A 55,000-nucleotide genomic window follows, 5' to 3' on the forward strand; every position below is an offset into this window, starting at 1 on the left:
TCATCTTTGTCATCCTCCTCTGTACGCTTTCCAGAGCATTTATATCCATTCTGTAATACTGTGACCAGAACTGAGAAGCATAGTCTAAATGAGGCCTAACATAAGAACATAAGAACATAAGAACACAAGAAAGGAGGAACACTGCAGCAGGCCTGTTGGCCCATACTAGGCAGGTCCTTTACAATTCATCCCACTAACAAACATTTGACCTACCCAATTTTCAATGCTACCCAAGAAATAAGCTCTGATGTGCAAGTCCCACTCAAATCCAACCCATCCCACTCATGTATTTATCCAACCTAAATTTGAAACTACCCAAAGTCCTAGCCTCAATAACCCAACTAGGTAGACTGTTCCACTCATCTACTACCCTATTTCCAAACCAATACTTTCCTATGTCCTTTCTAAATCTAAACTTATCTAATTTAAATCCATTACTGCGGGTTCTCTCTTGGAGAGATATCCTCAAGACCTTGTTAATATCCCCTTTATTAATACCTATCTTCCACTTATACACTTCGATCAGGTCTCCCCTCATTCTTCGTCTAACAAGTGAATGTAACTTAAGAGTCTTCAATCTTTCTTCATAAGGAAGATTTCTAATGCTATGTATTAATTTAGTCATCCTACGCTGAATGTTTTCTAACGAATTTATGTCCATTCTGTAATATGGAGACCAGAATTGAGCTGCATAATCTAGGTGAGGCCTTACTAATGATGTATAAAGCTGCAGTATGACCTCTGGACTTCTGTTGCTTACACTTCTTGATATAAATCCCAGTAATCTATTTGCCTTATTACGTACGCTTAGGCATTGCTGTCTTGGTTTAAGGTTGCTGCTTACCATAACCCCCAAGTCCTTTTTGCAATCTGTATGGCTAAGTTCTACATTATTTAACTTATAAGTGCTAGGGTTATGGACACTCCCGAGCTTCAGAACCTTGCATTTATCTACATTGAACTGCATCTGCCACTTTTCTGACCAAGAGTAGAGTTTGTCTAAATCCTCCTGAAGTTCCCTAACATCTACGTTTGAATCAATTATCCTACCTATCTTCGTGTCATCGGCGAATTTGCTCTTATCACTAGTAATTCCTTCATCAAGATCATTGATATATATTATAAACAACAACGGGCCCAAGACTGATCCCTGTGGAACGCCACTTGTTACTGATCCCCACTCGGATTTAACCCCATTTATGGACACTGCTTCCTGTCTGTGAGCCATGATTCGATCCACGAGAGCACCCTTCCCCCAGTGCCATGAGCTGCTACTTTCTTCAACAGTCTTTGGTGCGGAACTCTATCAAATGCCTTACTAAAATCTAAGTAAATAATATCAAATTCTTTATCGTGGTCAACAGCCTCAAAAGCTTTAATGAAGAAAGTTAATAAATTAGTTAGACAAGACCGGCCTCTTGTGAATCCATGCTGAGTATCATTAATCAAGCTATGCTTATCGAGATGGCTTCTTATAATCTGAGCTATAATTGACTCTAGTAATTTGCCTACAATTGAGGTCAGGCTTATTGGGCGGTAATTTGACGGTAACGACTTGTCCCCTGTTTTAAAACTAGGAATTACATTAGCCATCTTCCACATATCAGACACTACACCTATTTGAAGAGATAAATTAAAAATATTAGTTAATGGTTCACAGACTTCCATTTTGCATTCCTTTAGAACCCTTGAAAAAACCTCATCAGGACCCGGTGACTTATTTTGCTTCAGTCGGTCTATCTGCTTCACAACCATTTCACTAGTGACTGTGATGTTACATAATTTATCTTCTTCTGATCCACTATAAAAATTAATTACCGGAATATTATTAGTGTCTTCCTGTGTAAAAACCGAGAGAAAATAATTATTTAAAATCGAGCACATTTCATTCTCTTTGTCAGTAAGATGCCCATAGTTATTTTTAAGGGGACCTATCTTATCTCTGACTTTTGTTCTATAGACCTGGAAAAAACTTTTTGGGTTAGTTTTAGAATCCCTAGCAACTTTAATTTCATAGTCCCTTTTAGCTTTTCTTATCCCCTTTTTAATGTCCCTCTTAATGTCAATATACTGATTCATAAGATGACCCTCGCCTCTTTTGATACGCCTATAAATTCCTTTCTTATGCCCTAGTAGATATTTCAGCCTATTATTCATCCATTTTGGGTCATTTCTATTTGATCTAATTTCCTTATAAGGGATAAACGTTCTTTGAGCAGCATGTATTGTGTTCAGAAAACTGTCATATTGATAGCTCTCTTCGTTACCCCAGTCAACAGATGATAAGTGTTCTCTAAGCCCATCGTAATCTGCTAAGCGAAAATCTGAGGACTTCTATTATTTATACTTCTAGATATGAAGCCAAGAATTCTGTTAGCTTTATTGCGAACACTAATGCACTGTTGTCTTGGTTTTAGATTACTGCTAACCAGAACTCCTAAATCCTTTTCGCAATCAGTAGTATTAAGATCTACATTATTTAGTTTATATGTGGCATGGTTATTTAACTGTCCAACATTTAGAACTTTACATTTGTCAATATTAAATTGCATCTGCCACTTCTCCGACCATTGCATCAGTCTATTCATATCATCCTGGAGTGCTTTAGTGTCCTCATTAGAATGAATTGGACGGCCTATTTTTGTGTCATCAGCAAATTTGCTTATGTTGCTATTTATTCCCTCATCTATGTCGTTTATGTAAATTGTGAACAACAACGGGCCCAACACTGACCCCTGAGGAACACCGCTTGTGACGTGCCCCCATTCTGATTTCTCCCCATTTATGCAAACTCTCTGCTGTCTATTTGTCAGCCATGCCTCTACCCAAGAAAAAAATTCTCCTCCTATTCCGTGTGCCTTAAGTTTCCTCAATAGCCTCTGGTGTGGAACTCTGTCGAAAGCCTTACTGAAATCCATATACACAATATCGTATTCATTACCATGATCTATCTCCTCAAACACCTTAGTGAAAAAAAGTTAGTAAATTCGTAAGACAGGAACGCCCCTTCGTAAAACAGTGTTGAGATTTATTAATCAATCTGTGCCTGTCAAGATGGCTACGAATTGCATCGGCAATTATTGATTCCATAAATTTTCCCACTATGGAGGTAAGGCTTATTGGTCTATAGTTTGAAGCCAAGGACCTGTCACCTGCCTTGTAAATAGGAATTACATTTGCCATTTTCCACTTATCAGGCACTATGTCAGTTTGTAGTGATATGTTAAAAAGATTAGCCAAAGGTATGCTAAGTTCCTCTTTACATTCTTTTAACACCCTTGCAAACAGTTCATCAGGGCCTGTAGATCTTAATATTACTGACTACGAAAAGGATTTAGGAATCCTTGGCTTCATATCAAGAAGCATAAATAATAGAAATCCTCAGGGTGTTCTTCAACTCTATGTATCCTTGGTTAGGCCTCATTTAGATTATGCTGCACAGTTCTGGTCACCGTATTACAGAATGGATATAAACGTACAGAGGAGGATGACAAAGTTGATCCCATGTATCAGAAATCTTCCTTATGATTATAGGCTGAGGGCCCTGAATCTGCACTCTTTGAAGTCCCTTCACTGCCGTCAACATGACTCAAGAAATCGTAATGACACGATTGCAAACAAACCATACCCCAGGCCGGGATTGAACCCGCGGTCGACGGCAGTGAAGGGACTTGAGCTAGAGTTCGTCACGGCCACGCTAGCTGGAGATTCGTCTGTAAAAAACTTGCATTTGTGGTCACAGAGGTGCCTGTGCTAACTTTCCTATGGTGTAGAAATATACCTAGTTGGATGAATCTTATTGTGGCTAGCTGGTCTAGTGGCTAACGCGACGGGCTGGAGTTTTGAGACTCTATGACCGCGGGTTCAATCCCGGCCGGGGGTATGGTTTGTTTGCAATCGTGTCATTACGATTTCTTGAGTCATGTTGACGGCAGTGATAAATAAATGAATTGGTGTGGGTGGGTGTGAGTTGGACCTGACTAGCTGGTGCTACTGGGTCAGAAGCCGTGCTCCTTCCTTAAGTGGAGGTGACCTGACTGGGTGGGCCATTGGTCTTAGCCGGGGGATGACTTCTACCTGCCCCGCATGGGCCAGTAGGCCTGCTGCAGTGTTCCTTCTTTCATATGTTCTTATGCATTCTGACTCAGTCTGGCATTGTTTCTCGGTGAGTGAACGTTCGGATAACATTTCGTAATAATCAATTGTTTATTGAGTGTGACTGCTAAATAAGCCACCATGGGGCCAAAGAAAGTTCCGGTGCCAGCCCTTTGATAAAGAAGGCGAGAAACACGATATATTGTGGAATATTGTGGAATCTATTGTGTCTTTGGGGAAGTCCATGGGGTTGGATATGAGTGACCAAGATGTGGAAGAGTTGGTGGTTGACCACGGTGACGAGCTAACCACTGAAAAGTGCAAGACCTTCAACTGGAACAGCAACAGTCTTCAGCAGAGGAAATTGCTTTAAAGGAGGAAGAGAGATGGGAGAATGTGCTGTCTTCAGTGATTAAGGACATGTGTGCAAAGTGGAATGAGTTGCAAAGTTTTGTGGAGAAATATCTCCTTAACAAAACTGTTGCAAAGCCGTGTCTGCAACTTGTTCAATGACAATGTATTGTGCCATTTTAGGCAAATCTTAAAGAGACGCCAGAAACACCTCTCTGGACAGATTTTTTTTTTTTGCAAAAGGGGTACAGTGACTCTCAAGCTGGTTCTAGTGCCAGTAAAAGACAAAGAAGGGAAGTCTGCATAGGGCCTTGATACCTGAAGTTCTTATGGAGGGGGATTCCCCTTCCAAAGAATAACCTCTTCTTCCTCTCCTCTCCTCGCCATCTTCCATACTTCAACATGAGTCTTCAGTAGAGGAAAAAGTGATATTAAATGTTCATTTATCCCTTTCATTAGTCATTTATATTTATGTCTCATTGTTTGCTGTATGTAAAACTATAGTTATTCTCTATAAAATGTAATTTTTGTTAATATTTTTGGGTGTCTGGAACAGATTAATTGGGTTTACATTATTTCTTATAGGAGACACAGCTTCAGTTTTCGTACAGTTCGGTTTTCGTCAGACTTTCTGGAACGAAAACCGAGGTTCCACTGTATATATATATATATATAATATATATATATATATATATATATATATATATATATATATATATATATATATATATATATATATATATATATATATATATATATATATATAGAAGCAGTATATTATATTATTGTACCCATGGAACTAGTGGTATTGATCAATAACAACACTGCACTAGCCAAGGAGTCGAACCCATGCTATTTTGACCCGCATCATTATGAGAGGTAACACATGACGCTTTAGACCACTAGACCCCACAACTCTAGTGGTCTAAAGCGTCATGCGTTTTCTCTCACCATGAGGCGGGCCAAAACAGCATGGGTTCGACTCCTTGGCTAGTGCAGTGTTATTGTTATATATATATATATATATATATATATATATATATATATATATATATATATATATATATATATATATATATATATATATGCAATAAGATCACAGTAAACAGGTGATTTCAGAATATCAAGTACTAAATAAGCTACCATGGCTCCAAAGAAAGCTCCTAGTGCCAAGCCTGTGGTAAAGAAGGTGAGAAATACGATTGAATTTAAGAAAACCATCATTGAACAATATGAAAGTGGTACAAGTGTGGCCGAACTGTCCAGGATGTATAAGAAACCCTACACAACCTTATGTTCCATAGTGGCCAAGAAAAATGAAATAAAGGATGCTGTTGTTGCAAAGGGAGTAACTATGCTGACAAAAATGAGATCACCAGTACTGGAAGAGGTTGAGAAGTTATTATTGGTGTGGATAAATGAGAAACAATTAGCAGGAGATACTCTTATGACTTCGTTTATTTGTGAAAAGGCTAGGCAGTTGCATGAAGATTTGGTAAAGAAATTGCCTGCAAATAGTGGTGAAGTGAGTGAATTTAAGGCCAGCAAAGGCTGGTTTGAGAGATTTAAGAACCGTACTGGCATACACAGTGTGGTAAGGCATGGTGAGGCTGCCAGTTCGGACCACAAGGCGGCTGAAAAATATGTGCATGAATTCCAGGAGTACATAGAGGCTGAAGGACTGAAACCTGAACAAGTGTTCAATTGTGACGAAACAGGCCTCTTTTGGAAGAAAATGCCAAAGAGGACCTTCATTACACAAGAGGAAAAGGCAATGCCAGGACACAAGCCTATGAAAGACAGGCTGACGCTAATGTTCTGTGCTAATGCTAGTGGGGATTTCAAAGTGAAGCCATTACTAGTGTACCATTCTGAAAATCCCAGAGTGTTCAGGAAAAACAATGTTATGAAGAGTAAATTGTGTGTGTTTTGGAAATCTAATAGTAAGGCATGGGTCACGAGGGAAATTTTCGTCGAGTGGTTCAATGAAGTGTTTGGCCCTAGTGTGAAGGAGTATCTCCTGGAAAAGAAATTGGATCTCAAGTGCCTGCTAGTAATGGACAATGCACCTGCTCATCCTCCAAACTTGGATGACCTAATTTTCGAGGAGTTTGGGTTCATCACAGTAAAGTTCTTGCCCCCGAATACCACTCCTCTCCTCCAACCCATGGACCAGCAGGTTATTGCAAACTTTAAAAAACTCTACACAAAAGCAATGTTTCACAGGTGCTTGACTGTGACCACAGACACTCACTTGACCCTAAGGGAATTTTGGAGAGAACACTTCAGCATCCTCCACTGCATAACCCTTATAGGTATGGCTTGGGAGGGAGTGACTACCAGGACTTTGAACTCTGCCTGGAGAAAATTGTGGCCAGATTGTGTCGACAAGAGGGATTTTGAAGAATTTGGGACTGACCCTAATGAGCCTATGTCTGTTGTAAAATCAATTGTGGCACTGGGGAGTTCCATGGGGTTGGATGTGAGTTTGGAGGATGTGGAAGAATTGGTGGAAGACCACAATGAAGAGCTCACCACTGAGGAGCTGCAAGAGCTTCAGCAGGAAGAGCAACACATCGCAGCTCAGAATCTTGCTGCAGAGGAGGAGGAAGAGAGATGGAAGAAGGTGCCTTCTTCAGAAATTAAAGAGATTTTTACTATGTGGGGTAAGATGGAAAGCTTTATGGAGAAACATCACCCTAACAAGGTTGTTGCAAGCCAGGTTGGCAACATGTACAGTGACAAAGTCTTGGGCCATTTTAGGGAAGTGTTAAAGAGACGCCAGAAACAGAGCTCTCTCCACAGTTATTTTGTGAGACAGGACTCCAGTGACTCTCAAGGTGGTCCTAGTGGCATTAAGAAACAGAGAAGAGAAGCAACCCCAGAAAAGCAAATGGTACCTGAGGTGTTGATGGAAGGGGATTCCCCTTCCAAACTATAAACAATCCACTCTCTCTCCTCCTCCAGTCTCCCATACACTAAGAAGAATCTCCAATAAAGGTAAGTGTTATGCTGTTAATGTTTCATTCATCATTTCCCATTGTATTGTTTATGTACTACATGCATATTTCATGTTAAAAATTTTTTTGTTTTAATACTTCTGGGTGTCAGGAACGGATTAATTGTATTTACATTATTTCTTATGGGGAAAATTGATTCGTAAATCGTAAATTTCGTTTATAGTAACGGCTCCAGGAACGGATTAATTACGAACAACGAGGGACCACTGTATATATATTTTAGTTAATAGGTAATACATATTTTAAGAAAAAGAGAATAAATAAGTATACAAGATATGATGTAGGGCGAAATGACAGTAGTTTGTTGGATTATGTATTGGTAGATAAAAGACTGTTGAGTAGACTTCAGGATGTACATGTTTATAGAGGGGCCACAGATATATCAGATCACTTTCTAGTTGTAGCTACACTGAGAGTAAAAGGTAGATGGGATACAAGGAGAATAGAAGCATCAGGGAAGAGAGAGGTGAAGGTTTATAAACTAAAAGAGGAGGCAGTTAGGGTAAGATATAAACAGCTATTGGAGGATAGATGGGCTAATGAGAGCATAGGCAATGGGGTCGAAGAGGTATGGGGTAGGTTTAAAAATGTAGTGTTAGAGTGTTCAGCAGAAGTTTGTGGTTACAGGAAAGTGGGTGTGGGAGGGAAGAGGAGCGATTGGTGGAATGATGATGTAAAGAGAGTAGTAAGGGAGAAAAAGTTAGCATATGAGAGGTTTTTACAAAGTAGAAGTGATGCAAGGAGGGAAGAGTATATGGAGAAAAAGAGAGAGGTTAAGAGAGTGGTGAAGCAATGTAAAAAGAGAGCAAATGAGAGAGTGGGTGAGATGTTATCAACAAATTTTGTTGAAAATAAGAAAAAGTTTTGGAGTGAGATTAACAAGTTAAGGAAGCCTAGAGAACAAATGGATTTGTCAGTTAAAAATAGGAGAGGAGAGTTATTAAATGGAGAGTTAGAGGTATTGGGAAGATGGAGGGAATATTTTGAGGAATTGTTAAATGTTGATGAAGATAGGGAAGCTGTGATTTCGTGTATAGGGCAAGGAGGAATAACATCTTGTAGGAGTGAGGAAGAGCCAGTTGTGAGTGTGGGGGAAGTTCGTGAGGCAGTAGGTAAAATGAAAGGGGGTAAGGCAGCCGGGATTGATGGGATAAAGATAGAAATGTTAAAAGCAGGTGGGGATATAGTTTTGGAGTGGTTGGTGCAATTATTTAATAAATGTATGGAAGAGGGTAAGGTACCTAGGGATTGGCAGAGAGCATGCATAGTTCCTTTGTATAAAGGCAAAGGGGACAAAAGAGAGTGCAAAAATTATAGGGGGATAAGTCTGTTGAGTATACCTGGTAAAGTGTATGGTAGAGTTATTATTGAAAGAATTAAGAGTAAGACGGAGAATAGGATAGCAGATGAACAAGGAGGCTTTAGGAAAGGTAGGGGGTGTGTGGACCAGGTGTTTACAGTGAAACATATAAGTGAACAGTATTTAGATAAGGCTAAAGAGGTTTTTGTGGCATTTATGGATTTGGAAAAGGCATATGACAGGGTGGATAGGGGGGCAATGTGGCAGATGTTGCAGGTGTATGGTGTAGGAGGTAGGTTACTGAAAGCAGTGAAGAGTTTTTACGAGGATAGTGAGGCTCAAGTTAGAGTATGTAGGAAAGAGGGAAATTATTTCCCAGTAAAAGTAGGCCTTAGACAAGGATGTGTGATGTCACCGTGGTTGTTTAATATATTTATAGATGGGGTTGTAAGAGAAGTAAATGCGAGGGTCTTGGCAAGAGGCGTGGAGTTAAAAGATAAAGAATCACACACAAAGTGGGAGTTGTCACAGTTGCTCTTTGCTGATGACACTGTGCTCTTGGGAGATTCTGAAGAGAAGTTGCAGAGATTGGTGGATGAATTTGGTAGGGTATGTAAAAGAAGAAAATTAAAAGTGAATACAGGAAAGAGTAAGGTTATGAGGATAACAAAAAGATTAGGTGATGAAAGATTGGATATCAGATTGGAGGGAGAGAGTATGGAGGAGGTGAATGTATTCAGATATTTGGGAGTGGACGTGTCAGCGGATGGGTCTATGAAAGATGAGGTGAATCATAGAATTGATGAGGGGAAAAGGGTGAGTGGTGCACTTAGGAGTCTGTGGAGACAAAGAACTTTGTCCTTGGAGGCAAAGAGGGGAATGTATGAGAGTATAGTTTTACCAACGCTCTTATATGGGTGTGAAGCATGGGTGATGAATGTTGCAGCGAGGAGAAGGCTGGAGGCAGTGGAGATGTCATGTCTGAGGGCAATGTGTGGTGTGAATATAATGCAGAGAATTCGTAGTTTGGAAGTTAGGAGGAGGTGCGGGATTACCAAAACTGTTGTCCAGAGGGCTGAGGAAGGGTTGTTGAGGTGGTTCGGACATGTAGAGAGAATGGAACAAAACAGAATGACTTCAAGAGTGTATCAGTCTGTAGTGGAAGGAAGGCGGGGTAGGGGTCGGCCTAGGAAAGGTTGGAGGGAGGGGGTAAAGGAGGTTTTGTGTGCGAGGGGCTTGGACTTCCAGCAGGCATGCGTGAGCGTGTTTGATAGGAGTGAATGGAGACAAATGGTTTTTAATACTTGACGTGCTGTTGGAGTGTGAGCAAAGTAACATTTATGAAGGGATTCAGGGAAACCGGCAGGCCGGACTTGAGTCCTGGAGATGGGAAGTACAGTGCCTGCACTCTGAAGGAGGGGTGTTAATGTTGCAGTTTAAAAACTGTAGTGTAAAGGACCCTTCTGGCAAGACAGTGATGGAGTGAATGATGGTGAAAGTTTTTCTTTTTCGGGCCACCCTGCCTTGGTGGGAATCGGCCATGTTATGGAAAAATTAACGACCGTAACCATAACCACGACCATATCCACCGTAGCCTCTGAGGCCGTGTCCGTGGCCTCCAAAGCCAAATCCATGGCCTCCTAAACCATGTCCATGGCCTCCGAAACCATGTCCAAAGCCTCCGAAACCATGTCCATAGCCTCCGAAACCGTGACCTCCAAAACCTAGTCCGTGGCCTCCGAAACCATGTCCATGGCCTCCGAAGCCGTGTCCAAATCCGCCGAAGCCACGTCCACGGCCACCATGCCCGTAGCTGACGACATAGCCGGGCTCAGCCTCACGCTTATGTTGCTCTGCTGCCACCAAGGCAGCCAGCAAGACGATGATGATCTGACAGAAGACAGCATGAAATCTTAGTAGCCATATATTTTTTTTCATGGATAATTTATTTATTGTATTGTTCATCATATCTTTAATGCATATTTTATCTTTGGTTACATTAGCTTTATTATTATGACAACATCTGTTTTTACGTTATGTAGACGGAGTATAGACTAGGTTGCCAAAGACTGCAAATCTCGCTCAAGGAGAAAGATCTTGGGGTGAGTATAACACCGAGCATGTCTCCGGAAGCACACATCAACCAGATAACTGCTGCAGCATATGGGCGTCTGGCAAACCTGAGAACAGCGTTCCGATACCTTAATAAGGAATCGTTGAAGACACTGTACACCGTGTACGTCAGGCCCATACTGGAGTATGCAGCACCTGTTTGGAACCCGCACTTGATAAAGCACGTCAAGAAACTAGAGAAAGTGCAAAGGTTTGCGACAAGGTTAGTTCCAGAGCTAAGGGGAATGTCCTATGAAGAAAGGTTAAGGGAAATCGGCCTGACGACACTGGAGGACAGGAGGGTCAGGGGAGACATGATAACGACATATAAAATACTGCGCGGAATAGACAAGGTGGACAAAGACAGGATGTTCCAGGGAGGGGACACAGAAACAAGAGGTCACAATTGGAAGTTGAAGACACAGATGAGTCAGAGAGATATTAGGAAGTATTTCTTCAGTCATAGAGTTGTCAGGCAGTGGAATAGCCTAGAAAGTGACGTAGTGGAGGCAGGAACCATACATAGTTTTAAGACGAGGTTTGATAAAGCTCATGGAGCGGGGAGAGAGGGCCCAGTAGCAACCGGTGAAGAGGCGGGGCCAGGAGCTAAGACTCGACCCCTGCAACCACAAATAGGTGAGTACAAATAGGTGGTACAGCACCATGGAAGCAGGAGGAGAGTGGTGGAGCACCTGCAACGGAACAAGATTACAAACGACAACCAGCACGGATTCATGGAAGGCAAATCACAAACTTTCTGGAGTTTTATGGCAAAGTTACAGAAGTAAGGCACGAGAGAGAGGGGTGGGTTGATTGCATTTTCTTGGACTGCAAGAAGGCCTTCGACACAGTTACTCACTAGAGACTAGTGCAGAAACTAGAGGATCAGGCGCGTATAACAGGAAAGGCACTGCAATGGATCAGAGAATACCTGACAGGGAGGCAACAACGAGTCATGGTACGTGATGAGGTATCACAGTGGGCACCTGTGACGAGTGGGGTCCCACAGGGGTCGGTCTTAGGACCAGTGCTATTTTTGGTATATGTGAATGACATGATGGAAGGGTTAGACTCAGAAGTGTCCCTGTTCGCAGATGATGTGAAGTTAATGAGGAGAATTAAATCAGATGAGGATCAGGCAGGACTTCAAAGAGACCTGGACAGGCTGGACACGTGGTCCAGCAACTGGCTTCTCGAATTTAACCCCGCCAAATGCAAAGTCATGAAGATCGGGGAAGGGCAAAGAAGACCGCAGATGGAGTATAGGCTAGGTGGCCAAAGACTGCAAACCTCGCTCAAGGAGAAAGATCTTGGGGTGAGTATAACACCGAGCACGTCTCCGGAAGCACACATCAACCAGATAACTGCTGCAGCATATGGGCGCCTGGCAAACCTGAGAACAGCGTTCCGATACCTTAGTAAGGAATCTTTCAAGACACTGTACACCGTGTACGTCAGGCCCATACTGGAGTATGCAGCACCTGTTTGGAACCCACACTTGATCAAGCACATCAAGAAATTAGAGATAGTGCAAAGGTTTGCGACAAGGTTAGTTCCAGAGCTAAGGGGAATGTCCTATGAAGAACGGTTAAGGGAAATCGGCCTGACGACACTCGAGGACAGAAGGTTTGGGAGAGACATGTTAACGACATACAAAATACTGCCTGGAATAGACAAGGTAGTCAGAGACAGGATGTTCCAGAGAAGGGACACAGAAACAAGAGGTCGCAATTGGAAGTTGAATACCCAGATGAGTCAAAGGGATGTTAGGAAGTATTTCTTCAGTTATAGAGTAGTCATGAAGTGCAATAGCCTAGCAAGTGAGGTAGTGGAGGCAGGAACCATACATAGCTTTAAGATGAGGTATGATAAAGCTCATGGAGCAGGGAGAGATTAGCACTCAGTGAATAGGCGGGGCCAGGAGCTGAGTCTCGACCCGTGCAACCACAATTAGGTGAGTACAATTGGGTGAGTACACACACACACACACAGGCGCAGACAAGGGGATGGTAAGCAACAACGGAGACACACACGACACACCTGAAGGCCCTATCAGACCCACGTGGGGCCAGGGAAAAGACGACGAGCACACTAAGATCAAACGACAGGTCCGAAGACAATGAAGGTATGCTATATGCAGAGATTCTAACAGCCAACTGCAGTAGCAAGGGACAGCTGGTCAGGAAAGACAGTCCACTGAGAATAGAAGTTTCAGATATGACAGGGACTGAAGGCAAGAACATGTCAATGGAAGGAAATAAAATGCCTCAGAGGACGCAGATGGAGACTCAGTGGGAGGAGGAAAGGGCGAGGTCAGTTTTTGTGTACGGGCTCCAAGAAGCCAAGGGGGCCAACTTTGAAGAAATAAAACAGGAGGAGAAAAAAATGATTGAAGGCATCATGAAAACAATAGGGGAGGGCAATATGACCCAGGTGACAAATTTTCAGAGAATTGGGTGGTTTGCGAGTGGAAGGATACGGCCTGTCAGAGTAACTTTCAAGGAAGAATCAGTTCGAACCAGGATTCTGCAAGAGAAAGCAAGACTGAGGGACAAAGAGGGGTACCAGAGAGTATACCTCGACCGCGACAGAACACAAGAAGAAAGGACTACACTGAAAGAGAGGGTACAGAGACGCAAGGAGGAACGAGAAGCAATGAAAATGAGCAGGACCCAGACACAGGAGGAAGGGCAAACACACCCCACAGAATCTCCCACCAAAAGACTCCACCCGCGACATTCCCAACGCAACTGAGCAACCTATACTACAACCCACTCACTGTTCCCTCTGCCACCAATCCCCATATCACAAACCTCACCCCAACAGCTGTCCCTTATGGGCATTCTGACCCCACCCCCATCAACACAAACCCCACCTACACCACAGCCCCATATAGGCCCCCACCAAGGCTCTCGCTCCCCCAACCCCAATATTCTTGCATGACCACAATGATAGAAAAGAAACTAAAGGTTTGGTACACAAACGCGGATGGAATAATGAATAAACATGAGGAGTGGAATGAAAGAATCAGTGAAAAATCCCCAGACATCATAGCAGTCACAGAAACAAAACTCGCTGAGACAATAACAGACACAATCTTCCCAACAGGATATCAGATCCTGAGGAAAGATAGAAGGAGTAGAGGGGGAGGAGGGGTTGCACTGCTCATAAAACACCGATGGGGATTTGAGGAAATGGAAGGCATGGACATGATTGGAGAAAGAGACTACATTGTAGGTACAATTCAGTCCGGAGAACATAAAGTAGTCATTGGAGTGATGTATAACCCACCACAGAACTGCAGGAGGCCAAGAGAGGAGTACGAAGAAAACAACAGGGTGATGGTGGACACACTGGCTGAGGTGGCAAGAAGAGCTCACTCGAGCAGAGCAAAGTTACTGGTAATGGGCGATTTCAACCACAGGGAGATCGACTGGGAAAACCTGGAGCCACATGGGGGTCCCGAAACATGGAGAGCCAAGATGATGGATGTGGTACTTGAAAACCTCATGCATCAACATGTCAGGGACACAACCAGAGAGAGAGGGGAGGATGAGCCAGCAAGACTGGATCTTGTGTTCACCCTGAGCAGTTCAGACATTGAGGACATCACTTATGAGAGGCCCCTTGGAGCTAGCGATCATGTGGTTCTGAGTTTTGACTATATAGTAGAGTTACAAGTGGAGAAGGTAACAGGAACTGAAGGGGACAGGCCAAACTATAAAAGGGGGGACTACACAGGTATGAGAAACTTCCTGCAGGAGGTTCAGTGGGACAGAGAAATGGTAGGAAAATCAGTAAACGAGATGATGGAATATGTGGCAACAAAGTGCAAGGAGGCAGAGGAAAGTTTTGTTCCCAAGGGAAACGGAAATAATAGGAAGACCAAAACGAGTCCTTGGTTTACCCGAAGGTGTAGGGAGGCAAAAACTAAGTGCAACAGAGAATGGAAAAGGTACAGGAGGCATAGGACCCAGGAAAACAAGGAGATTAGTAGAAGAGCCAGAAACGAGTATGCACAGATAAGGAGGGAGGCCCAGCGACAGTATGAAAACGACATAGCATCGAAAGTCAAATCTGACCCGAAACTGCTGTATAGCCACATTAGGAGGAAGACAACAGTCAAGGACCAGGTGATAAGGCTGAGGAAAGAAGGTGGAGAACTCACAAGAAACGATCAAGAGGTATGTGAGGAGCTCAACACGAGATTTAAGGAAGTATTTACAGTAGAGACAGGAAGGACTCTGGGGGGACAGACCAGATGGGGACACCAGCAAGGAATACACCAACAAGTGTTGGACGACATACATACAGATGAGGAGGAGGTGAAGAAACTGCTAAGGGACATCGATACCTCAAAGGCAATGGGACCAGACAACATCTCCCCGTGGGTCCTTAGAGAGGGAGCAGATATGTTGTGCGTGCCACTTACCACAATCTTCAACACATCCCTGGAAACTGGGCAACTACCTGAGGTATGGAAGACGGCAAATGTAGTTCCCATTTTTAAAAAAGGAGACAGAAAAGAGGCACTAAACTATAGACCTGTGTCATTGACGTGTATAGTATGCAAAATTATGGAGAAGATTATCAGGAGGAGAGTGGTGGAGCACCTGGAACGGAACAGGAGTATAAATGCCAACCAGCACGGATTCACGGAAGGCAAATCCTGTGTCACAAACCTTCTGGAGTTTTATGATAAAATAACAGAAGTAAGACAAGAGAGAGAGGGGTGGGTTGATTGCATCTTCTTGGACTGCAAGAAGGCCTTTGACACAGTTCCTCACAAGAGATTAGTGCAGAAGCTAGAGCATCAGGCGCATATAACAGGAAGGGCACTGCAATGGATCAGAGAATACCTGACAGGGAGGCAACAACGAGTCATGGTACGTAATGATGTATCACAGTGGGCACCTGTGACGAGCGGGGTCCCACAGGGGTCGGTCCTAGGACCAGTGCTATTTTTGGTATATGTGAACGACATGACGGAAGGGTTAGACTCAGAAGTGTCCCTGTTTGCAGATGATGTGAAGTTAATGAGGAGAATTAAATCTGATGAGGACCAGGCAGGACTTCAAAGAGACCTGGACAGACTGGACACCTGGTCCAGCAAATGGCTTCTCGAATTTAATCCTGCCAAATGCAAAGTCATGAAGATAGGGGAAGGGCACAGAAGACCACAGACAGAGTATAGGCTAGGTGGCCAAAGACTGCAAACCTCACTCAAGGAGAAAGATCTTGGGGTGAGTATAACACCGAGCATGTCTCCGGAAGCACACATCAATCAGATAACTGCTGCAGCATATGGGCGCCTGGCAAACCTGAGAACAGCATTCCGATACCTTAGTAAGGAATCATTCAAGACACTGTACACCGTGTATGTCAGGCCCATACTGGAGTATGCAGCACCTGTTTGGAACCCGCACTTGATAAAGCACGTCAAGAAACTAGAGAAAGTACAAAGGTTTGCGACAAGGTTAGTTCCAGAGCTAAGGGGAATGTCCTATGAAGAAAGATTAAGGGAAATCGGCCTGACGACACTGGAGGACAGGAGGGTCAGGGGAGACATGATAACGACATATAAAATACTGCGTGGAATAGACAAGGTGGACAAAGACAGGATGTTCCAGGGAGGGGACACAGAAACAAGAGGCCACAATTGGAAGTTGAAGACACAAATGAGTCAGAGAGATAGTAGGAAGTATTTCTTCAGTCATAGAGTTGTAAGGCAGTGGAATAGCCTAGAAAATGACGTAGTGGAGGCAGGAACCATACACAGTTTTAAGACGAGGTTTGATAAAGCTCATGGAGCGGGGAGAGAGAGGGCCTAGTAGCAACCGGTGAAGAGGCGGGGCCAGGAGCTAGGACTCGACCCCTGCAACCACAAATAGGTGAGTACAAATAGGTGAGTACACACACACACACACACACACACACACACACACAGTCGAATTCAGTATCTAGTAGAATTCTGAAAGCAGAAGTATCTTTAACGTTATCAATCAGATACTCTTGTTATTTGGTGGCTAATCCCTTAAGCCTAAAGTATGAGGCCAGACCTTGTCTACTAAAGTAGAGGTGAGACGAATCAGCTGCAGCTAACGTCACAGGCGGGTGTCACCCACGAGTTGACGTAGGTCATGTAATGGAATTACTTGCCCAACCCTTCAACTTCCACACCACAAAGGGTTTTAAGTGATAAGCAGTCTGAAAATGATTAAATTGGAAGGTGTGTAGCGGCTACATCTGGAAATCAGCAACAGGCAGTGACAAATCATAACACTAAAGTGCTCGGAATTCGTATTGAATGAATGTAACATTTCAGTGCAGTGGAAATTTACCGCAGATACCTTTAAAATAATAATTTTTAAATTCCTTCTTTAATGACACTCATATTGAGTTGTATTACATGAGAGGATTTTAGTATAAATAAAAATGCATTTATTTGAAGTTGCATAAATAATGTTTATTAGAAGTTCGAGGTACATAGGTAAAATGTTATGGAAAAATTAACGACCGTAACCATAACCACGACCATATCCACCGTAGCCTCTGAGGCCGTGTCCGTGGCCTCCAAAGCCAAATCCATGGCCTCCAAAACCATGTCCATGGCCTCCGAAACCATGTCCAAAGCCTCCGAAACCATGTCCATAGCCTCCGAAACCGTGCCCGTGTCCACCGAAACCGTGTCCGTGACTTCCGAAACCGTGTCCATGGCCTCCGAAACCGTGTCCAAATCCGCCGAAGCCACGTCCACGGCCACCATGCCCGTAACTGACGACATAGCCGGGCTCAGCCTCACGCTTATGTTGCTCTGCTGCCACGAAGGCAGCCAACAAGACGATGATGACCTGACAGAAGACAGCATGAAATCTTAGTAGCCATATATTTTTTTCATGGATAATTTATTTATTGTATTGTTCATCATATCTTTAATGCATATTTTATCTTTGGTTACATTAGCTTTATTATTATTACAACATCTGTTTTTACGTTATGTGATCAGTGATCCCCTTTAGTTAGTAAAATCAATTTTTAATTTGAAAAAAAAAAATTATCCGTTCCCTCGTATGCCAGATGTAATATTTAATAATATGTGTAAGATTCTATCTCAGTAAATTTAATTTTACAAGTTAGGAATACGTATAGTAAAAAAAATCCTTTAGTGTTATTAAACAGAATCTGCCATTTTTAATATGTTTAAACATTTGTTTGTTAATGAGTGTTGCAAAATAAGAATAACAAAAGAGAATCTTTAGAATAATATGTAAGAGCTTACCATAATTGAAACTTTTACTAAATTTGGTACAAATTATCCAAAAAAATTAGAAATTTAATTTTGTCTCATGAATAAAGAAAAAATAAATAGTACAAGAATAAGGAGTACAAGAGAAGTGTTGAAATTACATGATAGACAATAGCGTAGTGAAGCAGTAGGCAGGTATACAAGGGGCCTCACTTTCAAGGATCACAACAGTGCCACGATCGCACGTGCAAAGAAAATGATAGGATGGATAAGGTGAAATCGCAGATCTAGAGAGTGTACAGAGATCCTTTACTGCACGTATAAGTTCTGTCAAGCACCTTAACTACTGGGAACGCTTGGAAGCACTTGACTTGTACTCGTTGGAACGCAGGAGGGAGAGATATATCATAATCTACACTTGGAAAATCTTGGAAGGAATGGTCCCAAATCTGCACACAGAAATCACTCCCTACGAAAGTAAAAGACTGGGCAGGCGATGCAAAATGCCCCCAATAAAAAGTAGGGGCGCCATTGGTACACTAAGGGAAAACACCATAAGTGTCCGGGGCCCAAAACTGTTCAACAGCCTCCCATCAAGCATTAGGGGAATTGCCAATAAACCCCTGGCTGCCTTCAAGAGAGAGCTGGACAGATACCTAAAGTCAGTGCCGGATCAGCCGGGCTGTGGCTCGTACGTTGGACTGCGTGCGGCCAGCAGTAACAGCCTAGTTGATCAGGCCCTGATCCATCGGGAGGCCTGGTCATGGACGGGCCGCGGGGGCGTTGATCCCCGGAATAACCTCCAGGTAACCTCCTGTGACGAGCGGGGTTCCACAGGGGCCAGTCCTAGGACCAGTGCTATTTTTGGAAGATGTGAATGACATGACGGAAGTGTCCCTGTTTGCAGATGATTTGAAGTTAATGAGAATTAAATCAAATGAGGATCAGGCAGGACTACAAAGAGACCTGGACAGACTGGAAGCCTGGAGCAACTGGCTCCTCGAACTGAACCCCGCCAAATGCAAAGTGATGAAGATAGGGGGAGGGCAAAGAAAACCGCGGACAGAGTATAGTCTAGGTGGCCAAAGACTGCAAACCTCGCTCAAGGAAAAAGATCTTGGGGTGAGTATAATACCAAGCACGTCTTCTGAGGCACACAACCAGATAACTGCTGCAGCATATGGGTGCCTGGCAAACCTGACTAAGGAATCGTTCAAGACTCTGTACACTGTGTACGTCAGGCCCATTCTGGAGTATACAGCACTAGTTTGGAACCCACACCTGGTCAAGCACAAAAGAAATTAGAGAAAGTGCAAAGGTTTGCAGCAAGACTAGTTCCAAAGCTAAAGGGATTGTCCTACGAAAAAAGATTAAGGGAAATCGACCTGACGACACAGGAGGACAGGAGAGTTAGGGGAGACATGATAACGACATATAAAATACTGAGAGGAATTGACAAAATGGAGAGAGACAGGATGCTCCAGAGTGGGAACACAGAAACAAGGGGTCACAACTGGAAGTTGAAGACTCAGATGACTCAAAGGAATGTTAGGAATTATTTCTTCAGTCACAGAGTTGTCAGGAAGTGGAACAGCCTAGAAAATGATATAGTGGAGGTAGGAACCATATATAGTTTTAAGACGAGGTTTGATAAAGTTCATGGAGCAGGGAGAGAGAGGACCTAGTAGCGATCAGTGATGAGGAGGGGCCAGGAGCTATGATCGACCCCAGCAACCACAATTAGAAGACACCTTCGTTCATTTTCATTTGCCACGCTGAAGAGTTTCAAACCTTATTAACAGTACATGATATATTAAATGATGTATTAAAATATATCTGCATTAAACTAAATTATAACTAGGATGAAAAATGGAAGAGGAATATAAAAATGACAAACTTTACCTATCCCATACAATGTTTAAACTCACTTTATAAATTGGAAATACAGATGAAGCAGAATTATGGTGAGGCCTCATTCTTATTATATAAAGCGATTCCGAGATGATGAGATAATGAGGACGAGTCTTGTGGTGCTGAAGTGTGAACTGTGAAATCCCAAGAGGTGAGAGGATGATTGGTTAAGGTACAGTGTTCTCTGATTGCATAATATCATTTATGTAGGGATTCAGGGAAACAGGCAGGCCGGACTTAAGTCCTGGAGATGGGAAGTACAGTGTCTGGACTCCGAAGGAGGGGTGTTAATGTTGCAGTTTTATAACTGTAGTTTAAAGCACCCCTCTGGCAATACAGTGATGGAGTGAATGATGATGATGAAAGTTTTTCTTTTTCTGGACACCCTGCCTTGGTGGGAATCGGCCGATGTGTTATTAATAATAATAATAAAAAAATATATTACATCGGTCTGACTGTGATGTAATTTTCATAATATAGTATATAATACAGACAGTTGACGAATGAGACAAATTAGCAACAGTTGGGTATCTTGCCGAAACGTGCAGCCTACACAACAGGCTTCTTCAGTCGAATTCAGTATCTAGTAGAATTCTGAAAGCAGAAGTATCTTTAACGTTATCAATCAGATACTCTTGTTATTTGGTGGTTAATCCCTTAAGCCTAAAGTATGAGGCCAGACCTTGTCTACTAAAGTAGAGGTGAGACGAATCAGCTGCAGCTAACGTCACAGGCGGGTGTCACCCACGAGTTGACGTAGGTCATGTAATGGAATTACTTGCCCAACCCTTCAACTTCCACACCACAAAGGGTTTTAAGTGATAAGCAGTCTGAAAATGATTAAATTGGAAGGTGTGTAGCGGCTACATCTGGAAATCAGCAACAGGCAGTGAGAAATCATAACACTAAAGTGCTCAGAATTCGTATTGAATGAATGTAGCATTTCAGTGCAGTGGAAATTTACCGCAGATACCTTTAAAATAATAATTTTTAAATTCCTTCTTTAATAACACTCATATTGAGTTGTATTACAGGAGAGGATTTTAATATAAATAAAAATGCATTTATTTGATGTTGCATAAATAATGTTTATTAGAAGTTCGAGGTACATAGGTAAAATGTTATGGAAAAATTAACGACCGTAACCATAACCACGACCATATCCACCGTAGCCTCTGAGGCCGTGTCCGTGGCCTCCAAAGCCAAATCCATGGCCTCCAAAACCATGTCCATGGCCTCCGAAACCATGTCCAAAGCCTCCGAAACCATGTCCATAGCCTCCGAAACCGTGACCTCCAAAACCTAGTCCGTGGCCTCCGAAACCGTGTCCATGGCCTCCGAAGCCGTGTCCAAATCCGCCGAAGCCACGTCCACGGCCACCATGCCCGTAGCTGACGACATAGCCGGGCTCAGCCTCACGTTTATGTTGCTCTGCTGCCACCAAGGCAGCCAGCAAGACGATGATGACCTGACAGAAGACAGCATGAAATCTTAGTAGCCATATATTTTTTTTCATGGATAATTTATTTATTGTATTGTTCAACATATCTTTAATGCATATTTTATCTTTGGTTACATTAGCTTTATTATTATTACAACATCTGTTTTAACGTTATGTGATCAGTGATCCCCTTTAGTTAGTAAAAAAAAATTTAATTTGAAAAAAAAAAAAAAATTATCCGTTCCCTCGTATGCCAGATGTAATATTTAATAATATGTGTAAGATTCTATCTCAGTAAATTTAATTTTACAAGTTAGGAATATAGGAAAAAAAATCCTTTAGTGTTATTAAACAGAATCTGCCATTTTTAATATGTTTAAACATTTGTTCGTCCCTTCTCTCTTCGCCTTCATTCGCTCTTGTCTTCTCTTCAATTACCACCTTTCTATGTACATGTAGCATCTCACTTTTCCCTACCCCTCTGGGAAGTTCCAGCTGTTCGAGTCTGTTCTTTCTCTCTCCCTTGCTCGAAAGCCCAACTGTCTACGGTCGCTTCCCGCTCTCTTTTTCTTGACCACTTTCACTCTCATTCTCATGCCATTGCTGTGTACACAGATGGCTCTAAGTCTTCTGACGGCGTAGGATTCGCAGCAGAGTTTCCGGACAGCGTGGTACAAGGGCATTTACTATCTTCGGCTAGTATTTTTACTGCTGAATTGTATGCCATCCTTACAGCACTTATCCGTATTGCATCTATGCCTGTGTCATCATTTGTGGTTGTCTCAGACTCCCTTAGTGCTTTACAGGCTATAGAGAAATTTGATACACCTCACCCCTTAGTCCTCCGTATCCAACTTTGGCTACGCCGCATCTTTACCAAGCATAAAGATATTGTTTTTTGTTGGGTCCCTGGTCATGTTGACGTACAGGGCAATGAACAGGCAGACACTGCTGCGCGGTCAGCAGTACATGACCTACCAGTTTCATGTAGAGGTATTCCATTTACGGACTATTTTGCTGCAATATCTTCCCAACTTCACACCCGTTGGCAACAACGTTGGTCTACTATGCTCGGCAACAAACTTCAATCTATTGAACCGAGTATAGGTTACTGGCCGTCTTCTTATCACCAGTGTCGAGGTTGGGAGACTACTCTCTCCTGTCTTCGCATTGGCCATACTCGTTTTACTCATGGATATCTCATGGAGAGGTGCCCTGCTCCTCTCTGTGAGAATTGCCAAGTTCCATTATCAGTCAGCCACATTCTGTTGGACTGCCCACTTTATCAACGAGCACGCAGAATTTACCTCCGTCGTCGTCTTCGCTCTGCTGCTCTCTCTTTACCTTCCCTTCTCGCTGATGGACCCACCTTTCATCCAGACTCTCTCATTGACTTTTTGACAACAACTGACTTACTTCACAAATTCTGATACCTTCAGCCCTTTCTACTTCAATCTCTTGCTACCCTCTACCCCCGTACTATCCCCTGCCCCGCTGTTTTCTGTAACCTACTGATCATCCCTCCTCCCTTCTGCCATCCAATACCCTCGCTTCCTTCCCTACCCTGCAGCGCTGTATAGCCCTTGTGGCTTAGCGCTTCTTTTTGATTATAATAATAATAATAATTAAACATTTGTTTGTTAACGAGTGTTGCAAAATAAGAATAACAAAAGAGAATCTTTAGAATAATATGTAAGAGTTTACCATAATTGAAACTTTTACTAAATTTGGTACAAATTATCCAAAAAACTTAGAAATTTAATTTTATCTCATGAATAAAGAAAAAATAAATAGAACAAGAATAAAGAGTACAAGAGAAGTGTTGAAATTACATGACAGACAATAGCGTAGTGAAGCAGTAGGCAGGTATACAAGGGGCACTCACCAGAGCTCTCATGACGGTGGGTAAGTGTTGCTGGGCCGGTGGGCTGGCGGTGGATGATATACGAACCTTCACTCGCTAGTCTTTATACTCTGCTACTCAGCTGGCCTCGCTGCGCCTGTGTAGATCCCTAGTTCTTGGTCATTCACCAGAGACACAGTGCGGTGACCTTCTGATGGTTATTACACAGCTGAACTGTTAGCCCTTACAGAATCGATTGGTCATGTCATTGCTTGTAGCCAGGAGGCACCAGTCACTCTCCCTTGTGTTTGACTTCGGGCCTGCATAACGTTTACCCCTTTCCGTTTATATCACAAATCCATCATTATTGGCGATTTACCTCATTCAGTGACTTCCAACACTCATTGCTCTACGACCTCCCAACTGATGTATGGGTATATAGTAGTATACTCTCTCATTAACCCTTAATTTATCATGCTTCTTGGGGCTGACATTTGTTAATTATCCAAGGGTTTTTCTCGAACACTACACTACACACAAACACACACACACACACACACACACACACACACACACACACACACACACACACACACACACACACACACACACACACACACACACACACACACACACGCACACACACACACACACACACACACACACACACACACACACACACACACACACACACACACACACACACACACACACACACACACACACAGAAGACCGCAAACAGAGTATAGGCTAGGTGGCCAAAGACTGCAAACCTCGCTCAAGGGGGAAGATCTTGGAGTGAGTATAACACCGAGCATGTCTCCGGAAGCACACATCAACCACTGTACACCGTGTACGTCAGGCCCATATTGGAGTATGCAGCACCTGTTTGGAACCCGCACTTGATAAAGCACGTCAAGAAACTAGAGAAAGTGGAAAGGTTTGCGACAAGGTCAGTTCCAGAGCTAAGGGGAATGCTAAGAAGCAGGATTGCAAATCACCTGGATTCCCAAAATCTGCACAATCCAGGGCAACATGGGTTCAGGGCAGGTCGCTCCTGCCTCTCACAACTACTGGATCACTATGACATGGCCTTGGATGCACTGGAAGAAAATCAGAATGCAAAAGCATTTGACAAATGCGATCATGGCGTAATAGCCCATAAAATACGTGCTAAAGGAATAACTGGGAAAGTGGGGAGATGGATCTTCAACTTCCTAACAAATCGAACACAAAGAGTAGTGGTCAACAGAGTTAAATCGGAGGCTGCCATAGTGAAGAGCTCTGTTCCACAAGGCACAGTACTCGCCCCCATCTTATTCCTTATCCTCATATCAGACATAAACAGAGATATACACCACAGCACCGTATCATCCTTTGCGGATGATACTAGGATCTGCATGAGGCTGTCATCTGCTGAGGACGCGGTTAACCTCCAAGAAGATATAAACAAAGTTTTCCAGTGGGCAACGGTAAACAATATGATGTTCAATGAGGACAAATTCCAACTACTCCGTTATGGAAAACTGGAGGAGATAATAACTAGAACAGAGTATACTACTGACTCCGGCCATACAATAGAGCGGAAAAATAATGTAAGGGACCTGGGAGTAGTAATGTCTGAGGATCTCACTTTCAAGGATCACAACAGTGCCACGATCGCACGTGCAAAGAAAATGATAGGATGGATAATGAGAACTTTCAAAACGAGAGATGCCAAGCCCATGATGATCCTTTTCAAATCACTTGTTCTCTCTAGGCTGGAATACTGCTGTACATTAACATCTCCATTCAAAGCAGGTGAAATCGCAGATCTAGAGAGTGTACAGAGATCCTTTACTGCACGTATAAGTTCTGTCAAGCACCTTAACTACTGGGAACGCTTGGAAGCACTTGACTTGTACTCGTTGGAACGCAGGAGGGAGAGATATATCATAATCTACACTTGGAAAATCTTGGAAGGAATGGTCCCAAATCTGCACACAGAAATCACTCCCTACGAAAGTAAAAGACTGGGCAGGCGATGCAAAATGCCCCCAATAAAAAGTAGGGGCGCCATTGGTACACTAAGGGAAAACACCATAAGTGTCCGGGGCCCAAAACTGTTCAACAGCCTCCCATCAAGCATTAGGGGAATTGCCAATAAACCCCTGGCTGCCTTCAAGAGAGAGCTGGACAGATACCTAAAGTCAGTGCCGGATCAGCCGGGCTGTGGCTCGTACGTTGGACTGCGTGCGGCCAGCAGTAACAGCCTAGTTGATCAGGCCCTGATCCATCGGGAGGCCTGGTCATGGACCGGGCCGCGGGGGCGTTGATCCCCGGAATAACCTCCAGGTAACCTCCAGGTGTCACAAACCTTCTGGAGTTTAATGACAAAGTAACAGAAGTAAGACACGAGAGAAAAGGGTGGGTTGATTGCATTTTCCAGGACTGCAGGAAGGCCTTCGACGTGGTTCCTCACAAGAGATTAGTACAGAAGCTGGAGGATCAGGCGCGTATAACAGGAAGGGCACTGCAGTGGATCAGAGAATACCTGCCAGGGAGGCAACAACGAGTGGTACGTGATGAGGTATTACAGTGGGCGCCTGTGACGAGCGGGGTCCCACAGGGGTCAGTCCTAGGACCAGTGCTATTTTTGGTGAATGTGAATGACATGATGGAAGGGATAGACTTTGAGGTGTCCCTGTTCGCAGATGATGTGAAGTTAATGAGGAGAATTAAATCAGATGAGGATTAGGCAGGACTACAAAGAGACTTGGACAGGCTGCACACGTGGTCCAGCAACTGGCTTCTCGAATTCAACCCCGCCAAATGCAAAGTCATGAACATTGGGGAAGGGCAAAGAAGACCGGAGACAGAGTAAAGGCTAGGCTGACAAAGATTGCAAACCTCACTTAAGGAGAAAGATTTAGGGGTGACCATAACACCGAGCACGTCTCCAGAGGCACACATCAACCAGATAACTGCTGCAGCATATGGGCGCCTGGCAAACCTGAGAATAGCATTCAGGCCCATACCGAAGTATGCAACACCGATTTGAAACCCACACCTGGTCAAGCACTTCAAGAAATTAGAGAAAGTACAAAGGTTTGCAACAAGGCTAGTTCCGGAGTTCAAGGGAATGTCTTACAAAGAAAGGTTGAAGGAAAATCTGCCTGACGACACTGGAGGACTGGAGGGTCAGGGGAGACATGATAACGACATACAAAATACTGCGTGGAACAGATAAGGTGGACAGAGACAGGACGTTCCAGAGAGGGGACACAGAAACAAGGGGTCACAATTGGAAGCTGAAGACTCAGACGAGTCAGAGAGATGTTAGGAAGCATTTCTTCAGTCATAGAGTCGTCAGGAAGTGGAATAGCCTAACAAGTGATGTCGTGGAGGCAGGAACCATACGTAACTTTAAAACGAGGTATGACAAAGCTCAGGGAGCAGAGAGAGAGAGGACCTAGTAGCGATCAGTGAAGAGGCGGGGCCAGGAGCTGAGTCTCGACCCCTGCAACCACAATTAGATAAGTACAATTGAGTACACACCCACACACACACAATAGGCCTAGTGTCTAATCAACATGTGACTAGGACAGAATGGTAACTAACACACACACACACACACACACACACACACACATATGTTTATTATTCTCTTGTAATCCCTTCTCTCCTTCCATAGCTGATCATTCAGCATTACCTCTAGTCTTTCCTTAGCTATAATTCACCCAGATACATCCGACTTAATCTTAGGAATCTTAAACGTAAGAAACACCGAAGAATTAAAGCCTTAGAAGACACCTTCGTTCATTTTCAGTTGCCACGCTGAAGAGTTTCAAACCTTATTAACAGTACATGATATATTAAATGATATATTAAAATATATCTGCATTAAACTAAATTATAACTAGGATGAAAAATGGAAGAGGAATATAAAAATGACAAACTTTACCTATCCCATACAATGTTTAAACTCACTTTATAATTTGAAAATATATAAACAGCTGTACAGATAAAGCAGAATTATGGTGAGGCCTCATTCTTATTATATAAAGCGATTCCGAGATGATGAGATAATGAGGACGAGTCTTGTGGTGCTGAAGTGTGAACTGTGAAATCCCAAGAGGTGAGAGGATGATTGGTTAAGGTACAGTGTTCTCTGATTGCATAGTAAGAAGGCTTAGACAAACGAAAGTTAATATGTGTGTGTGTGTGTGTGTGTGTGTGTGTGTGTGTGTGTGTGTGTGTGTGTGTGTGTGTGTGTGTGTGTGTGTGTGTGTGTGTGTGTGTGTTTCGAACCGGCAGATGTACAACTGTAAATTCAGTACTTTGTACACTTAGCCAAATACAACAAGCTATGTGGGTCGCCCAACAGTTCAACCCACTATGACACAGTTCTTTAGCTTAGTGCATCTTGTACGTACCTTATTTGATCAACTTTCTATTACTCATGCCCATTAAAGGAGAATTTTACCATACTGTATATATAGGGAACACTGGGAACAGAACCGGAGGCTTTTTAACAAGCTCGAAACACTACTGACATAACTCCTAAACTTTTTGCTCCACCTACTTAACTTTAGTATATAAGAAAAGGCTTTATTATATTAACTGAGTCTACATTTAACGTGAAAGCCTTCAGTACATAAATTGACTTATTTTAATTGTATCACTTTACTGGTCGCTACACTTTACCGTGATTTCCATAAGCATTGTCTGAACACAACTCTTCCTCTTAAAGTACACTGAAAACGCAACGTTGTCATCGTGCCACTAAACTTGTTTTAATGTTACTGGGATTACGAAGTGTGTGCTGTATGGACTCTCAGTAACATGCAACATTAGGCATTGTTGAATTTTTGTGTTACTTGTTATGAATATAATAATGGTAGGTAAGACACATGAGCAACAGTTAGATATGTTTATACCAAAACGTTTCGCTTACACAACGGGCCTCATCAGTCCACTACAAAAATTCCAAATATGGAGACGTCACTGCTGCAACCGTTGCTACACATGTAATAATATTATTTATTATGTCTGCCTTTACTTCTCAGGGTCAGTCTGCCACACTCATTGTTGCTAGATTATATACATTTTCATGACCTACCTTAATGTATATTATATACGTTTTCATAACCTAACTTAATGTACATTGAAATATCGGCTAACAGCCGTAAAGTGGAAAACCAACATTGTATCTTACGTGAACAAAGTCCTATGTAGCACAACATTCTGCCTCACCTTCACTTAGTTATTGCAAATCATTACATCATAAAGTTTCTCTAGAAAACTACAATACTTTAAAAAAAAAGTATTAATTATGTATGCCAATAGGTTATCTGCTGTTAACACTTTCCCCAGTTTATGTTTGTAGTGTAAGCTACCGCACAACAGTAATTATCGTAATGCATACTCATGATGCGCTCTAACAAGTTAGTAGACACTATATTTCTTGAGTTACGTAAGTGGTTACTAATGATCTCCCCAAGTTTATTTTTTCTGACTTTGCTTTTAGTTTCGCTAAGAATTTCTTCCAGATTGTTGTGATGAACTGGGATCATCATTTTGCAGTTAATTCGGCTGATCATAACTGTATATATTAATTTAGTTTGGTGATTTATTCATAAGTTACGAGAAGAAATTTGCTTCATTTCATGGCAAGTTTTGTTAATATAAAGCAATAAAAACGAATAATGAAAGACAAAACAAATTCAGTCCCGGATCATATCCCTCGCTCAAAGGACTGCAATCAGAATGCAAAATGACTGTAATTCATTCAAACATGTTTGTACAGTGTACGTGACAGGCATGCTTGCTCCACGACCTTCCTGCCGCAGGAGTGACCACCAAAGTAGTGTGAAGTTTCCAGCGATTAGTAAATACACAGACGTGTAGCTGCTAAGTGGTGACTAATTATAACGTGAATAATACGTTTCCCAAGAGAATCTTCTTTCTTGACACGAAATGTGATTTTTCTGCTGTAATGACTGGACTCATTTAACTCGCTTGCTCTAGTGTAATGACTGGACTCGCCTCACTCGCTTGCTCTGGTGTAATGACTGGACTCGTCTCACTCGCTTGCTCTAGTGTAATGACTGGACTCGTCTAACTCGCTTGCTCTAGTGTAATAACTGGACTCGCCTCACTCACTTGCTCTGGTGTAATGACTGGACTCGTCTCACTCGCTTGCTCTAGTGTAATGACTGGACTCGCCTCACTCGCTTGCTCTAGTGTAATGACTGGACTCGCCTCACTCGCATGCTCTGGTGTAATGACTGGACTCGCCTCACTCGCATGCTCTGGTGTAATGACTGGACTCGCCTCACTCGCATGCTCTGGTGTAATGACTGGACTCGTCTCACTCGCATGCTCTGGTGTAATGACTGGACTCGTCTCACTCGCTTGCTCTGGTATAATGCTTGGACTCGTCTCACTCGCTTGCTCTGGTGTGTCAGGGGTGTCTGAGGTGCAAGACAGTGTCAGTGGTGTCTGAGAGGTGCATGACACTGTCAGCGGTGTTGAGAGGTGCATGACAGTGTCAGCGGTGTCTGAGGTGCATGACAGTGTCAGCGGTGTCTGAGAGGTGCATGACAGTGTAAGTGGTGTCTGAGGTGTATGACAGTGTCAGCGGTGTCTGAGAGGTGCATGACAGTGTCAGCGGTGTCTGAGAGGTGCATGACAGTGTCAGCGGTGTCTGAGGTGCATGACAGTGTCAGCGGTGTCTGAGAGGTGCATGACAGTGTCAGCGGTGTCTGAGAGGTGCATGACAATGTCAGCGGTGTCTGAGGTGCATGACAGTGTCAGGGGTGTCTGAGGTGCATGACAGTGTCAGCGGTGTCTGAGAGGTGCATGACAGTGTCAGCGGTGTCTGAGAGGTGCATGACAGTGTCAGGGGTGTCTGAGGTGCATGACAGTGTCAGTATAAAACAAATTCTAACCACACAATAGAGCGAAAAACTAGTGTGAAAGATCTGGGAGTGATAATGTCAGAGGATCTCACCTTCAAAGACCACAACGTATCTACCTTATATGCTAGAAAAATGATAGGATGGATAATGAGAACCTTCAAAAGTAGGGACGCAAAGCCCATGATGATTCTCTTCAAATCGCTTGTTCTCTCTAGGCTGGAATACTGCTGTGTACTAACTGCCCCCTTCAAGGCAAGCGAAATTGCTGACCTGGAGAATGTACAGAGAACTTTCACGGCACACATAAGTACGATAAAGCACCTGAATTACTGGGGACGGTTGAAGTGTCTTGATTTCTATTTTCTGGAACGCGGGCGAGAAAGATACATGATAATATACACTTTGAAAATCCTAGAGGGACTAGTACCAAACTTGCACACGAAAATCACTCAATACGAAAGGAAAAGACTCGTCAGGAGATGCAACATTCCCTCAGTAAGAAGCAGGGGCGCCACGAGTACACTAAGAGACAACACAGTAAGTGTCAGGGGCCCAAGTCTATTCAACTGCCTCTCAGCATACATAAGGGGGATTACCAATAGACCCCTGGCTGTCTTTAAGAAGGCGCTGAACAGACACCTAAAGTCAATACCTGATCAGCCGGTTTACGTGCGGCCAGCAGTAACAGTCTGCTTGATCAGACCCTGATCCACCACGAGGCCTAGTCTCAGACCGGGCCGCGGGTGCGTTGACCCCTGCATATTACTGGAAAATACTCATAAATTACGCACACACACACACACACACACACACACACACACACACACACACACACGAAAAAGAGGTGTCGAGTGATACGAAGTTTAGTAACATATGACACCATTAAATTCCAGGTAACCTCTACCGAAAGTGTTGCTTCCTTCACAGATGTTAACTGAAGTAGTTAATGTTTGAGGGTAGCAGTTCGTAGCACAACACCATCCATAACAGCTGGTATACAGAACACAATATTAATACACTATGTGAACAGTCAGAGTCGAAGTAACTGAACAACAGTCCTTGGGGAAGGAACCACTGGAAAAAAATTGAGATGGCATTCTCTCTCTCCCTCCCTTGTCTTCCCGTGGCTACTGGCCCGCTACGGCAGCTCTTGATTCAAGGAACTGGAGCTCCTCTCTTCTTTGAATGAAACCACAATGTCTCTCTTTTCTCGTTCATTATATGACTCTTAAAGGTTTAGCGCTTCCTCATGAATATTATAATTACATATTCATTAAATTTTTAATATTTTATTATTATAATCAAAATTTTGCTCTTAAAACAACAAAGTTTGTGCAGTGTAATAATCATATGTAAGTTATGGATATGTAGGATTATTAATATTTAATTAATAATTCATGTGGATAATTCAGCGCAAGACGTGGTGAAGGCTCGACCCTCCGTCTACTAAGTATGGGAAACACGTTCTTCCTATTTGTGCCTACCTATTTATGTCATTTTATTAAGTGTAGGAAATGAGGGAAAGGTGCGGGTTATACGTCCGAATATCTGCGATAAAAATGGCTGAGTATATCATAGAAGAAAAGGTACTAAGAAAGAAAATTTTCTCTTGACTTCAGAAACTCACTCGAACCCACACGAGTGACAGAGTGAAAGTGTTACATTGTAACAGAAAAAGAAAAGACACCTTTCGCCGCCTCACTGACCCTGTGACTCTACCCCGTGACATGGGAGTGTACCTTGTACACTTCCATGTCAGTCCATGATGTTTATCCCGCCTAATGTGCGTAAAGAACTCCGTGTGGGTAGATAACCTACACCACGCCTTGTCGACCTCTCTAGTCACGCCTCCAAGGTTGTTAAGTGCATATACATATGTCATTACTGACACACATAACCCTGCCGAATGTGTGCAAGCTGAACGTGTGTTGTAATTTGCTGGAGAGAAGAATATTTGTTCACGTTCCTTAAGATGTCAGTAGCTCAGTGGTAGAGTACGCGGCAAGCAACCAAAACAACGTGAGTTCGATTCCCGAGACGTATGAGCAAGTCGCCTTACTCCTGCTGTTCCTGTTCACCTAACAGTAATTAGGAACTTAGAAGTCAGTCGATTGCTATAGGTTGTATACCATAGTATGGATGGGCTTTAAAATGATCTCGTGAAGTTAGCAGCTAATAACCTATGAATTGAAACGAGTAATAGGAAAAATGTTTACCTGACGTCCGTTTGAAAAACTGCAGAGTTCCCAGACACGAAAGCCGTGCGATAGTTAAAAATTTTTTATTATCGCAAGATACCATAATTTAGAAACAGAGGCTTGAAAATAGTAAACTATATTGCTATTCGAGTCTTCAAGTGCGTCATAGCAGTGACTATTTAAATAGCAAATAGATTAAAGAAATGGAAGCACTCAGTAGTTGAGGTGGAAAGGAAAAGAGAAGCTGTGAACTGGAGGAAAAAAATGATAGTAAAGGGCCTAGTAGCTGCTGTTATATGTAGTAACTGCTTGGGGGAGATTGCTTAGCACACACACACACACACACACACACACACACACACACACACACACACACACACACAAGACAGGAGAGTCAGGGGGGAGATGATAACGACATATAAAATACTGAGAGGTATAGACAAGGTGGACAGAAACAGGATGTTCCAGAGATGGGACATAGCTACAAGGGGTCATAGTTGGAAGTTGAAGACTCAGATGAACCACAGGGATGTTAGGAAGTATTTCTTCAGTCACAGAGTTGTCAGGAAGTGGAATAGCCTGGGTAGTCATGTAGTGGAGGCAGGAGTCACACATAGCTTTAACAAGAGGTATGATAAAGCTCACTGAGCGAGAAGAGTGACCGGGTAGCGGCCAGTTGAAGAGGCGTGGCCAGGAGCTGTGACTCGACCTCCGCAACCACAACTAGATGAGTACAACTAGGTGAACACACACACACGTGTTTACAGTGAAGAATGCAAATGAACAGTAGTTAGATAAGGGTAAAGAGGTGCTCGTTGCGTTAATAGATTTGGAAAGAACATAGAGTCCAATAACATCTATATTTTTACAAGTACATGTACAAGGTATACAGACCTAGCTGACATCAATGACATACTGCTACATAGAAAGCCGCTTGTTATGCAGAGCATTTCGGGAAAATTAGGTCAATTTTTGTCCCAGGATGAGTCCCACACTAGTCTACTAACACCCAGGTATCCATTTTACTGATGGGGAACATAGACTACCGGTGTAAGGAAACACTAACAATGTTTCTATCCTCGCCGGGAATCGCACCTGAAGCCGTGTGAAGCGAGAGCTTTAGCCACCAGGACACCGGGCACCGTGGTGGTAAGTGGTAGGTTACTGAAAGCACATAGTGAGGCTCAGGTTAGAGTATATACTAGAGAAAGATTATTTTCCTGTTAAAATAGGCATTAGACAGGGATGTGTGAAATCACCATGATTGTTCAATATATTTATAGATGGAGTTGTAAGAGAAGTTGGGAAGAGATGTGAAATTAAAAGATAAAGAATCAAAAACAATTTGAGAGTTGTCACAGTTGCTTTTTGCTGATGACACTGTGGTTTTTGGATATTTTGAAGAGAAGTTGCAGAGCTGGTGGATGAATTTGGAAGGGTATGTAAAAGAATAAATTTTAAAGTGAAATATAGAGGTGATGAGGATACAAAAATTTAATGAAAGACTAGATATTAGATTGGAGGGAGGGAATTTGGAGGTAAATGTGTTCAGAAATTTGGGAGTGAACTTGTCAGCAAATGTCTATGAAAGATTACGCAAACGATAGAAATGACGATGGGAATTAGACGAGTGATTCACTGAAGAGTCTGTGGAGGCAAACAACCTTATGTATGGAAGCAAAGAGGGGAATATATAGTGGTACCAACGCTCTTATATGAGTATGAAGCATGGATGGCGAATGTTGTAACAAGGAGAAGATTGGACCAGTGGAGAGGACGTGTCTGAGGGTAATGTGTGGTGTGTATATTATGTAGATGATCCGTAACTTGGAGATTCGGAGGTGCGAGGTTATTAAAAGTATTATCCAGAGGGCTGAAGAGTTGTCGTTGAGGTGGTTCGGTAATTTAGAGAGGATGGAACAAAGTAGAATGACTTTTAGGGTGCATAAATTTATAATTTAAGGAAGGTAGCGTAGAAGTCGTCTTAGGAAAAGTTAGAGGGAGGTGGTATAGAAGTTTTTGTGTGCTTGTGCTAATATGTTATATAGGAGAGAGTGGAGGTAAATGATTATAACATGATGCGCTGTTGGAGTGTGAGCAAAGTAACACTTATGAAGGGATCCAAGGAAACCATTTAGTGTGTGTGTGTGTGTGTGTGTGTGTGTGTGTGTGTGTGTGTGTGTGTGTGTGTGTGTGTGTGTGTGTGTGTGTGTGTGTGTGTGTGTGTGTGTCCTCACCTCACCTGGTTGTGGTTACAGGGTTCGATTCATAGCTCCTGGTCCCGCCTCTTTTACTTGTCGCTACTAGGTCATTCTTCCTGCTCCATAAGCTTTATCATACCTCTTCTTAAAGATATGTATGGATCCTGCCTCTACTACATAACTTCCCAGACTATTCCACTTCCTGACAACTCTGTAACTTCCAATTGTGACCCCTTGTATCTGTGTCCCAACTCTGGAACATTCTGTCTCTGCCCATCTTGTGTGTGTGTGTGTGTGTGTGTGTATTTGTGTGCGTGTGTGTGTGTGTGTGTGTGTGTGTGTGTGTACGAGGGCGGAAGTTTAGTTTAATATCTTTATTATGCACCCCATACCCATCCTGTGGGCGGTAGTCAAAAGATTACAGAGGTACATAATGGGTCCAGGGACTGGGCCTTAAAGTTTTGATAGCTGAGCAAGTTACAAAGGTAATGAACTCACTATTTACAAAGGTAGTGAAACCACAATTTACAAAGGCAATGCACTCCAGGTAGGTCTGGTCACAATCATGGCAAGTTACAAAGGTATTTACAGATTACAGAGGTACGTAATGGGTCCAGGGACTGGGCCCCCAAAGTTTTGATAGCTGAACTAGGTACAAAGATAATGAACTCACAAGTTACAAAGATAATGAATCCTCTAAGTATCGTTAATTACGTTTATACATGGCTACTATCATGAAGTGGTAGAAGAAAATATTCAAACAGCTCCGGGGAGACCCTTGAGTTTTCCCTGAGGTACGTTTATTGTCTTCTCTGAGGATGAGGGTCCCCATTCCAGCTATAGAGGTGGTACTTCCCTATATATATATATATATATATATATATATATATATATATATATATATATATATATATATATATATATATATATATATATATGCAATACGATCACAGTAAACAGGTGATTTCAGAATATGCAAAACAACCACTGTGAAAGAATAGAGAAATTCCAAGCGCTTACGTGACTACTCACATTATCAAGGAACTAGTTCCTTGATAATGTGAGTAGTCACGAAAGCGCTTGGAATTTCTCTATTCTTTCACAGTGGTTGTTTTGCATATATATATATATATATATATATATATATATATATATATATATATATATATATATATATATATATATATATATATATATATATGTATGTATATATTCGGAACATAATCTGTTCCTCAAGGAGACATGTTTCTTCCAGTGCTGAATAACCGTTCACTCTCTATTGAAGATTTGGGTGAAATCCGATATTTACTGGCAAGGTCTGCCAGAGATGGGAGAATGATCAGGTTTTCTTTCTACCATTCTATTGGCTTTTATTCTCTAAGCATTAATGCCTTTGCCATATGTTTCTCTATTTTTGTTTTTATGTGTATGTGATGGTAAAACGTTCGTTTTTTTTTTCATACTATTTTTGTTATATAGAAAAGGATCTTGAGGTATATTCATCAAACCAAAGATGCTGGACACTTGGGGAATGACCATCTTAAAACTACTTCCTCATCATTGTGGGTTGAACATATTAGCTTTACTTGTCCACTTTTGATATTTCTGCCTTTAGTTACCTCTGTATTAGAAGGCGCCAACGCTGATTATTCAATAGAGCTAAAGTTCCAAGTGTGACACTTGAGAGTGATGATATCAAAAGATTGCACATTCAAAGATCACAATAATCTTGTTATTGCAAGCAAAAGGAAAATGATAGACTTGATAACTAGTTCATTCAAGATAAAGGATGCTGATTCACTGATGATAATCTTCAATTCACTTGTTCTCTCCAGGCTGGAATACTGCTGGAGATTAAGGATGCTCTGCAGGGCAGGCAAAATTGCTGAGCTGCTACAGAAAGCTTTCAATGCCTGTATGCATTCAGTCAAACATAAACTACTGGGAAAGCTTAAAGTCTATTCAACTGTGTTATACCTTGGAACTAAGGTGAGAAAGATACATCATTATCTATACCTGGAAAAATAAACACATAAGCAGTATAATGTGATCCTTTATTGACAACGTTTCGCCCACACAGTGGGCTTTATCAAGTCACAAACAGATCTACCTGGGTGTATATAAGTTATTTTTATAGTTCAGTATCTTGATGTAGTTGGTGGTGTAACTCATGAACCTAGTTTACAGTGACACCGAGAGCTGACAGGGTGATACCCAAGCCTGAGAATCTTGAATCACTCATAGCTTCGTATTTCCCAGACCAGACAATATTTTTTATTAATGAGACGTATAGTTGTTTCGTGAAATATTTTCAAAGTGGAAGGTAACTTGTCTATAAGAGTTCCCTTATTTCCATCAAATGACTTTAAAAAGGTGTATATTATCCAAGTAGTTTGTATAATCCTAAACTATAATCCATTTTAAAATCAGTACTACTTTTTATGAAGCCTAGTTCAATTATATTTCTCTCAAGCATAGACCTCCTTCATGGAAACATAAACACATATACAGTTTAATGTGATCCTTTATTGACAACGTTTCGCCCACACCTCCTTCATACAACTTTCTCTGCCTTTTGAAAAATCAGTTGGATGGTTAAAATCTCTCACAGGAATAAAGAGAACATTGGACTTCTGTTCACTTCTAATGCTATATTTATGTTGCAAATTTAGTTCAAGGCTTTTACAGATTTGCCCATACTAAACTATATTACATTTTTTACACGTAATCTTGTATACACAGCCATCAACATTTTTCGGGGATGACTGTGAAACAAAAACCTGTAACTGTTTTGCATGATGGTAGGATTGCTGGTTTCTTGTTCTGTCTCATAAACACGCTAAGATAACAGGGATATCTTGCTACTCCTACTTACACTTTGGTCACACTTCATAGACACGCACATGCATATATATATATACATACATCTAGGTTTTTCTCCTTTTTCTAAATAGCTCTTGTTCTTTTTTATTTCTTCTATTGTCCATGGGGAAGTGGAAAAGAATCTTTCCTCCGTAAGCCATGCGTGTCGTATGAGGCGACTAAAATGCCGGGAGCAATGGGCTAGTAACCCCTTCTCCTGTATACAATTACTAAAAAAGAGAAGAAGAAAAACTTTATAAAACTGGGTTGCTTAAATGTGCGTGGATGTAGTGCGGATGACAAGAAACAGATGATTGCTGATGTTATGAATGAAAAGAAGTTGGATGTCCTGGCCCTAAGCGAAACAAAGCTGAAGGGGGTAGGAGAGTTTCAGTGGGGGGAAATAAATGGGATTAAATCTGGAGTATCTGAGAGAGTTAGAGCAAAGGAAGGGGTAGCAGTAATGTTAAATGATCAGTTATGGAAGGAGAGGGAGTGGACGTGTCAGCGGATGGGTCTATGAAAGATGAGGTGAATCATAGAATTGATGAGGGAAAAAGAGTGAGTGGTGCACTTAGGAGTCTGTGGAGACAAAGAACTTTGTCCTTGGAGGCAAAGAGGGGAATGTATGAGAGTATAGTTTTACCAACGCTCTTATATGGGTGTGAAGCGTGGGTGATGAATGTTGCAGCGAGGAGAAGGCTGGAGGCAGTGGAGATGTCATGTCTGAGGGCAATGTGTGGTGTGAATATAATGCAGAGAATTCGTAGTTTGGAAGTTAGGAGGAGGTGCGGGATTACCAAAACTGTTGTCCAGAGGGCTGAGGAAGGGTTGTTGAGGTGGTTCGGACATGTAGAGAGAATGGAGCGAAACAGAATGACTTCAAGAGTGTATCAGTCTGTAGTGGAAGGAAGGCGGGGTAGGGGTCGGCCTAGGAAGGGTTGGAGGGAGGGGGTAAAGGAGGTTTTGTGTGCGAGGGGCTTGGACTTCCAGCAGGCATGCGTGAGCGTGTTTGATAGGAGTGAATGGAGACAAATGGTTTTTAATACTTGACGTGCTGTTGGAGTGTGAGCAAAGTAACATTTATGAAGGGATTCAGGGAAACCGGCAGGCCGGACTTGAGTCCTGGAGATGGGAAGTACAGTGCCTGCACTCTGAAGGAGGGGTGTTAATGTTGCAGTTTAAAAACTGTAGTGTAAAGCACCCTTCTGGCAAGACAGTGATGGAGTGAATGATGGTGAAAGTTTTTCTTTTTCGGGCCACCCTGCCTTGGTGGGAATCGGCCGGTGTGATAATAAAAAAAAAAAATAATATTTTTATTACTCTATCAAGAATTTTAAATACAACTTTGATTTTAAAATTCTTAAGTAGAGAAGCAATTTTAAATGATTTATTTATTAAGCATTTTGGGTACTTTAGATCATCAACTGTTTCATAAATCTTCAAGATTTTTTCATCTGGGCTACAAATATGCAAAACTCTTAAAAAATGGATGAGAATACAGAACGTTTAACTTTATCATGATGATAGTGCACATAGAAACGTTATTTCTTGGCTTTCTGTATATGTATTATGAATTTAAAATCATGATTTCCCTTAAAGATTAAGACGTCTAATAAAAAACAATGATTTGTTTTATTCAAACTTAACAGTAAAATTTATGAAATGAGTTAGAATATTTAATGCAAGAAGGTAATGGTTTGTCTATATTCGTAATCGTTAGGCATAAAACATCATCAACTGTTATTTTTATGTCCTTGATAATGTGTGAAATCACGAAAGCACTTGGATGATATCACCTGTTTACTGTGATCTTGTATGATGTGTGTGTGTGTGTACTCACCTAGGTCCACTCTTTCTCCTGCTCCAATAGTCTTACCGTACCTCTTCTTAAAGCTATGTATGGATCCTGTCTCCACTACTTCCCTCTCTAGACTGTTCCATTTCCTGACAACTCTTAGGCTCAAGAAATATTCCTAACATATCTAGTACTAATCTGCCTTTTTAACTTCCAGATGGGTCCCCTTGTTAATGTGTCCTTCTTTGAAATATTTTGTCCCTGTCCATTTTGTCAGTTCCTCTTAGTATTTTATATGACGTTATCCAGTCCCCCCTACCCTTCCTGTCTTCCAGTTCCTTTAATCTCTCCTCGTAGGACATACCCCTTAGCTCCGGGACTACTCTAGTTGCAAACTTTTGCACTTTTTCCAGTTTCTTTAATTTTTGACCAGGTGTAGGTTTCATACTGGTGCTGCATTCTCCAATATGGGCCTGACGCTCACGGTGCACAGTATCATGAATGACTCCTTACATAGGCGCCAATATGCTTTAGCGGTTATTTGTTTGATATATGTATAACTCCAGTAGCTTTGTGTTGTATTGTTTCTCTTCTCTAACACCGTACTTGTTTTCATGTTTGAACCTGTTCCTCTCTAGATTCTCCACCACTCTTCTCCTGTACTTACCTAATCGTAGTTGCAGGGGTCGAGACTCAGCTCCTGGCCCGCCCCTTCACTGAAAGCTACTAGGTCCTCTCTCTCTGCTCCATGAGCTTTATCATACCTCGTCTTAAAGCTATGTATGGTTCCTGCCTCCACTACATCGCTCGCCAGACTGTTCCACTTCCTGACCACTCTATGACTGAAGAAATGCTTCCTAACATCCCTGTGACTCATCTGAGTCTTCAACTTCCAAGAGTGACCCCTTGTTTCTGTGTCCCCTCTCTGGAACATCTTGTCTCTGTCCACCTTGTCTATTCCACGCAGTATTTTGTATGTCGTTATCATGTCTCCCCTATCCCTCCTGTCCTCCAGTGTCGTCAGGCCGATTTCCCTCAACCTTTCTTCATAGGACATTCCCCTTAGCTCTGGAACTAACCTTGTCGCAAACCTTTGCACTTTCTCTAATTTCTTAACGTGCTTGACCCGGTGCGGGTTCCAAACTGGTGCTGCATACTCCAGTATGGGCCTGACGTACACGGTGTACAGTGTCTTGAAAGATTCCTTACTTAGGTATCGGAATGCTAATCTCAGGTTTGCCAGGCGCCCATATGCTGCAGCAGTTATCTGGTTGATGTGTGCTTCCGGAGACGTGTTCGGTGTTATACTCACGCCAAGATCTTTCTCCTTGAGCGAGGTTTGCAGTCGTTGGCCACCTAGCCTATACTCTGTTTGCGGTCTTCTTTGCCCTTCTCCGATCTTCATGACTTTGCATTTGGCAGGGTTGAATTCGAGAAGCCAGTTGCTGGACCACGTGTCCAGCCTGTCCAGGTCTCTTTGAAGTCCTGCCTGATCCTCATCTGATTTAATTCTCTTCATTAACTTCACATCATCTGCGAACAGGGACACCTCTGGGTCTATCCCTTCCATCATGTCATTCACATATACCAAAAATAGCACTGATCCTAGGACCGACCCCTGTGGGACCCCGCTCGTCACAGGTGCCCACTGTGATACCTCATCACGTACCATGACTCGTTGTTGCCTCACTGTCAGGTATTCTCTGATCCACTGAAGTGCCCTTCCCGTTATACGTGCCTGATCCTCTAGTTTCTGCACTAATCTCTTGTGAGGAATTGTGTCGAAGGCCTTCTTGCAGTCCGAGAAGATGCAATCACACCCACCGCTCTCTCTCGTCTCTTCTGTTACTTTATCATAAAACTCTAGAAGGTTTGTGACACAGGATTTGCCTTCCATGAATCTGTGCTGGTTGTCATTTATACTTTTGTTCCGTTCCAGGTGTTCCACCACTCTCCTCCTGATACTCTTCTCCATGACTTTGCATACTATACACGTCAGTGACACTGGTCTGCAGTTTTGCGCCTCTTTTCTGTTTCTTTTTTTAAAATGGGAACTACATTTGCCGTCTTCCATACCTCAGGTAGTTGCCCAGTTTCAAGGGATGTGTTGAAAATTGTGGTTAATGGGACACACAGCATTTCTGCTCCCTCTGTAAGGACCCATGAGGAGATATTGTCCAGTCCCATTGCCTTTGAGGTATCAAGGTCACTTAGCAGCTTCTTCACCTCCTCAATTGTGTATATGTCATCCATCACTTGTTGGTGTATTCCCTGTTGGTGTCCCCCTCTGTCCTGTCTTCCCAGAGTCCTTCCTTTCTCCACTGTGAATACTTCCTTATATCTCTTTTTGAGCTCCTCACATACCTCTTGATCATTTCGTGTGATTTCCCCACCTTCTTTCCTCAGTCTGATCACCTAGTCTTTGACTGTTGTCTTTCTCCTAATGTGGCTATACAGCAGTTTCTGTTCAGACTTGACTTTTGATGCTATGTCGTTTTCATACTGTCGCTGGGCCTCCCTCCTTATCTGTCCATACTCGTTTCTGGCTATTTGACTGATCTCCTTATTTTCCTGGGTTCTTTGCGTTCTGTACCTCTTCCATTCTCTAATGCACTTAGTTTTTGCCTCCCTACACCTTCAGGTAAACCAAGGACTCACTTTGGTCTTCCCATTAATTCTGTTGCTTTTTGTTACATGTGTGTGTGTGTACCCACCTATTTGTAGTCACCTATTTGTGGTTGCAGGGATCATGTCACTGCTCCTGGCTCCTCCTCGTCGCTGGTCGCTACTAGGTCCACTCTTCCCAGCCGTAAGAGCCTTGTCGTGCCTCTTGTTACATCTATGTATAGATCCAGCTTCCACTACATCACTCTACGGATTGTTCCAGTTCCTGACAACTCTAGTGCTGCTGTGGCCCCTTGTTCTTGTGTACCATCTCTGAAACATTCTGTCCCTGTCCAAACTCTCAATTCCTTTCAGTATTTTATACGTGTCTCCGGGACTCCAGGACTAATCTTGCTGCAAATCTGTGCACTGACTCTAATTTTTTGACGTACTTGACCAGGTGTTGGTTCTATACTGGTTCTGCATACGCCAATATGGGCCTGACGTACAGTCTACAGTGTCGTGAATGTCTCCTTACTTAGATGTCGAAACGCTGTTCTTAAGCTTGCCAGGCGCCTATTTGCTGCAACAATTATTTGCTTGATGTGCACTTCAGATGAGGTGTTAGGTATGATCCCCACCCCAAGATGCTTTTCCTTGAGTGAATGTTGCAGCTTTTGACTCCCGAGCATGTACTCCATTTGTGGTCTTCTTTTCCTTTTCACACGCTTCATGATTTTGCATTTGGTAGGGTTATACTTCAGGAGCCAGTTGTCGCACGATGATTGCAACCTGTCCAGATCCCTTTATGGTCTTACCTGGTCCTCGTCCACTTGAATTCTCCGCATTTGCGAAGAATTCACGTCGTCTGCGAACAGGGACACCTCTGAATCTATCCCTTCCATCATGTCATTGACATATCCCAGACACAACACACCTCATCACGTACCATCAATCGTTGTTTCTTTCCTGACAGGTATTCTCTTATCCACTGCAGTGTCTTTCCCGTTATTCCTGCCTGCATCTATAGCTTTTGTACCAGTCTCTTGTGAGGAACTGTGTCAAGAGCCTTCTTACACTCCAAGAAAATGTAGTCTACCCACCCCCCTCTTCTGTGTGACCCTCCTATTCGAAGGGTCATCTGTGTAGTGATGTCTTTGCTCCTCTAACAAGACAGCTGTTGACTGAATCATGGCGAATGTGTTCCATGTTTTGGGAAACGATACCTTAGTAGGAGAAGGATAGCGTTAAACAAATAAATAACAAGGCTGAGAAAATAATTATTTCTATGTCACATGTGGTCGTTATGACTCAATAAAAAAAATTCTCAATAAAATAGCTGAAGAAATGCTTAAGATTTATTTACAATAAAAAAATAAAACCTTCGAGGAATCCATTAATGATTAATGAAGAATACAAATCAGAATGTCTAAGATAAACTAAAATTTGGAGTATAATGACATTGATAAAATCACAGGCACAGGCGCACACGCACACACACACACTCACACACACACACACACACAAACACACACACACACACACACACACACACACACACACACACACACACACACACACACACACACACACACACACACACACACACACACACACACACATATATATATATATATATATATATATATATATATATATATATATATATATATATGTATATATATATATATCAAAATAATTAGAGCTATTATATAGAAAAGTAAATTATTTTTATCAATATAAATAATATGAAGACTGAAAAAAAGCATTATTTGTGGGAAGCTTTGAGAATATATTTTGCTTATGTTGCATCAGCAGTGTGAAGTATAACTCGTACATCCTTGTATCTTAACTTGGGATTATTAATTAATGGCCTAGGATTGTCCTTAATTTATATTAAATTCTTATGTAAATACTTCTAAAACAAGGGGTGAGATATCAGTTTGGTTAAAAATGGCATCTATGTTCATTGATATCTTCATTTTCAATTCAATCTTCTCATTAGCAAAAATTATTCTTTGGTTATTTGTTTAAATCTTTGAATATTTATATGTTGTAATGCACAGGTGACGCAGTACTGGGAACCTAGTGTCCAAAACTGTGTCCTAGCCTCTAGCCATATCCGCGGCCGTAGCCTCCAAATCCGAAGCCGTGACCACCGAAACCGTGGCCTCCAAAGCCGTGGCCACCAAAGCCGTGGCCACCGAAACCGTGACCTCCAAAGCCGTGGCCACCAAAGCCATGGCCTCCATGGCCTCCATAACCGTAGCTACCGTAAAACCTGGGGGCCACATATGATGCGCCGCCGTACGGGTGATAAGCTACAGCCGACCCGTAATAACGGTGGCCATAGCCAGGCTCGGGTTTAGCTTCGCGTTTGCCAATATGATGCCCATACCCATAACCATAGCCAGGATAGCCGTAGCCGAGACCGCCTCCGTGCCCTCCGAAGCCACCATGCCCACCGAAGCCACCATGCCCACCGAAACCACCGTACACACCAAAGCCACCGTGCCCACCGAAGCCACCATGCCCACCGAAGCCACCATGCCCACCATAGCCACCATGCCCACCAAAGCCACCATTCCCAAAGCCGCCGCCTCCGTGACCTCTGAATATATGGATGGCAGGCCCATAGCCGTGGCTGTGGCTATGGCTGTGGCTATGGCTGTGGCTGTGGCTATGGCTGCCGTAACCGGGCTCAGCCTCACGCTTCTGCTGCTCTGCTGCTACGAGAGCTGCCAACAGTACAGTGAAAACCTGGAAAGAAAATTAAGCCACTGATAAAATGTCAATTCACTATTGCCAAAACAAAGCTACTACACCAGTTATAATTTGAAATTGCAATAATGGTGCTGAAAGACATTCTACATCCTCACATGTAGTTTTAAACCAATTCCAAACGTAAATAAGAAAAAACAGGAATAAACATGAGACGATATTTCGACCCCCAACTGGAGTCCTCATCAGCGGAATGTTACATTGGTATAATATTCTGGTTATTGTTTTACAATGGTATGCAATAGGGTTATAGTTTTATATTCTTATACTGGAGTATTTTGATTATTCTATTACGTATACTGGATCATTAATTTAATTTATACACTTCTGAGCAATTCCAGGATTTACTTCTCCTTATACAGATGACGCTGATTATGGCGTCTGCTACTTACAAATATCAATAAAGCAGCACCCTGTAGGTGAATAAAATATTTAAATAATAATAATCACTGTAAGAAGCATAAAACCAGTCACATATGCTGTAGGTGATGCTTATTAATTTTATATTGGAAGACAACAAATTATGAAATTAGATATTATACTCTAAATCTTGATTATATAAAGAAAAATTGTGTGCAGTTTAATACAACAGGTTTATCTGACGCAGTTTGGTGTTGAAGACTAGGTAGCTGACTAGACTAGGTCGCTGACTAGACTAGGTCGCTGACTAGACTAGGTAGCTGACTAGACTAGGTCGCTGACTAGACTAGGTCGCTGACTAGACTAGGTTGCTGACTAGACTAGGTCGCTGACTAGACTAGGTCGCTGACTAGACTAGGTCAGCTCCTACATCTAGGTTTACCTCTTCCCTCTGAACTCTAGAGTCTAGACTATCCCGCTCCAATTAAGCTTTCCTACCCGCTAGGTTCCCTCAGCTACCACTGGAGGTTACCTGGAGATTATTCCGGGGATCAACGCCCCCGCGGCCCGGTCCGTGACCAGGCCTCCCGGTGGACCAGGGCATGATCAACCAGGCTGTTACTGCTGGCCGCACGCAGTCCAGCGTACGAGCCACAGCCCGGCTGATCCGCCACTGACTTTAGGTATCTGTCCAGCTCTGTCCTGAAGGCCACCCGCTAAGCTACCCGCGCTACTTTACAGTAATAATGTATGAAACCGACACGTGATCAGTAAGATACATGGGCAAGACAGTATCATCTTTATTGTTGCGATGTTTCGCTAAACAGTGGAGATAAGGATCTCGTAGTCAACAGGTCACTACAATAAATATACTCACGAGTTGCACACGACTAATTCATTCTCCGTCTTCTACCTGGCTTCCCTCCGATAAGTGCTACCTCTATTATATGAACTCTCAAAACTTCCCACGATTTATGATTTATGATAATCATAAATAAAAAATTACCGCGTACACAAAAAAATTACTGCATACACAAATGTTTGCTTGCCTTATTCGGCAAGAAGAGCGTTGCTATTTGAGCCAAAATCGCAAGATTTACCTATTCGCCACGATATATATATATATATATATATATATATATATATATATATATATATATATATATATATATATATATATATATATATATATTATAGGTAGTAGGTTGGTAAACAGCAACCGCCCAGGGAGGTACTACCGTCCTGCCAAGTGAGTGTAAAACGGAAGCCTGTAATTGTTTTACATGATGGTAGGATTGTTGGTGTCTTTTTTTTCTGTCGCATACACATGCAAGATTTCAGGTACGTCTTGCTACTTCTACTTACACTAGGTCACACTACACATACATGTACAAGCGAATATATACACACCCCTCTGGGTTTTCTTCTATTTTCTTTCTAGTTCTTGTTCCTGTTTATCTCCTCTTACCTCCATGGGGAATTGGAACAGAATTCTTCCTCCATAAGCCAGGAGCAAGGGGCTAGTAACCCCTTCTCCTGTATATATTACTAAATGTAAAAGGAGAAACTTTTGTTTTTTCTTTTGGGCCACCCCACCTCGGTGGGATATGGCCGGTGTGTTGAAAGAAAGAATATATATATATATATATATATATATATATATATATATATATAAATAATATGTATATGTATGTATATACATATTTATATATATATATATATATATGTATATATATGTATATATATATATATATATATATATATATATATATATATATATATATATATATATATATGTATATATATATATATATATATATATATATATATATATATATATATATATATATATATATATATATATATATATATATATATATATATATATATATATATATATATATATATATATATATATGTCGTGCCGAATATGTAAAACTGGTCAATTAGCAAGAACTCATTTAAAATTAAGTCCTTTCTAAAATTTTCTCTTATACGTTTACAGATATATTTTTTTCATTAATGTTAATGTAAAAAATTTTAATTTTTCTCCAAAAGAATCTTAGAAAACTTACCTAACCTTATTATAACAAGAACAATTTATTTCAGCCTAACCCAACTAAATATATTTTAGATTTATTTACAATAATTTAATATTAAACAAACACAGTGAAATATATATTTTTCGTTAGGTTCAGAATGATTTGGGCGAAATTATTGCATACACAAATTTTCGCTTGTCCTATATGGCAAGATGAGCGTTGCTATTTAAGCCAAGATCGCAAGTTCTGCCTATTCGGCACGACATATATATATATATATATATATACATATATATATATAAATATATATATATATATATATATATATAGAGAGAGAGAGAGAGAGAGAGAGAGAGTGAGAGTTTTTGGTCATCTGACCGAAGCCTTCCGCTGGCTTACCGGCCCACCCTTTAAAAAATTATGCTCAGTTATAATCATTCTTTTTATGTGTATATGTAAGTGTGTGTGTGTAATTATTTATATGAATGTGTATTTGTGTTTTTATGAATAGTTTGATATACATACAAAAAGAGATGTCTTGTTATTCAGGCTTAATTTTACATAATATATTTTTTCTTCAAAATTCCAAAGTACATTTTTCTTAAAGAAGTAAAATCGCTTTTAAAGCTATGTGCAGTTTTAAAACAGTATTTGTCAAAAGTTACATAAAAAGTTAGCTAAACGCTCGCGGAATTTATTAGTTTACGTTAAACTTCCAAGCGGGCGAGCACTCATGGGAGAAGAAAACTCACCAAGACCCTCATGGCGGCAGGTGTTGAACTGCTGGTAGCTGACGGTGGATGATGCGGGGTCTTCCACCCCTCATGGCTTTATACCGAGCCAGAGGAGCAAGGCTCGACACGCCTGCCATACGACCCTGGACCTCTGGTGACGCAGCTGACTCGCTCTGACCCTAGTTACTCGTTCAGAAGTTTACGGTCAATCAACTCTCCCGCTGCTGAAGTCTGGTCGACGTCGATTCCAACAGCAACCAGTGAACTGTTTTTATAAATTTTCCAAGTTCTCTCAGTCCCATCAACACTCGCTACACCCTCTATCCAACCAATTTCATAAACCATTTACTCTACCCGCCATATGTGAAAAGGGATGAGGCAGTGGAGAAGAGGAAGAGGAGGAATAGAAGAAATAAGTGAAAAAAGAAGGAGTAGAATCAAAACAATAAATACAACCTTCTCAATCATCATCCACCGTTTTCTCCATCTGAACTTTTTATCATTCTCATTCTTCTACTAGTATATCGTTATTCTCATTTTTCTCCAACCATCTTCTTCTCTTCCGCCAACCATCTCACATGAGTCATTTCTCATAACATTTTCCAGCTTCATTAGCAGTCTATTTCATCATCATTAGCAGGAAACCTTCCATCATAATCTTCCTACAGACTAAACCTACATGCACTCTAGTACACGTGTGTATCTCTTCCCTCTTATCCACTTTCCCACCATTTCAACTGGCATTTTACTATTCTCAGACTTCCCTCAGATATCTCCTCTTTCCCTTGCTATTTACCTCCATGTATTCTGTGTTCATCCTTCTTTTTAAAACCCTCTCCGTCTCTCTCTCTCTCTCTCTCTCTCTCTCTCTCTCTCTATTTATTGACAATGGTTTTACAGGATTACATTGTGAGTTTCTATCTTTATTTGCAAGCTATGCGCTGCTACCTACTTTAGTTCATTAGAAAACCTTTTTATGGTTATGAGACATACAAATAGGATGAAGCTGGAGTCATCTGTGGGCCAAGTATTTAATTTGGCTGACTTTATTTCATCGATATTATTATGCTGCACAAAAATATTCTAGACTCAGGTCATTCTTGGAATGAATAATTTTTGATGTAGTGATGTTCTTGAGAAAGGACCAACCAGAGTGTAGCTGTTGTTTGCTGTCCGTCTTGTTGCGTAGGTGTCATCTCACCGACAACGAAGTGGATAAAAGAGTGGCACAGGGCTCTGTTGAAATGACAGATCTGTCCAGGCCGGATTGTAACGAGAGATGAGGCGTCATGCTCTGTTTTCTGTTCTGCTAAGAAGTATTTGAGACGCAACAGCCAATCCACGAAGATGAAACATTCATTTTGTGAACTTGTATATATAAAAAAAATTTAAATGAACAAGTTCTGCCCAAGTTTCTTACCCAACAGACTCCATGACATGAGAGATCGTCCTTTTGATGATTTTATGAGATTCTTCAGAAACATTGAAATAACTAAAATAGAGAAGAAGGAAGCATTCAAAATATTGAGAAACAAAAAATACTCTTTTAATCAGGCCATTCCATCAGAATGGAAACACAGTATGTTGGATCATTGTTATAATAAACTCAGAAGAATTTGTAATGAGCTCAAAAACAAACTACAAAGAAAATTAGACATTTTAATTGAAAATAGTGATTGGACAAAGCATGCTAATAACAATTTTGTAATTAACTTATCAGATGAAATATTAGATAAAAATACAACGGCTGCTCTAGGTTTTTGCCTAAGTTTTGCAACTTCAAAAATACCTAATAATGTTGAAATTGCAAAAGCCTTTTGTAACTATGAAAAATTTTCTGATTTATCCTCTGATGAAATTAATATTAGTAAGACAGCAGTATATAGCTCTATGTTAAAACAAAACATTCCCAATTGTCATCAAAGATTCTTTAAGTCTTATGATGCACTTAATAATAAAAAACTGCGCCTTACTAAAGCACATAAAATAAATGCAATAATAATTATGAAAGAAAATGATTGCCAAGAAAAAATTAATAATAACTTAGATGATGCTGAAACCTATTCTAAACTTAGAAAAAATCCCCTAGAAACCATTAACAGCAATTTCAATAAAACAATGAAACTTCTACTGAAAGGCACAGATGAATTAATCAAACAATTTACTTCCACTAATCCATCTTTACCTTACATGTATGGACTAATAAAAACACACAAACTAGGGAATCCAGTCAGACCAATTATTAGCTCCATAGGATCAGTTTCATATAAATTATCCAAATGGCTTGTTGACATTTTGAGCCCTATTGTTGGTAAAATTTCTAACTTTAATGTTAAAAACAACATAGATTTAGTTGATAAATTAAGCTCCTTAACTGACTTAAATGATTTTAACATGGTTAGTTTTGATGTTACTTCCTTGTTTACGAAAGTTCCTGTTGATGACTTATTAAGTTTCTTATCTGAAGAACTCCTTAATTATGATTTACCATTGCCAGTTCCTACTATCATAAACTTATTAAATTTGCATTGTTGATGCAAAATTTGTATTTAATGATAAGTTTTGCCCTCAGAAGTTTGGTATGGCAATGGGAAATCCTCTTTCACCTGTTCTTAGTAACCTATACATGGAATTTTTTGAAACAAGGCTGCTTAACACAATCCTCCCTAATAGAGCTAAATGGTTCAGATATGTTGATGATATTTTGTCTTATGCCCAAGAATGTAGATATACACCATTTCCTTGGTAAATTAAATAGCTTAGCCAATTCTATAAACTTTACTGTTGAGTTTGAAGAAAATAACTCATTGCCTTTTCTAGATGTTTTAATTATTAAGGGTAATAATGAATTCAAATTTAAAATTTACAGAAAACCTACAAATAACTGTTCCTATGTCCACTATTATTCTTCACATCAAGATAGAGTTAAACTGTCTGTTTTCTCATCAATGTTTTTGAGAGCTTTACGTATTTGTAGCCCAGAGTTCATAGATGAGGAAATATCCAAAATTTATGAAATAGGTAATGATTTGAAATACCCAAGAAACGTAATTGATAAATCTTTCAAAATTGCTAGAAATACTTTTTACAATCCAAAAAGGGACAACCAGCCTTATTCAACTAAAAATATGTTGGTTCTCCCTTACCATGAAAACTTGGTTGATATGCCTTCTCTTCTTAAGACTTTTAATATCAAAGTTGTATTTAAAAATCTTGATAGAGTAAAAAAAAACTGTAGATAAAGAATTCCCCCCAAAATGCTGATGGATGTGTCTATAAGATTCCTTATAAAATTTGCGATAAAGTTTATTACGGTCAAACTGGTAAAAGTCTCGAACTAAGATTAAAACAACATAAATATAGCATTAGAACTGGACAAGTTTCCAGTGCTCTATTTGTTCATGTGAGAGATTATAACCATCCAATTGATTTTCAAAAAGTTGTGAAAGTGGGATGTGATAGTGAGGTGTGGTCTAGACCTCTTATATGCCTTCCTTTGATGAATTACTTTTATTGTTCCTTGATTATGTGAGTAGTCACGAGAGCTCTTGGAACTTCTCTATTCTTTCACAGTGGTTGTTTTGCATATATATATATATATATATATATATATATATATATATATATATATATATATATATATATTATATATATATATATATATATATATATATATATATATATATATATATATATATATATATATATATATATATATATATATATATATATATATATATATATATATATATATATATATATATATATGCCTGCTGGAAGTATATATATATATTCAAATTAAATTCTTTTTAAATTTAGCCCTCTCAGTTTTGGTAATCCCACACCTCCTCCTAACTTCCAAACTAAACTAATGATAGCGTTGGTAAAACTATACTCTCATAAAAATTGTGTCTGAATGTTCACCTCCTCCATACTCTCTCCCTCCAATCTGAAGTATTCACCTTTAATTTTCTTCTTTTGCACACCCTACCAAATTCATCCACCAATCTCTGCAACTTCTCTTGATTTTTAAAAACTGCCCAATGACTCGAGCAAACAACACTGCCTCAGCTTCCCTATCTTCATCAACATTTAACAATTCCTCAAAATATTCCCTCCATCTTCCCAATACCTCTAACTCTCCATTTAATAACTCTCCTCTCCTATTTTTAACTGACAAATCCATTTGTTCTCTAGGCTTTCTTAACTTGTTAATCTCACTCCAAAACTTTTTCTTATTTTCAACAAAATTTGTTGATAACATCTCACCCACTCTCTCATTTGCTCTCTTTTTACATTGCTTCACCACTCTCTTAACTTCTCTCTTTTTCTCCATATACTCTTCCCTCCTTGCATCACTTCTACTTTGTAAAAACTTCTCATATGCTAACTTTTTCTCCCTTACTACTCTCTTTACATCATCATTCCACCAATCGCTCCTCTTCCCTCCTGCACCCACTTTCCTGTAACCACAAACTTCTGCTGAACACTCTAACACTACATTTTTAAACCTACCCCATACCTCTTCGACCCCATTGCCTATGCTCTCATTAGCCCATCTATCCTCCAATAGCTGTTTATATCTTACCCTAACTGCCTCCTCTTTTAGTTTATAAACCTTCACCTCTCTCTTCCCTGATGCTTCTATTCTCCTTGTATCCCATCTAATTATCCAACACTGCCCAATGACTTTATCTTATCTATTATATTTTATCCACATGAGTTTGTCTGTGCCATCAAGATGAGTGAATGTAAGGAGCACCTGGAAATTATCCAGCAACCTTAATCCAGGAAAACAACTACCAAGCAAACTAGGCCACACAGTACACAAAAATTAGCTTCCAAACCAAGTCGTGTTCATAGATCCAGGAGTGTGAAGGCTCCAGCTGTTGAAGGAATAACATTTAACAGGACAACTGACTTGAGATGAGATTTCTTCGCTCATGGTAATGACATAAAAATTAACAATGCTGTGAAAGAAAAATAATGGTGTAAGATAAACCTGTGTTTAGGGAAGAAAGGCATTGAGTAAATGAGAGAGGGAGACAGAAACAGATGAATAGAAAGACAGATAGATATAAGAAGAGAGAGAGAAAAAAAAATAGCCCCTGTTCACCAAAAGAGCAGAGCAGAAATTAGCAACTACAGAACAATGTTACCCCTATCAGTCAGCAGCAAAATTCTTGAGACAATAATCTCAAGGCAGATGACAGCGTTTTTCGATTACCACTCACTTCTTTGTGACCGTGAATATGACTTCAGAAAAGGTCTCTCTGCTGCTCATCTGCTCTTAAACCTCTCCACTAACCGGCACCAATCACTGGATGAATCCAAGGTGAGTTGGACATTGCTGGTGCTTTCGAGCAAGTGTGGCACCAGGAACTCTTGGCAAAACTGAAAGCGCTAGGAATCGCTGGCACTGCACTATGCCTCATTAGTGATTATCTCAAAATTTTCTCTAAGAGTAGTTCTGAAAAGGACAGAATCAACAAGTCACCCTACTGGTGCAGGTGTTCCACAGAAGGTGTGCTTGTTCAATTGTTTTGGAATGTCTGTTTCAGTGACCTTTTTTATTGCATACAAGAATCCCATGTATATGCAGGCGACAATACTTTGAATGATTTAGAAAGTGTTAGTACCCGGAAACGAAGTTGAAATCCTTAAGATGAAATTTGACTTCAAACTGACTATGAAGAATCACGTTGAAATTCTTGGCAACAAAGCGGCCAGGAAGCTTAAAGGAAAGATCCTGTATGAGGTAAAAGTACACTCACACCTTGAGTATGCTCCACTTTCTTGGAATGCCTTTCCCCTCCCCCCGTCTCATCTGCGACTTCTTGGCAGAATAGAGAACAGAGCAAGGCGACTCATCTCTCGCCTGGACCCAGCCTGGACATATCTGTCAAATCAGCAGTGCCTTCAACACCGGAAGAATATAGGTGGCTCTGCTGTTATGTAGAAGTCCAATATTGTAAAAGTACCACATATAGATCCACTCCGAGGAGAGGAACAAGTGAGCTTCTACGCAACAAGAACATCACTTTATCTGAGATCATTTACTCCTTGAATGACTCGAATCTGGAAAATGTTCTTATAGCATAATAACATCAACGAAATAAAGTCAGTTGATCAAATTAAATAACTGGTCCACAGCTGGCTACAGCTTCATCCTATTCACTCTTTGTAATGTCCCTTAACAATAAAAAGGCTTTCATATGAGCTGATGCAGATAATAGCTCTTTGCTTGTGAATAAAGTTACAAACACTAAACCTAACCTTGTAGAATCCTGTGAAAAAAAGAGAAAGAAAGGAGAGAGAGAGAGAGAGAGAGAGAGAGAGAGAGAGAGAGAGAGAGAGAGAGAGAGAGAGAGAGAGAGAGAGAGAGAGAGAGAGAGAGAGAGAGACTAGTACCATTGAGCTGCGTTCCATGACAAAAACCTGGTAACTCCACACGACAGCAGATCCTGCGGAGGAGGTAATAACAGAGTAGCGCAGGTATGCTGCAGTATTGCTGGTAATAGCACCTTGACCACAATGGTCATTGACTTGAGTTATGGTTGAACAGTGAGCAGTAATTTATGATGACAAGTGTTGATTGTCACAATCATCTGAGTGAAGTGTTCTCAGCATTGGTCGGAATTTACTAATGCCTGTTTTGTAAACTCAAGTGTTCCTGCAAGCATTTCATCATACAGTATCCTATCGTATTGTAACCACGAACGAGTGGTATTTAATCAATAACATCATTTCGACTAGCCGGGGGGGAGGTCGAACCCGTGTTGTTTTAGCCCGCCTCATGGTGAGTGAAAATTCCAAGGCGCTCTAACCCACGCTAAAACAACACGTGTTCGATTCCCTGGCTAGTCGCAGTATTGTTATTGACAGTATCCTGTATGAAATATTAAGATATTGTGATAATGATCTCATGAAAATACCCCTAAAAATTCGAATAACTTAAAATTTGCTTATACAAGGTTCAGACTGTCAATCTGCGATAATATTTAATCAATTGTACTCCTGTTAGCTCTTCGTTTTTTTATCTTTAGTTCCTAGGCATATGATATATTTATGGGCTTGTGTTATCTTACGCAGAGACGATGTAAAGTGCACACTAAACTAGCCATTTTGTTTATAAAGCCTAAATCGAATCTGTCAATTTGTGTTTGAGATATCATATGTTATGTTACAGCGCCTCGGAA

At 41.2% G+C, this 55,000-nt stretch overlaps 2 protein-coding genes across 2 annotated transcripts; both read right to left on the reverse strand.

Moving 5' to 3' along the window:
* Positions 1 to 10,320: 10,320 nt before the first annotated feature.
* Positions 10,321 to 23,684, reverse strand: LOC128694210 (shematrin-like protein 2). The gene is made up of 5 exons (XM_070105334.1): positions 23,362 to 23,684; positions 21,173 to 21,503; positions 19,851 to 19,915; positions 17,393 to 17,729; positions 10,321 to 10,736 (listed from the first exon to the last, which is right to left on the reverse strand). Exons 1-5 carry the CDS (start codon positions 23,371 to 23,373, stop codon positions 10,321 to 10,323), a joined length of 1,161 nt encoding a protein of 386 aa, XP_069961435.1. The 5' UTR covers positions 23,374 to 23,684.
* A 19,908-nt stretch (positions 23,685 to 43,592) lies between these two features.
* LOC138852308 (acanthoscurrin-2-like) lies at positions 43,593 to 47,955 on the reverse strand. Its single transcript, XM_070082092.1, has 2 exons — positions 47,820 to 47,955; positions 43,593 to 44,644 (listed from the first exon to the last, which is right to left on the reverse strand). Exons 1-2 carry the CDS (start codon positions 47,829 to 47,831, stop codon positions 43,997 to 43,999), a joined length of 660 nt encoding a protein of 219 aa, XP_069938193.1. The 5' UTR covers positions 47,832 to 47,955; the 3' UTR covers positions 43,593 to 43,996.
* Between the last annotated feature and the right edge of the window lie 7,045 nt (positions 47,956 to 55,000).

The sequence above is a fragment of the Cherax quadricarinatus genome, chromosome 6 (genome assembly GCF_038502225.1).
Source record: "Cherax quadricarinatus isolate ZL_2023a chromosome 6, ASM3850222v1, whole genome shotgun sequence".
Classification (NCBI taxonomy): domain Eukaryota; kingdom Metazoa; phylum Arthropoda; class Malacostraca; order Decapoda; family Parastacidae; genus Cherax; species Cherax quadricarinatus.

Excerpts from the sequence above, each read along its gene's own strand:
- LOC128694210 (XM_070105334.1), bottom strand. Across the intron at positions 19,916-21,172 it reads TCGTGGTTATGGTTACGGTC|GTTTGAAACTCTTCAGCGTG; the intron begins GTTAATTTTTCC and ends ACTGTTAATAAG. Across the intron at positions 17,730-19,850 it reads TTCTAATTGTGGTTGCTGGG|GTCATCATCGTCTTGTTGGC; the intron begins GTCGATCATAGC and ends GTCTTCTGTCAG.